The following is a 71,851-nucleotide window of genomic DNA, read 5'->3' as shown; positions in this document are numbered from 1 at the left end:
CAACAAAGAATTATCCAGCCCCAAATGTCAATAGCACCACTCTGCGAAAACCCTGCTCATCACATACATCAGCTTATACATAGAACATATGGGGCTGGGGGCTAAGGGCCTACATTCAACCCCCACTCTTCCTCCCCTCCCCTTGCCTTTTTTTTTTCTTTTGCCTTGCTTTATTTATCCCATGCATTCTCAAAGGGCTAAGGTAGTATTGCCCCCAAGAGAGTGAAAATTGGTTCTTGAAGGGCAAAAAAAAAGAAAAACAGGCATTACGATACTTTGTGGCGCTCTGAAACTCAACCCCACCTGACAAAATCTTATTCTTTGGTACTTATTTCTCCCTTTACGAAGAATTTAAATGATGTTTAATTTTTTTCCCTTAGGTGAGTGATAATGAAAAAATACATTGAGAAATACTGCCTTACACTTAAGTGTGTCATCAGTCCTTTCCAGTGATGGTCTTTTCTTCTGATCTGTTTTGGTTAGGTTTACAGGAAACTTACCCCTAAGCTATTAGAGCAGTCGTGTAGCAGAGAACATTCACGAATAAACATTTTTGCAAGCTAGTAAATTTTTTTAAATGTGCATGCTTATGAATTTTTTTAAATGTACATAAAGCTGTACAAACTTACTGTTCAACTGTTAACATCTCATTGAAGATGTTTTATCCTGTTTTTTACCTCTCCTACTAGGACAAGTCATTAATTTGAAGAAGGAAAACCTAGTAGAATGCCACAGTAATGAATACAGAACCACAAATACTAGAAATTCTAAAATAGAATATTTTCAGTTTCACACCACATAATGCTTTTGTTTTCTGTTAAGCAGTACTCCAAAATTTACCTATAATAAATGTTAACAATGCTTAAGAGAGATTTCTTTTTCTTTCTTCTTTCAGTGACATCAATGGTTTAATGGATGGGGGTTAAGAGAGGTTTCTAAAGTTAGCTCCAGAAATGGCAAAATATGGACTGCCTGCTGGTCCAGTGGGTAAGACTCAGCACTTCCAATGCACAAGGCGCGGGCTCAATACCTGGTTGGGGAACTAAGATCCCGCATGTCACACAGCATGGCCAAAAAAAAAAAAAAAAAAAAAAAAAGGCAAAGTATTGACCTGGACTTTATATTAGCCCAAAAGAAATGGGGAAGGCTTTGTATTTGTGTGTGTATAATAGGGGAGAACAAATCTGACTCCATATTGGATCCATTTCTTTTACATTAACCTTTGTATTCTATTGCTTTTGCTACAAGTTAATCACTAAAGGGATGTTGCCTTTAAGCTTAAATTCTACATTTAGGCCCATCTCTGGGAACCCTGCTCCCCAGATAAAGAGCGTTAAGCTAAAATACCTCTGTTTAGCTCCCAGGAAACATCCTGACCAGGCCCACCTGTGAATGATGGCAGGAAGGGAGAAATTAACACACCCCCTCTGGAGGTTGACTGGAACCAGGAAATGTTTGACTTTACTCCCTCCTTTTTTAGTATAAAAGAAGCCTGAATCCTAACTCGGGCAAGATGGTTCTTTGGGACACTAGTCCACCACCCTCTAGGTCTGCTGCCTTTCCAAATAAAGTCACTATTCCTTGCCCCCAACAACTCATCCTCAATTTATTGGCCTGTTTTTCAGCGGGCAGTATGAGCTTGGACTCAATAACATGTGTATCCTTTGTTCTTCCCTTCCTTCCATCATTTATGTGCAGAAATTTTTTTCACAAAGAAAGAGGAAACATCTTACCTTTCCTCACCTCCAAACAAACCACTGCAACAAACCAAAACCAAACACCAAACGTAATTGTATCCTTATGTTTTGTCACGGGTATAAAGTGAGAAGGAAGCCTGTGTCTTAGGCAGCTATGGCCCATGCTGTCATAATGACACTTGCAATATCGGTTCTTTGAATGATTAAATGATTACTCAGTTATTAGAATGATGTCATTCTGTTGCAATTCCTCCGGCTATTTTGCTTTCATACTGCTAAAAATTTAAGTCTCAGCTTGAACTTTTATTTATGCTGAGATCAGCCCTGTGGATTGCCTCATTATACAGTGCCTGCAGGGGTGGCACTTCTGGGAAGGCAGCCAGCAGTCTCGGGTCAGCAGGAGCGATTTCAGCTCAATTTACAAAGCAAAAGAAAGGGATCCAGTTGACCTATAAGGACCAACTCTGCAAGAATTAGTGCTTACCAAAATGGTGATTACTCACAGCTTGCCCACCTTCCTGAGAGGACATTCTTCAGAGATTTTATTCCTCTTCTTTCAGTGAAAGCATCCATTCTTGCTCTCCTGTAAAAAAAAAAAAAAAAATTCAGAATATCAGAAGACTTATTATCTCATAGGCTTTCTAAAAATTGATAAAAGATTGCTTAAGGGATGCATTTAGGAATAAATGATTTCTAAATCCTGGGAGAACATGAAAGTAAAACAGTGCTGACTGCCCAGAAGGACCCACTCCAATCTAATCTGCTCAATTTTTCTTTTGTACCTTGAAGGTGATTTTAAAGATTTCTTGTCCTTCAGGTTGTTCTTGCAGGTTATGCAAGCAAAGATGAATTGGGTAAAGTCAGCGTCTGAGAGTGGAATTCAGCCTCTCTGATGCCTACCAAAGTGTCTCCATTCACCAGAACATAAACTCAAACGATCTGTGAACGTTGCTTTCCTTTTCCTTATCTGACCGCAGTGACTTTTTGGTGTCTGTATTTGTTCTCTATTGCTTCTGTAACAAGGTACCATACATTTAGTGTCATAACACAACACAAATTTATGATCTTGCAGTTCTGGAGGTCAGAAGTCCAAAGTGGGTCTTGCGAGGCCAAAATCCAGGTATTGGCAGGGCTGCATTTCTTTCTAGAGGCTCTAGGGGAAGATGTTTTTTTGTCTTTTCCTGCTTCCAGAAGCTGCCCCAATTCCTCGTTTGTGGCTTCCTTCCATCTTTAAAGCCAGCAGTGGCCGGTCTGGTCTTTCTCAGCCTGCCCCATGATGACACTGACTTTCTGCCCCCCAATTCCTCATTTAAAGGACCCTTGTGCAGAAGAACTAAATAGACATTTCTCCAAAGAAGACATACAGATGGCCAAGAGGCACATGAAAAGATGCTCAACATCGTTAATTATTAGAGAAATGCAAATCAAAACCACAATGAGATATCATCTCACACCAGTCAGAACAGCCATCATCAAAAAATCTACAAACAATAAATGCTGGAGAGGGTGTGGAGAAAAGGGAACCCTCTTGCACTGTTGGTGGGAGTGTAAATTGATACAGCCACTATGGAGAACAGTATGGAGGTTCCTTAAAAAACTACAAATAGAACTACCATATGACCCAGCAATCCCACTACTGGGCATATATCCGGAGAAAATTTTGGTTCGAAAGCATACATGCACCCCAGTGTTCATTGCAGCACTATTTACAATAGCCAAGACATGGAAGCAACCTAAATGTCCACTGATAGATGAATGGATAAAGAAGATGGGATACATATATGCATTGGAATATTACTCAGCCATTAAAAAGAATGAAATAATGCCATTTGCAACAACATGGATGGGCCTGGATATTATATACTAAGTGAAGTAAGCCAGAGAAAGACAAATATCATGGGATATCGCTTACATGCGGAATCTAAAAAGAAATACAAATGAACTTATCTACAAAACAGAAACAGACTCAGAGACTTAGAGAATGAACTTGTGGTTAGCAGGGGGGAAGGGTTGGGGAGGGAGGGATAGACTTGGGCAGCTTGGGATTGAGATGTACACACTGCTATATTTAAAATAGGTAACCAGCAAGGACCTACCGTATCACACCGGGTACTCTGTTCAACATTCTGTAATAACCTAAATGGAAAAAGAATTTTAAAAAGAATAAAAAACAAACAAACAAAAACCCTTGTGATTACACTGGGCCCACCTGGATAATCCAGGCTGATCTCTTTGTTTTAAGGTCAGCTGATTAACAACGTGAATGCCATCTGCAACCTTAATCCCCCTGTCATGTACCGTAAGATGCTCTCAGGTTCTGGGAATCATGTCACAGAATGCGCACATCTTTGGAGGTGTTATTCTGCTTGTCACAGTGCCTTTGACCGTCAGGCAGTAATGAAACCATTTAAGTATCAACCACATTGCTCTCTCGATGCTCAGTAAAGCTCTTCCTTCTTTCTCGTTTAGACACCTTTCACAGAGTTTATTGTCTTGTACCTTTCTTTCATCTCCTTTCTTCCGCTTGGCCCCCTTCTCAACTGCCTGTCCCCCACCATCTGAATTTCTACTCATCCTTCAATCATAAGACACCTGTATAGCGATGGCATTTCTGACTCTTCCGTGACATAATGTGTTTCATTCTTCCGTAACAGCTCTTTCTACACATCATTCATTTGTTTGTCCCTTCCACAAATATTTATTGAGGAATAACCATGTGTCAGGAGAATAAAATACACCAGTGAACAAGACAGATAAGGTTCCTGCTCCGGTGTATCCCATATTTTAGTAGTGAAGACAATAAACAAGTAAATAAATGAAATAATTTCAGATAGTGACAAGAATTGTGGAGCAAGGGTGGAATTAAATAGGAATTGGGGAGGTCCCCAGGAGGAGAGGACATAGATAAGATGTGGAGGATAGAAGGAGTCTCTATGTGATGATCTCAGGGAAAAGTATTCCAGGCAGAAGGAACAGCAAATGTAAAGGCCCTGAGTTGGGAATGAGCTTGGGAGGTTGGAGGTAAGAAAGGAGGCCAGTGAAGCAGGAAGTCAGGGAGATCGGAAGGACAGGTTTTTTGTTTTTTGTTTTTTTAATATTTATTTATTTATTTGGTTGCACTGGGTCTTAGTTGCAGCAGGTAGCCTCCTTAGTTGTGGCTCGCAGGCCCGTGGGATCTTAGTTCCCTGACCAGGGATCGAACCCAGGCCCCCTGCTTTGGGAGCACGGAGTCTTATCCACTGCGCCACCAGGGAAGTACCTGTTTTTGTTTCTGTTTTTAATATTTTGGGCATGCTGTGTGGCATGTGGGATCTTAGTTCCCAGGCCAGGGATTGAACCTGTGCTCCCTGCAGCGGAGGCTCAGAGTCCTGACCACTGGACTGCCAAGGAATTCCCTAGAGTTTTTAAAAATAGAAAACAACAGGCATAAAAAATAAAATTCATGATGACTATTATGGTAAAAATAAAACTGACAACAGCTAAAACTAAATACGGTAAGATCTGTGGTTGACTCACAAATAATAGGATTAAATCTTGGCAAAATGAAAATCTGCAAAATTCGATAAGGCAGAAGGACTTAGACAAAATAAGTCGTTGACAGAAATCTTAATAGTTGAAGCTCTGATTGTCTAAAAAAGATGATCAATGAATCAACTCTTTTGTATAAGATTTTGAGAGAGAAATCTGATTTTTATGAAAACAGTTCCAGCAAACCAAAGTGAAAATGGGAGCTATTTGAAACAGCTTAACTTCGCCATACACAAAATTGATCAATTACTGATTAGTTCAGCAATAAATTATTCAAGTCAAGTTGGCCTAATGGATTTCTCTAGTTAATAGTTTCTTGCTGAAAATTTATCAACGTTGGGATGATTTTGACTAAAGCTCGTCAAAATATCAACTCGTCAAAGAATCAACTATCTATGGGTTTGAAATGACTGCCATTAAAAAATCCCATGGGATTGTGTTGGGTGAAATGAGTCAGACAGAGAAAGATGAATATCATGTGATGTCACTCATATGTGGAATCTAAACTAAATGATATGGATGAACTTATTTACAGAACAGAGATATAGACTCACAGACGTGGAAGACAAACTTAAGGAAACCAAAGGAGAAGGGGCGGGGAGGGAGGGATGAATTGGGAGTTTGGGACTGACATATACACACTACTATATATAAAATAGATAACTAATAAGGATCTGCTGTAGAGCACAGGGAACTCTACTCAATACTCTATTATGGCCTATTTGGGAAAAGAATCTTAAAAAAAAAAGAATGTATATAAGTATATATATAACTGATTCACCTTGCTGTACACCTGAAACTAACACAGCATTGTGAATCAACTATACTCCAGTACAAATTTTTTTTGAATCCCATGGGTTTTATTACTGTATATAAAATAGATAACTAATAAGGACCTACTGTATAGCACAGTGAAACTCTACTCAATACTCTGTAATGACCTATATGGGAAAAGACTCTAAAAAAGAGTGGATAGATGTATATGTATAACTGATTCACTTCCTTGTACACCTGAAACTAACACAACATTGTAAATCAACTATACTCCAATAAAAAATTTTTTTAAAAATCCCATGTGTTTTTTTAAGGCTAAGTTGACAGAAGCAAAATGGTAAGCTCCAAAGTTTTTAAAATATAAAAATTAATTTTAATTCATATTTTCAAGTATTTTTGTTATAATACTAACATAAAAATTTGAAATGTTTTTGAAAATGTACGAAGTATAAAGAAAAAAATTATTCATAAAATCACCGTTGAAACAAAACCATTGTAAACCTTTTGATATATTCTCCCAACCTTTCTTTATGCACAGATATTTTTAAAATAGCTGTAATACTACTTTATATGCAATTTTTCACACTGATTTTGTCACTTAACAGTAGATTATCGACATTTTCACGTTATTACCTCATCTTCATAAACATTCTTTTTAAAGGCTGAGGAGAATTTACTCATGTTTTCTTATGTTTGGGCAGTTAAGGATTTGCCAATTTTATAGTAATATATAAACAGTGCTATATATCATTTCACATAAAGATTTTTCTATTATTAGGATTATTTTGCTTGAATTGAGTGCCAGAAATGGAATTATAGTTCCAAAGTATTCTTTATTCTTTTAATTTCAAAGGAGACTGATTTTCACCAGTAATACCCTGACCAGAAATGGGGACAGTGAGAAAGCAACTCAAACACCTAATAACAGCCCTTCTGTAATTCAGCTGTCTGTATTCTTTACTTATTATCTTGGAAGATTATGGTGTTTAAGGGGAATTGGACAGTTTTTTGTTTGTTTTAAGTATAGTCGATTTACAATGTTGTGTTAATTTCTGCTGTACAGCAAAGTGATTTAGTTATACATATATATGTATATTTTTAAAATATCCTTTTCCATTATGGTTTATCACAGGATACTGAATAGAGTTCTCTGTGATATACAGTAGGACCTTGTTGTTTATCCATTCCATATATAATAGCTTACATCTGCTAATGGACAGTTTTTGTTTTTAAAGCAATTTTTATTATCATCAAACCAATGAATTCACATATTTTAAGAAATCAGATGGTACTACAAGGCTTATGATGAATAACAGGGGTACCCTGCCCTACCTACCCTTCCCCATCCTTCAGTCCTTCAGTTTTAACTCTTTCAGTATCTCCTTAGTATTTCTAAATGGTATCCTTAAAATGCTATTTCTTTTACTCATAAGTTTTAGGCATTATCTATTGACTTTCTATTATGGAAGATGAGAATTTAAATAAACAACATTTCTCTATCACAAGCATCCCTTCCTCCCGTACCTTGACATGTGTGGGTCTATTGCCGCCCTCCCCTGCCCACCCCCCAACACATACACTTCTCTTCCCTCCATCCTCCTAATCTACGTTACATCACCTAAGTAACCTTCTAAGAGAAGGTGTATAGAAGGGGAATTTTTGGAAAATTTTCCTGTCTTAAAATATCTTTATCCTATCCTAGCACTTGACTGACAGTTCAGCTGAGTTTTGAGATTTAGGTTAAATTATTTTTATTTCAAAACTTTGAAGGCATTCATCAGGTGTCTGTTGATAGTCTGATTTCTATGTACTGCCTGTGATGTGATCTTTGTTTCTGGATGTTTTTATGATCCTCTCTTGGTCCCTGATGTTTCAAAATTTCACCATGACATGCCTTGACGATAATTGCGCCGGATAATCTGTGAATATTCTAATCTGGAAACCCTTTCAGGAAAAATTCTCTTGAATTATTTCTTTGATCATTTTCTTTCCAGAACTCCTACTACATCTCTTGGATTGATCTTTTAAGTTTTTAAAAAAATTGCTTGTGGGAATTCCCTGGTGGTCCAGTGGTTAGATTCCACGCTTCCACTGCAGGGGCACGGGTTCGATCCCTGGTCAGGGAACTAAGGTCCTGCATGCCACGTGGCACGGCCAAAAAAAAACCATCAAAAATTGCTTGTAATGTCCATCTTTTGTCTTTCTGTTCTGCTTAATGGTTTCTTTGCCTTCTAATTTTTCCAATACATTTTTATTTTGTATATTGTCTTTACTTTCCAAGAATTCTTACTTGTTTTGTGTTCCTTTTTTGTAATATCCTGGTTTCATGGATGCTCTGTCTTCTCTCACTTCTCCAAAAATAAAGAATACTTTTCTTGCTCCTTGTATTGTTTCTTTAGTTCCTATTTTCTTTCCATATGGTAGAATCTTCCCTCAAAAGTCTAGTGATCCACTGCTATCTGTTTATATTTGAGTGAAGCATTAGAAAGCTGACTGGACACTGTGTGTGTGTGTGTGTGTGTGTGTGTGTGTGTGTGTGTGTGTGTGTGTGTGTTGGGCAGCTCTAGGGACCTGCATTGACTATAAAGCTTCACTGTTGGGTGGGACCTAGGCGGGAGCTACTGCTTCACTTATGTAGACTTTCAACCAATCCCACTGTTTTCAGTTTCACTACTCACTCAAAGAAAATCTCCTTCTTCCCAGGTGTTGGCTCTAGTAGGCGGTGCTTATTTATCTACCGGTCTGTTAGGTCCCTGTGACTTCAGGGGAATCTGGACTTGTTTGAATTTTCAGTGTCCTTGATCTGCTGATTGCCCCTTTTATTCGTCATAGTCATCAACTGCTGAGTAACTAATTACCCTAAAACTTACTGGCTTAAGACATCAACTTTTATTATCTCGCATTTCCTCGTGTCAGAAATCTGCAGGCAGCTTAGCGGGGTTTCTGTGCTTCGGGATCTCCACGGGCTGCAATCAAGGTGCTGGGTGTGGCTGAAGTTAGCTCAGGGCTCAACTCCGGGAAAGATCGGTTCTGACCTCACGCACTGTTGGCAGGATGCGGTTCCTTGTTGCCTGTTGTTCTTCGGCCAAGAAGTTACCACATGAGTCTCTCCACAGGGCAGCTCTTAACACTGCTGTTTGCTTTATAAGGGTGAGCAGGTAAGAAGAGCTGGAAAGAGGGAGTGTGAGGAAGATACGTCTCCGTCTTGTATAACAATCTCAGAAGTGGCATCCATCACTGTGCCATATTCTATTTTTATTTTTTAATTTTTATTTTATATTGGACTATAGCTGATTTACAACGTATTAGTTTCAGGTGTACAGCAAAGTGATTCAGTTATACATATGTATATATATATATATTCTTTTCCATTATATGTTATTACAAGATATTGAGTAGAGTTCCCTGTGCTATACAGTAGGTCCTTGTTGGTTATCTAGTTTACATACAGTCGTGTGTGTACGTTAATCCCAAATTCCCAATCTGTCCCTCCCCCATATGCTATTTTTAGAAGCAAGTTACTACATCCAGTTCACACTCAAGGGGAGGGGATTACACAGAGCGTAAATACCAGGAGGTGGGGATCACTGGGGACCATTCAGAAGGCTGCTTACCACGGCCCTCCGGAGAGCACTCCTGCTGCAAAGCCTGTCTTCCAGCAGAGTAGAGCGGGGCTTCTCAAACTTCACTGTGCATTCAAGTCACCTGGAGCCCTTGCTCGCATGCAGATCCTGATCCAATAACTGCCGTGGAGATTGAGATGCTACAGTTCTTACTGGACGCCAGGTGTTGTCACCGCTACTAATCCAGGCCCGCACTTCGAATAGTGAGGTAGCAGAAGAGCAACGTGCCTCTTGGCTTGATCTGAAGAAATTACATTTGGCCTCTTTTCTAAAATTCTCTCCTAAGAGCCTCTTCCCATACATAAAAGACCAATGCTAGTCCAAAAGCCCAGTATGTTAGTCACAGATTATAGAGTCTTTGGACCTCCCAGTACATATCTGCATTGCCTTAAAACAATGGAATTCGATCAACTATACTTCAATTAAAAAATAATAAAAATTTAGAATAGAAAAAAATGGAATCCAGACGAACCGGTAGGCAGTCAGTGAGTTAAGAGGTGAGGAATTTCGTCTCCAATTTTCTTTCTTTCCAATATAGAACTGTTTGATGAGAAGGAAGAGTGAGTTTTTACATGAATTGAGAAGCAAAGAGATCGTCCTGGATATTGCCTGAGATTTCAATGATCATACTATTCTTACCACTATTAAAACATTTTGTTTTTCCTACACAGTCAGAAAGGAGAAGGATCTAAACCTTAGAGATAAATTAATTTTCTTAGAATGTAGATAAATTTATAAATAATTGGTAAAGGCTCACTGGTGATAAGCATAACCAGTTAATGAGAATAGCAGGTTTCTCCTATAGTCTATGGGCAGAAATGCACCCAGCTCTGAAGGAGGACCTGAAATCATAAGCCCAGTCATTGCAGGCTTTGCATTAATGCAAAGAATTCTGGCATGAATTAATACGAAGAATTCTTTGCATTTAGAATTTTATCCTGTCATATTACATATACATATTACAGAGCAGAGATACCGCTCACTGGAGACATGGTGCAGATAACCTGGAAGGAGGCAGCCTCTAGCCCTATACACTTATAACATGCATTATAATCAACATGGGCTGGTCAATTCTCTGGTGGTAGATGCTACCAGTTTCTAAGCCAGTGTTCTCAAACTCGAATGCACCAGAATCACCTGGAGCGTTTGTTAAACTACAGATTGCTGACAACACCTGGAGAGTATCTGATTCTCTATGTTTGAGGTGGTACTCAAGAGGTTGCATTTCTAACAGCAACTAACATTGATGCTGATGCTACTGATTCAGGGACCACACTGCGATAACCACTGGTCCAGATTAACTTCCTTGGGAGGGAAGGAAGCCCTGGAGAATCCACCAGGTGAGAGGAATTGCTGATAAACTGAGGTTGAGGGGAGAGAAGTTGATTTCTGGAAAAGGAGACACCTGGGCCTCTAAGCGCCCTCTGAGTGTTGGTGAGAATTTGGGTTGGCGAACTTAGGTTAATGGTTAGTTAATGGAGTCACACCAGGGCAGATGCCACTGCTGGGAGGGATGCTCAGCTAGAGAAGTTTTCAAAAGAATAAATAGGAAGATTAGATGGGAAAATCAGTGAGAGGGTCAGCAATATGTATTGTTCCTCTCGTGAGATAACATACGCTGTTGTTAGAGCTAGGTTTTGTACTTGATGTTTTTGTTTTCTTCATCCCAAACCCAGGAAAAATTATTGTAGGTTTTTTTTCTGTTATTTTATTTTTTAATTTATTTTTTAGTGAAGTAGAGTTGACTTACAATGTTGTGTTAATTTCTGCTGTACAGCAAAGTGACTCAGTTTTAAACATATACGTATTCTTTTTTATATTCTTTTCCATTATGCTTTATCCCAGGACACTGAATATGGTTCCCTGCGCTATACAGTAGGACCTTGCTGTTTATCCATTCTATATGTAATAGTTTGCATCTGCTAATCCCAAACTCCCAATCCCTCCCTCCCCCACCTCCCTATTGTAGGTTTTTTTCTTTTCAAACTATGATACAGAGTCTTGAAGATGATCAGGCGTTTCTTATAGCCTTTTTATTTATTGAACTGCCATGCAACTTTTTCTTTTTAGACTCTTATTTTCTTTTCAAATTTGCTTAGTATGTTATTAAGTCAATGGAGCACTTAACAAAATTCAACTAGGGTGTCCAGATGGCATTAGATATTTTTCCACTCTATTCAATGAGGCATCTTGGCCAGATGGTTTCTGTTGTGAATGGTCTTGGAGTTTTCTGTAATGTTGTATAGATTGCACTCATTATGTATAGACATCACCCTTTCCCTACTAGATTCTTCTCTGAGGGAGCTGTCCCATTCCAGTGCCGTCAGATATTATTGATGGTGGACAATAAAGGACTCAGAATAGGCAAGAGAGTGGGTCTGTATTTGAAAGGTCATCCCACTGACCTTCAGCTCCACAGAGCTGAACCTCAACTGAACGAACCATCACGTCGAGTGGGAGCCTATCTGTGCCCTCTTTTTGTCTGATTCATTCATTTCTCTGGAGCATTCTTTCTCCTTATACTAAGCCTTAGAAAATGCCGCCAGGTAGAGGGGGTAAAAATATTCACTTTGAGAAATACACCATCTTAAAGCTGACACTGTAATGTGGTCCTCAAGTCAAGGTGGACTGTGTGTTCTTTAAAATTGTTCCCTGTTTCAACAACAATAGCTGCACAATATTTTCCCTCTCACATGCTATTCACAATAGGACCTTGATGCTCCTCTTATGAAGACAGGAGGTCTGTGTGCCCTCCCCTCACATCTGACTTCCTTTGTAACCAAGGATACGGCAAAATTGATGCTGCGTGACTTCTGAGGCTCGGTCGGAACACTTGTGCTGCCCTGTAGACCGTGTGCAGAAGCCCTGTAACTACCTGAAGAGACAGAAAGCCCGGGTTGACCCTCAGAGCTCCAGCTCCTGCTCTCTGGGCTCTGCCTACTGTCTGATTGCCATTCATGAGAGACTCTGAGCTAGAAATGCCCAGACAGGAGCAACTCCTGACCCATAGAAACCATCAGAGGTAATAAAATGATTGCTCCATTTGAAGCCACTGAGTTCCGAGGGGTTTTGTGACACTGCAGTAGTAACTGGAATACTCCCTATAAGAGGAGAGGATGTTAAAGCAGCATCAGTGTGGGGTCCTTAGTCACTAACAGGAAAAATGGGCTCTGGCCAGCCGAAGCAAACTTAATGAGATACAGGTCTAAGTTAAGAAGTTAGAATAGAACTGAAGACATATACTGTACAGTGAATCGATAAAGCCAAAAATCGAGGCTTTGAAACAGCTCATAAAGTAGATACGCCTCTAGTAGGACTGATTAAGGGGGAAAAAAGCACAAATAAACAAAATTAAGAATGAGAAACTACAGAATTGATAGAGATTAAAGAGAATTAAATAACTTTATTCCAATAAATTTGAAAACTTAAACATCACGGACAAATTCCTATAATAATAATTTATCACAGTGACTCAGGAAGAGTAAGAAAGTCTCTAAATCTGTAATGATGAATATGGTTACCATTAGTTACATGTGACTCTGACCCCTGAAACATAGTGAGTGTCACTGAGGGACTAAACTTTACATTTTAGTTAATTTTAACTAATTTAAATTTAAGGACGGGAACAGTATAAAGTATTTTTCTGTTCAACACAATTTGACTGTTTTGGTAGACTATATTTCGCTTTATTGCATCTCATAAGATATCATCACTGCCTCGGGGTGTGTTAAGATGTGTGCCTTGTGGGCTTCCCTGGTGGCGCAGTGGTTGAGGGTCTGTCTGCCGATGCAGAGGACACGGGTTCGTGCCCCGGTCTGGGAAGATCCCACATGCCGCGGAGCGGCTGGGCCCGTGTGCCATGGCCGCTGGGCCTGCGCGTCCAGAGCCTGTGCTCCGCAACGGGAGAGACCACAGCGGTGAGAGGCCCGCGTACTGAAAAAAAAAAAAAAAAAAGAATCTGCTTGCCAATGCAGGGGACACGCGTTCGAGCCCTGGTCCAGGAAGATCCCACATGCCGCGGAGCAACTAAGCCCGTGCGCCACAACTACTGAGCCTGTGCTCTAGAGCCCGCGAGCCACAACTACTGAGCCCACGTGCCACAACTACTGAAGCCCCCAGCTCGTTCTCTGCAACAAGAGAAGCCACCGCACTGAGAAGCCCGCGCACTGCAATGAAGAGTAGCCCCCGCTCGCCGCAACTAGAGAAAGCCCGTGCACAGCAACGAAGACCCAAAGCAGCCAAAAAAAAAAAAAAAGTGTGCCTCGTAAACACATCACTCATCTTGATGGTGTCAATGGATTAATTCAGTTTGAATGACTTTTTTTTTTCTATGCACAGATATAATATTTCATTGTGTTTAACTGAATATTTTATGAAGATATTAAATGAGAAGATGTGATTGACACAGTGGTACCTACGTAAGTCATCATTGGTGATAAAGTTGAAATGTTTATTATTTATGTATGATATAATTAAATTATTTTTCTAGTTAAAAAAATAAGTATAGAAAAATTTTTGCTTACAATAAAGGCATGATTGGGCGATGATACAGAAGCTAGTATTATGACCAGAGCAGTAAAGAAAACAAAAGAGCCTGGAAGAAGGTACATCGCAATTAGCATGAGGTTGAATACCAATTGCAGTTTGCTGTGGGCAGAGGAAACCGCCAAAGCTGTCTGTTGACGTGTGATAATGTTGCTCTGTGACATATATGATGTGTGTGCTTCTGTGGGTTTTTTTTTTTCATTTTATTCACTTTATTTTTTTGGCCGCTGCACGTCTTGGCTTGTGGGATCTTAGTTCTCCAACCAGGGATTGAACCCGGGTCCTTGTCAGTGAAAGTGCAGAGTCTTAGCCACTGGACCGCTAGGGAATTTCTTGTGCTTGTGTTTTAAACATTTCTCTATTTCATTTCTAATAGGTGGATATGGATAAATATAGTCCATGAAAAAAGCACTCTGTGGTCTTCAATAATGTTAAGAGTGTAAAGTGGTTCTGAGTTGGAAATGTTTGAGAACTTGGTCTAGGGCACAGAGAAGGCAAAGTTGAAGTGGAAAGTTACTGTGGTACTGGGAACTAGCAGGGTTCATTAGAACAGTTTAGAATGAGGAATAACCTTAGACATTTTTAATTGGCCTTAACTTTAAGGAAACTCCATCTTTTTTCCTTTCTCTTTCTCCCCATATCTCTCTTTCATCCAGGTCCTCATACGGAAGTGCCCCACTTGGACTGTTGTACTCGAGTTTGGGATTAGAGGACTCTAATGTTTAGGCTCTCCTCTCCTTTATCCACATCCAGATTGAGCTGTCCTGTGCTCAGTTTCCCAGGGCCCTGGTGTCAGTGGGATATAAGGCCCTGGTGTCAGTAGCCTTCCCAGGAAACTTGCATTTTCTAGCAGATGACTTTTGAGGACACGGTCACTTCATTCAACAGAGTTATTAGTTTGGTCAGAGGAAAGAGCAAAGAGTAAGTAGAGACCCCCTCTCAATAGCCTGGGACTTCCTATGGACTGAGCCATAGGCTCCTTAGGATGACAGCAGCAGAGGCGATATCCACTGCAGCTATGGGCACTCTGGGGACCGTCCAACCCGGATGCCGCTCAGCATCTTCCTCTGGCACTGATGAGACCCACGCGTTTCCAGTGGCCAGAGGTGTGGCTGGTGACTGACCTGGGCTATAGCTTTAGAGTCTCTGATAGTTACCCCACAAAGCCTCACAGGATGGAAGCGGCCTTTAAGAGGTGTGAGGCCCACAGACACGAATTTTCGTTCATACGCATTACCGTGGAAGAGAGGGGCTTACTTCCTGTGCCATGGCTTATTTTTACTTCCACTCTTCTCCTTTTCAAATTTAAATGGCAGTATCTTCTCTCTCTCTAAGATACACTTTACTTTTTTAGAGCAGTTTTAGGTTCACAGCAAACCTGAATGGCAAGTACAGAGTTCCCATATACATTCTGCCCCCCAAGACACACACAGCCTCCCCTCACTATCAACATCCCTCACCACAGTGGTACGTTTGTTGCCACTGGCGAACCTACATTGACACATCGTCATCACCCAAAGTCCATAGCTTATCTTAGGGTTCGCCCTGGGTATTGTACCTTTGACATGTAGCCCCACTGTAGTATCATCCAGAACGCCTTCCCCACCCTAAAAGTCTTCTGTGCTCTGCCTTTTCATCCCTCCCTCCACCCTAACCTCTGGAAACCAATGATATCGTTACTGTCACCATCGTTTAGCCTTTTCCAGAATATCATACATAGTTGGCCCTCTGTATATATGGGTTCCACATCTCTGGATTCAACCAGCTATGGATCGAAATTCTGTACTACATGTTCATTGAGGGTTGGTCGCGTTCCTCACTCCAGAAACCAGGTTATTGGAATAGCCACTACCTGGAACACTGCCAGGTGCCCACGGCAAAGGGGCGAAGAGAGCACGGTACAGCATGCTGTTCGAGCTTTTGCTCAGAAGGTTGTAGGAAGCAAGTCACAAGGCTATACGGTTGGCCCTCCGGATCCGCAGGTTCCACATCCACGGATTCAACCAACCTTAGATCGAAAAGTATTCGGAAAGAAAATTCCGTAAAGTTTCCACCAGAATGCTGGAAACTATTTCCGTAGCATTTACATTGTATTAGGTATTATAAGTAATCTAGAGATGACTTAGAGTATACGGGAGGATGTCCATAGGTTATATGCAAATACTACACCGTTTTATATGAGGGGCTTGAGCATCCGTGGATTTTGGTATCCACAGACGTCCTGGAACTGACGCCCCGAGGACACGGAGGGAACCATACGGCACGGCCTTTTCAGAATGGGGTCCTCTTTACGACTTCTGCCTTCTACACTGTTCACATCTGCCTCATTTTACCTGTGCAGAAGCAGATGGTGGTTGGCACATAAAATAAAAAAGCAAGCTACGAAGTGTAGCCCGGGGAAGCCTTGCTCCAGCATCACAGAGGGTGATAAAGCCCTGAGGTAGGGAAGGAAGGAGGAGCACATTGTGCAGAGAGCTGTGCAGAGGCTGCTGGAGGGCCTGGAGAGAAGCAGGGGGTTGGGGGTGCCCAGAGTTTGTGCAGGCCTTTGCAGGGCAGCTTAAGGCACTGGTTTTTTCAAAAAAAGCAATAGGAAGCTATTGGAGGGTTTTGAGCAGAGGAATTAGATCTCATTTACATGTAAAAAACAACACTCTAACTGGGGAGAAGTGACTGTAGGTGGATACAGGCAGGAGTAATTCCCCTGTTAGGGAACTATTACAGTAGCCCAGGCAAGAGATGAGGATGGTTTGATCCAGAGTAATAGCAATGCTGATGGTGAGAAGCACAAAGACTGAAGGGAGAATAGCTCAGATCTGTTCGTGGATTGAATGGGGGTATAAAAGGCAAAGAGAGAGAAAGACAGACGGAGGGGGAGAGACAGACCTGACTTGTTGGCTTCAGGAACTGGCAGATTTACCAAAAAGCAAAGATTGAGTTGGGGCAGTGTGTGTATGTGTGTGATGGGGGGAGGGGTGCCGGGGGGGAGAAGAGATGGTGCACACGTAAAAGAGTCTCACACATTACATGTCCCTCAACGTTTTATACCGCAAATTTTCAAAAAGCAACTGGGAAAGATTTTTACAGTGAATACCCACAGACAACATCTCAACTACCACCTTACTGTACTTCTATCCATCCATCCCTCAGCCCATCTTACTTTTGTAATGCATTTGAATTGCAGACATCAACGCACTTCCCTCTTCATACCTCAGCACGCGTCATTTGTTTCCAGCTTTTTCCTTTTGATGTAAAATTTGCATACAAGGCGAAATGCGCAAATCTTCAGCGTGCATTCGCCGAGTTCTGACACATGCATACGCCTGTCTGCACCTTAAATTTGAGCTGCCTAAAGGACATCAAGGTGGCATAATCAAACGGGCTGCTGGATGTCGGAGAGTGGAGCTCATTCAGCACACAGGTCTGTTTGAGCTCTTGGACTGGATGAAGTCACCGAGGAGGTGCAGAGGGAGGAGATGTGGGCAGTGTCCGCAAGGAGCCCGGCGTTCTGAGGTCAGTCGCGGGGAGAGCGGACCTGCGGGGCGGTCTGGGGCTGGCCCTGCCCGGGGCCTGAAAAGCGGGTCTGCTCGGCGCCACCCGACGGTCCTAGGTAACCATCGAAGGGGCCCTGAGGTGTCACTAGATGGGGGAGGGGGCGCAGGGTTGGGTAGGGGAGCGTGGCGGGGGACTCCCGGCCGGAGGCGGGAAATCGGGAGGAGGAGGGGAACCGGGGTGAGCGCGAGCAGGCGACGGCGGCGGCGGCGGGAAGGAGGGTGAAGAGGGGGAGGGGCGGCGGCGCGGGAGGGGCGGAGTCGCCGCAGCGGCCGGCCGCGGGGCGGGCGGAGGGAGGGGGTGTGTGCGCGGGTCACATGGTCGCGGCTGCCCTCCCCGTCAGCCGCCCTCGCCGCCGCGGTGCGCTGGCTGCAGGAAGCCGCCGCGCCGCCGCTTTGTTGTTAGGGGCCCCGCGAGGAGCGCCGTTCGCCGCCGCCCTCTCTTCCCGCAGCCTGCTCTCCGGCCGCGGGGCCCGGGTCCGGGCGCCCCGCCCGTCCTGCCCATGAGGGGGCCCCGCGACCACCGCTGCCTCCGGCCCGGGGAGGCGCGGCGCTGAGGCGGCGGCGGCGCTGCCCGCTCTGCGGGATCGGGCGGCTCCGGCCTCCTCCCCGAGAGCACCATGGAGGTGAATGCGGGTAAGAGCCGACTGCGGCGGGTGGGGCGCGGCCGAGGGGGGCTCGGAGCCCGTTGGGCACTGCGAGGGCGGCGGCGGGGGCCCGGCGTCGGCGGGAGGGCCGCCGCGCACAGGGGACCCGCGTCGGGCTCGGCGCTCGTCGCCCGCCGGCCCGGCCCGCTACCGCCCTGCTGGCCGACCGCAACGCCGCAGCGCGGCCTGACGGCGCCGGCCCGGCCCCCCCTCACATGGCCCGGCCGCGCGAGCCACGTGCGCGCTGTGTTTACGTTCGGCGGCGCGCGGGCGCCGGTTGGCTGGGCGGGCGCGTGACGAGGCATTACATAATGGGCGCTGGGGCGGCGGCGGCGGGCGGGGACACGTGAGGCCGCGCGGCTCCGTGACCCACATTCCCGGGGCCGCAGGGACACGTGGGGGCGGGGGCGCGCGCCGGCCGCGAGCGCCTCAGCCCGCGGAGGCCCCGCCCCCGGAGCCCTCCGGGCTGTGACGTGGCCGCGATCCCCCTCTTCCCCCGCGGGGTTGCTTGCCGCGGAGGGGGCTGCGCGTGCGCGCCCTGGGAACCCGCGGCCCGGCGGCCCCGAGCGGGCGCGGAGGCCGCAGTGTCCTCCGCCGGCGTGCGGAGCCGGGGCCTGGCAGGCGGGCGGGAGAAGCGCGGGGCGTGGGCGCGCTCGGGCAGGAGGAGGGCCCGCGGGGCGGTGTGGGGCTTCCCCGACACGAGACCCTCTGGGGTCGCCTGGCGGACGGGCGGAGGAAGGCCCCGGTTGTATCGCTGCCTCGTGTTTACCAAAAAAAAAAAAAGAAAAATATCAGTTTTAACGATCTGCTCGGGACGCGACTGACCTTGCACACCTTCTGTGATGAATACGCCCGAGGCGCCAGTCGGGACCGTGAGGGATTCCACCCTTAGCGAAGCCCTTGGCTCATGTGGGCGGTGACCCGGGGTGACTCGTAGGCCTCCTGTACAGCTGGTCCTTGTCAATTCGCTTAATTGCTTTAAACCCATGGGTTACTGGTCTTTCCTGAAACCGGTAACAGATTTTTTTTGTCTGTGCTGCGTGGCATGTGGGATCTTAGTTCCGGGACCAGGGATTGGACCAGGGATTGAACTGGGGCCCCCAGCAGTGCAAGCACCAGTCCTAAGCACTGGACCGCCAGGGAAGTCTCAGGATAACAGAATTTGACTCTGTCAATCCCTTTCTTGCTACAGTTCCTGTTGCAACGCCACAGAGCAATACCAGGCTCGCTTCTGCCCTTTTAGCTGCCGCCCCTTCTCCCAACGAAGGATGGCCCTTTACCTAAAGCCAGTGAGGTTGCAGAAACAGCCAGTGATTATTTTTTAAGTTATTATATGTACTGAAACCATCCCTTGATAACAAATTGTTGTGAACGTTCCATGTACATTAAAAAAAAAAAGCCATTTTCCTGTGTTTTAATTACCTGTGGGCTTACTTAAGCTTTGAGGATAGTTTAAAATTTTAAGTAACTCTTACGGAATTAAACTTTTACTTGGTAAGGATTTAGAGTTTATAAACTTCCACCTCGTCTAACCCAGCGTGAATGAAGTCTTCCAGCTTCGTGGTCGGATAAGGTGGGCCAGCTCAAGTGATTAGAAAGTTTTTGTCTGATTTGAGCCTTCCTGGAACATTATCAGTGAACTTAATTTTGATTTTAAAGTGTGGCTACAAATTATAAAATTTCCTTACGATGATTGCTGACCCCCACCCCTCCCCTGTCGCCAGTTCACATCCCTTGGTCAGTGTTGTTTTTTTTCTGATCATCATCCTTGTTGCCCTTTGGGATGTGGCATCCAGAAGTGGAAGTTGTTGGTCGGTTACCAAGTTCTAAGCTGGGGATGCTGCTTGTAAATGAGTTCTCTGGCAGGCTTGGCTTTTGTAGCATATTGCTTTGCTGACTCACAGTAGCCTTGCAGTCAGCTAGATCCTTTCCATGTGAACTGATTTGAAGCTAGGTTTCATCCATTGTGCAGATAATTGTTGGAGCTGAACTGTAGGGGCTTGCCATTATCATTCTTACATTTTCTCTTTTTCCGTTTGGCTCCAAGTTCGAGCTGTCGCAGGCTGTAATCCAGTATACTATTTCTGCCATCCCTCTGTCTGAAGGAGCGTTGATAAGCATTCTCTTGAGCTTCCTTCACGTTGTTGTAAATGTTGGCTGGGGTGGGGCCGAATTCAGTGCTGTGTGGCAGCCTCTGGCCCCTCCCTTTGGGTCGATAACATTTTATTAGTCAATACCTATTCACCCAGTGACCATTTCATGTAACTGTCCTGTAAATCATGACTCACTGTGTCTCTGCCCTCTCCATGACTAATACAGAGGGGAGACAGTGAAACTGTAGAAATTGACTCTATACATTTTTGTCACAGATTTTGATTGAGTATACCAAGTTCTTTAAAGTAAATAACATATTGTACACACTTCATAACTGTGGCGGTGATGCACATTTGAAAAATTAGGAAAACATTCCCACATAGGCCATCGTTATCTTTACAAATCTGTAGTCTACTCTGTTTGTCACTTGGAAAGAGAAACAGTAAGATAATGGGAAGAATCAGAAGTGAAGAAGGAAGTTGCCTGACTCGTTGTTGGAGTTGAGGGAGTCAGAAGGTGGCCTGGAAATACGAACTTTCAGAGAAACCACTGGGTCCACGTGACACGTTCAGAATTGAAGGAAAGAAGCGTGGATAGAGAGGGTTAGTTTTGTTTGAACTATCCTGATCCAACTCTTCCAGTATAATGACAGTAAGATAATAATCACCAGTATCTGTTGAGCATTTACGTGCCAGGCCCTTCACATGGGTTGCTACTTTGGTGCCTCACATTAACTCTATGAAGGAAGGTGCTGTTGTCACCATTTGAAGATGAGGGTCAAGGTAAACTGAAGTGAGTAACTTACCCAGGCAAGTGGGAGAGCCAGATGCACATAATGCACTTGGGGAGCACAAGCTGTGCTATAGGTTGAAGCCCACGTAACATTTGAAGGCATAGGCAAAGCTTGGTGGTCCTGTCTCCTCGGGGGTCCATGTGGTTTGCCGTGGTACAGGGTCATAGCTGGTGGAAAAGGAAGGGGTCAGTAGAGCTTCCCCATTTCATCATTCCTCTTTTTTAATCTTGTTGCTAGTCAGTAGGGTTTTTCTTCCCCAGACACTAGATTACACTTGCCCCCCTACCCCTTCCCAGCAATTTACATGGAGACAAGAACACTGTTTTACAAAATAAGACCTATTTGTTTTTTGTCACCACGGTGTTTGTTTTCTTAAATAACGTCTTCTGTAGTACATCATTTAGTAACTTACGTATTCTTTAAGATCCCACTTATTGTCACCTTGCTCGTGATCTCTGCCCTCTACAGTGCTCTTGTGCTGTCAGCAGCTCACAGTAGTTTGTATGAAACATTGCTCATGTTGCACTGGAATGCCTGGTTAATAAGGCTGTCTCCCCAGCTGGCCTTTAAAGCCTTTTAGGGAAGGGACCATCTTGTTCTCTGGAGCCCTGACACTGGGATACAACTGGAAGTTTAGTGCTTCATTAGGTCCACTGTGTCATCTTGTGAGTAGAAATTATTAAAAACCTACTTTTAAAATGAGAAAACTAAAACTTCTTAAAGGTAAAAACGTTTGGTTCTAAGTCACTAGGCAGAAAAGTACACTCATGAGTTGAACTCAAGCATATTTTCCAGGATGATGGGCAGTGGGGGTGGGTGATGATGGTGGGCAAGCCTAGAATTAGGGTAAGAAAACCCCAATATGTGCCAGGACAGTAAGTGCTTCCCAGCAGTACAGAGTTTGATACTGTCTGACATTGACCACTGGGTAAGCCCTAGCCTGGGAACCTGGCCCAGCTCTAGGGTCCTTTTCAACTAAAAATAGAGAAGACCGTGCCTCAGCTAATTTTAGCTTGAGGCATCTAAGAAGTACATTCTGCCTGTTTCTGGAGCTGTTGGGACTTGCTGGTTCAGGGATTTTACCTTTCTTGTGTTACCATTAAAAACTGTCTCTGTAAAAATCACTTATTTTAATAATCCCCTTTTATGGACACCATTTCATTTCAGTCTTATCATAACTCTGGTAGATATTGCCATTTTATAGAAGATGACTCAGGTTTAGAGAGATTGAAAGTAACCTGCTTGCCCAGGTCTTCTCAGTAAGAAATAATACTCTGTACTCTGGAATTAGACAGCCTTGACTTTCAACCCTGGCCCTGCCACTTAGTAGCTGTATTAACCTCTCTGAGTTCCTCTTCTGTAGAATGGAAAAATGGAAGTTAATTTTATAGGGTTCTTGTGAGGATGAAATGTGATGTGAAATTCTGTCATTTTATTCTCGGCATTCTTGGTGTCTTGTATTTTTCACTTCCCCTTCTTCATTGGGTTGAGGAACTGCTAGATGTACTCCTTACCTTCTAGGAAATTAAATGTTAATGTTTTGGGGTTGCTAACTATCAGGTGGGTAGATTGGTGTCTGGTACATGCTAACACAACTAAATCAGTGTTGAAGGTCTTGCTAAGAGAACGTAGCTGCTTCTTGATGGGTCATCTTTGGTTCCGTGGTTCTTGGCACAGATGCTTCCTGTAAATGACTGTTGATTCCCTAAAGACAGGAGTTGGATCTTAACTGGATTGCTAATAGCCCAGTAATTTTTCTTAGATTTGATATTGGAGCTTTTGCAAAGGAAGGTGTGTTCTGGGTAATTAGTACCTTCTATTGCCCAGTCAGTGCTTTAATCGGGTTCTTAAGCCATCAGGATAGCTCTGATCTCTAGAAGTTTATTTCTAAGCTGAGGTAGTTAGAAGACCTCATGGGTGTAAATGGCTGACTCAAATGCTGGCCCTGGGAAGGTGTAACTTCCTCACCTTTTATCCTTTTGAGATGTTAGTGAATTTACTACCTAAAGTGTTCTTTAGGAAAGATAAATAGCTGTGAGACCTTCCTGTGGGAATTTATTGAAGACTAAGGATAATATTTTTCTTTGTATCCTGTTCCCAGTGGAGGTAAGTGAGAAAAAAGTAGCAGTTTGCTACCACCTGGAATTTCTAATATGACCTTTAGATCTATGAAGTTTTATGAAAACAGAGGGCACAGTGGTTTTACCCAGTAACACGACATTTGATAGACTTCCAGGTTAAAATCGTTTTTCTCTGGATTCACAGTGTATTAGAGATATTCAGGCAGTTAAGTCGGTGAAAAAATCAACCTTGAAAACTATGGGCCAATTTGTGCTTGAGTTCACTAGTTATAGCCATTCTTAAACTTCAGTATGACAAAGAATCGCCTGGAGAACTTGTTCAAATGCTCATTCCTGAGGGTGCCTTCTCTAGTCTGGGCTTTGCGATAAGGGTGTCTGCAAGTCCAACGTCAGAAGTAGGTGGAGAAGGCAGTGTGTGGAACTGGGGTTTAGTGGATAGTCATAGAGTCTTTGGGGAACATCGCGACAGAAAGATTCTGGGGGCAACAGCTATGAAAGGTTTTCCATTTCCAGATAAACTACTTTATCCAGAGTTCCAAGTGTTACGTCTGTTCCTGGTTGACCTGTGTTTTAGCCAAGTGCTGGGGGAGCTAAATGATGAACGCATTGTTCTGGGATTGTTCCGTGTAAAGGTATAATGAAGGACGCAGAGACAGGACCAGAACCCGATTTCTTCACGGCCAAAACAACTTGATTACTCTAAACTATGCTGTCGCTCGGGAAGGTTTTTCATTCCTTTTAGTAATAGGTTGGAAAATGAAAAGCTTTAGGTTTGGATCTGCGTGTGCCCAGAATGACAAAGCCAGTGAGAACCTGCTCACATTTTAAATTAGTGGGAATTGTTCGGCTTTGAACTTTGTGGAAGCAAGAAGAATAGTAGGAAATAAGGAAGAAAATAAGTTACTTTTTCCTCGTGCAGTAATTTTAACCGTTAACCTGTCTCTAAAGTTAGTGACGTTACTGTTCAGATTTGCAAAAATAGAAAATATGTATTATCAAGTATCTAATTGTCTGATTTCCCCCATCTTTTCTAGGAGGTGTGATTGCCTATATCAGCTCTTCCAGCTCAGCCTCTAGCCCTGCGTCTTGTCACAGTGAGGGCTCCGAGAACAGTTTCCAGTCCTCCTCCGTCCCATCTTCTCCGGCTAGCACTAATGCTGATAACAACGGGAATCCCAAAAATGGCCATCTCTCCAATACTGAAGGCATCCTGAAGGATGATCGGATAGATTGTTCTATGAAAACAAGCAAATCGAGCGCACCTGGGATGACAAAGAGTCACAGTTCAGTGACAAGTGAGTTACTTAGTTTTCTAAAGGTTTGTGCCACCAATTGCAGGTGGGGCTTGTTTTATCAGCTGCTCATTTGGGGACCATTTTATTTGGGGGTATAATTTTCACTCCCTTCTGGGTAATCGCAGTTCAATAGTTAGGTAGGAAATCAGTGATGATCTGAAAAGTTGCAGCCTAGGGCTGTCATAATTGCTTCTTGCTGCAGAGCAAGATCTGTGCTTATGTACTCTGTCTGACCATGTTTCCTTCGAGGGTAACCTCTTACCCCATTTCACAGTTATCTCTCTTCTGCACTCCTAGTGCCGAATCTGGTTTCTAGACAGAGTACTTACTCGTGGAAAGGGGTTTGCTTTCATGAAGTTGGAGCTAGGAACGTTTAGCGGATTGGGATATCCAAATGAGTCGTGGAAATTAGGATCCCTGAGTGACTGTGGAGGTGATGGACTGGTACAGGGCAGGATCAGGCAGAGATGGGGCCTGACTGGGACCAGCAGGTGAGTTGAATTGAGTATTGTACAGCAGCCTGTGGAGACACCCCTTTGCACCTTTTGTTGATTGACACCTCTGGCTAACTTCTTAATTCTTATCCAGCAGGATTGTTTTCTTAGCTCTGGTTGCATGTCTGATGTGAAGTAACTCTAGATTTATAAAATTTCAGTGTATGTTTAAAATCATCGGGAAAGGAAAAACTAGCTCTCTGAGATAGATAGCAGTGCCATAAACTGTTTAAAAGAAATTCATGATTCCTTTTGATATGTCAATTCGATGTAAAGATTTTTCTTTTACGTTATAAAAGTAGATTTGTATATTTTTAAAGTACTTACAGGTTGAACAAAATAAAATATTCAGTTGGAAAGAAAACAAAACAATTTTAGTTTTTCTTCCAGCATTTCACTTTTGTGTCTGTTTGTGCCTTAGAATTTAGTGGCATGGTTCTACTGTGTAAAGTCTGCGGGGATGTGGCGTCAGGATTCCACTATGGAGTTCATGCTTGTGAAGGCTGTAAGGTAAAGCATCCTTTTGTTTCTTTAAGCTACCGATTCTGGGATTAAAGAAATTGCAGTTAGGATTGCCAATTTACACAGTTGATAATCTGGGAGGAGGAGAGAAGTCAGCTGTTCCTCTTAAAGTTTTAAGCATTTTATGTAGTGTATAAACATAACTTGTTTTGAAAAATATATTTTAAATTCAGTGAAACTATTTCTTTTTTCTTTAAAATTTTGGTATACATAAATTTGCTCTCTCACTCAAACTTAAGTATGGTATGAAGTGTTTATTCATTAATGTGTCAGGCACTGTTCTAGGTGGTGGCGGACAGCAGGGAGCAGAGCAGATGAGGCGCTACTGCCTTTCTGGGACTTAGTTTCAACCAGACTTCGAGTAGGTCTCATCAGATACTTTGACACTCTGACAATGTCGGGTGCTAGGAGTTGGGAATAATTCCTAGATGTTTGTAAAAATGTGCTGTCTTCAGAAGTGATGCCAAGTAAGTAAAAGAATCTTGAGTATAAATTGAGCCCTTGGGAAAGCTCATTTATAAGTTTAGTTGAATATTCCTGAGTCAGATAATTCCAAGTGAGAAGTCTATACCTCCTACTTATATCTAGGGAATCTCTCTCTTTTCTAATCTGGCACAGTCCTTTCTCCTGAGGATCTAAAATTAACATGGCCAAGACACGTGCTCTTGCTGTTCTCTGACTGAAGCAGGAATACAGTTTGGCAGGATGTGGTGGGTGAGCACAACAGTGAATGTACATGATGAAAGAGAAAATATTTTCTAGGGTGGCTCTGAATGAATTGTGAATTTTGTAGCTCTTAATGGCTCGATCACTTCACAAGGCTGCTCAGTATTTTGTACAGATGTAGCACTTTTCCACTGTTTTAATAAATAGTTTCTATAAATAGTTCTTTTTTTTTTTTTACAAAAATATGAAATAATGTGGGACAGGCATTAGTCTCACTTTATAGCTAGAGAAACAAAAGCATAAGCACAGGAGTCTAGATGTGTATTCCTGATAAACACCACACATAATTGCTCTTAAAGATGTGTCTAGCTCAGATATTATAGTGTCCAAGTATAGTATTGCAGTAACAAAGTATAAAAATGTTGTATCCCATAATTACTAATACAGATTCATCAAATATGTGGTTAGTTATGATAGTCAAGGGAAGTGCAGTTTAAAATAATTTTGGTAATTTTGATTTTGCTGAAAAAGTCAGGGGAACCATTAAGCTGGAGATCTTTGAAGACCACGAACTTAAATTGTGTAGTGAAGGCAGTTCTGTGTAGCCATCTAGCTGGGAACTGTCTTTCCTGGATCCTTAGTTGGTCTGTGGCGTGTGGTGTGACACTTACCTGCTGCGGACAAGTAGCCAGGAACATCTGGCACATATAAGTAGGCCTTGCTGGTGTCAGCAGGTAATAATCCAGGAAAGACCGAGTTCTACCAACGTAATGCTTAGTTCTAGTGAGGAAGTTAAGGTATGGAACACATTTCTCTGTCAGCTTGTTGAAAATGTCATTCATGTTTCAAGGGTTTTGGAATTTGTATGTGATTAAAGCGTGAGCCGGAGGGCGTGCCGGCAGGCAGGGCTGGTAACAGGGTAAAGTGTAGGACGGGGGTTGGGTGGGCAGGGGTCTTTGGCGGTACTGAGATTCTCCAGCGGGAAGCACGGAAGAAGGGCTCTGCTTGGCTAGTAGGCACAGGTGCTTGCTGATGTCGGTAAGAACGCAGTTAAACTCTGTGTGTCAGTATTCTGCTTCCCTCAGCTCTAAGCCAGAGTGTCTTCCTGGTGGCTAGCAGTGTCCTGGCTGGTTAGGTGTGGGAGGAAGCTTACAGGGAGTTCATCTGGATGTTTTTAAATGGATGGCTACGTCTTCCTTTGTTCTTAGGGTTTTTTCCGGAGAAGCATTCAGCAAAACATTCAGTACAAGAAGTGCCTGAAGAATGAAAACTGCTCTATAATGAGAATGAATAGGAACAGATGTCAGCAGTGTCGTTTCAAAAAGTGTCTGTCTGTTGGAATGTCGAGAGATGGTACGTCTCCAGTTTAAAGAGTGCTCTCCTTAAAGCGCGTGGAGCTTGGCCCTTATTTCTCAGCATAAACCGGAGCTATAAGCCGATTACCTATGGCCCCCTTGTGCTCAGGGTGAAACAGATTTTAGAAAACACATTTTGATGCCTTGTAGGATGCCAAATTCATTCAAGTCAAAATTCTAGCATCATCACCCCAGAAACAGCTTTTGGCTCTCTTCTTTTTTTGTTGCTTGCCTGTGAAAAGACCCATTTTTTCCCTATGCAATTTGAGTACTTTTTCTTTTTCCTAAAAAAAAAAAAAAAAAAAAGAGATTTACTTTTTCTTGATATAGGAGTCCTTGGCTTTTTTCCCTGATCTCTTAGCAGTCCTGAGGAACCCATTCCTCCCTACGTGAATCAGCTCTGTCACTTCTCAGTCCTGATATGACACAGTGCTTTTAGGGCACTGATTCTGAATACTTGGAAAGGAGATGCAAAATTGAAAGAAACGTCAGGGTCTGGAGTGGAGGTGGTTGCTCATTTCTGGCATGATCCACTCCCCTGGAAAATAAAGGTTGTGGTGATTTGCAGGACCTTTAGTATTATTTATGGATGACGTCCCTGGAAGATGTGACTCTTCCGTCCGTTGTTCTTGGGAAATCATTTTTGGATAGTCTCATTGTGTTCTAAGTAACATAATAGAGGAGTATGAGGTTTTCAGAGGGATTGGCTTCGTAGAGTTAATTAAGAATTGCTAAGAATGAACCTTGTATTTATCTAGGGAAGGGTCATTTAAGCAGTCCTTTAGATTACTCTAGTATCTTACTGACGCAGAAATATAGTATTGTAATAAGGAGGTTCTCGAATGACAGGTTTCAGCAATTGATGTTTTGTATTTTCAGTTGCTTGAAAATTTTTTTTATAGCACTAGAAATACTAATCCAAAGTTGGTGGATATTGTGATTTCCCCAGAAAGAGTAAAAATGGCCATCAGTTGTACAGGAGGGAGCAGAGGTAGAGTGTGCACCATGATAAAATTGTTCGTCTGTGGTCATGACAGTGTCAGAGGCTGCAGTTAGATGAGTGAAGCTTTCTTGCTGGGTGGATATTTAATTTTTGTTATCTCTGTATAAATGTTAGGTGGAAAGAAGCTTTTTCCCCTCAGGGATATGAACGTTGGAAACAGGACTCATTCTAAGACTAGTCTCTAAGGTAGTGCAGGATGAGTGATTTTATTTTTGTTTCATTGATTTTAATTGAAATCCAGCAAGTTTATTTTCCAATAACTACATTTTATTGACTGTGATTTTTCTTTTCTTTTCTCTTTTTTTTTAAAGATTTTCTCTTTTAAGAAGTTGGAAAAGGAGATCCCTTCATAGTTGGGTCTTGAGAATAAGGTTACAGAAATGAACGGACAGATTCAGGGAGTGATTGTACCTGTGGGTTCCATCAGCGTTGGTGGATGTGGGTAGCTGAATCACGTGTGCCTTCTTGAGAACAGAGCCTTCAGCTTTCTTAGTAAGGTGCTGTATAGGAATGCTGGTCTGCGGCAAACTGATTTCCATCAGTTAATTTCAAATTTCTTTCTTAGGCTTTGTTTGTAAAATACCCTAGAGATCTTCTGAGCTTTATTTTGAGAGAAAAACGAAAAATTGTCCTCCTGCTTCCACTTCCTGTGGTACCAGAAAAACATAACCAGCAAGTTTAGGATAATTTGGGCCAGACACAAATGGATGTTCTTTACTCATATGACCAGAAGCCATAGCTATCAGAGCCGGTTTTGTGTTATTTTGTATAAACGGGTCTTACTTAGAATGTAGATGTTAAATATCTTTCTCTTCAATAGCTGTTCGGTTTGGTCGTATTCCTAAGCGTGAAAAACAGAGGATGCTAATTGAGATGCAGAGTGCCATGAAGACCATGATGAACAGCCAGTTCAGTGGTCATCTACAGAACGACCAATTAGTAGAACATCATGAACAGACAGCTTTACCAGCCCAGGAACAGCTGCGACCCAAGCCCCAGCTGGAGCAAGAAAACATCAAAAGCTCTTCTCCCTCTTCGGATTTTGCGAAGGAAGAAGTGATTGGCATGGTAACCAGAGCGCACAAGGATACCTTTATGTATAATCAGGAGCAGCGAGAAAACTCGGCAGAGACCGTGCAGCCGCAGAGAGAACGGATTCCTAAGAACATGGAGCAATATAATTTGAATCATGACCGTTGTGGCAGTGGGCTTAGCAGCCACTTTCCTTGTAGTGAGAGCCAGCAGCACCTCGGTGGACAGTACAAAGGGAGGAACGTAATGCATTACGCCAATGGGCATGCCATTTGTATTGCAAATGGACATTGTGTGAACTTCTCCAATGCTTATACTCAGAGAGTATGTGATAGAGTTTCCATAGATGGATGTTCTCAGAATGAGAACGAGAATAGTTACCTGTGCAACACTGGAGGGAGAATGCATCTGGTATAGTGAAATCACTTCTTTTGCTCACTTTGTATCAAGGAAAGCTTTGAAGGCTTTCTTTTATTCAGAGGACAGGGGCGGGGGTGTCAGAAAACCTAAGAGATTTACAGAATCAATTTTGCGCAGTACTTTAGGTCAGATATTTTTAATAAACATCATTTGTTGAATGAGCTGATTTCATACAGAGCTAGGTACAGGCGTGTTATTTGATTGGTACTATGATTGGGATTAGGATTTTATGTAAAATAGGGATCATGAAGAATCGGTCCTAATTCTTAGAAATCCTTTTCAAACTTGAAGCGTTCAGGTTAAGCATTGCCTTCCTAGCTTTGGGATTTTCTCAGAGGGCTGATCTTTTAGCTTGCCATGGTCAGTAATTCCTTGATTTAGAAGGAAAGTGTTTTCTTTAACCATTATGATGCAAAAAGGTCTTTGGATATAGAACATGGATGTTTCGTTGTTTGAAAATTTAGGCATAGTTTAATATAATTCGCTGGTTTCTAAGGATTTTCTCCAACTTCATCCCATGGAATGAGTTAATGTTACTCATATCATTTAAGTGTTTTCATCAAATACAATAGTCTGCATGAAAGTACATTGTTTGTATTCAGCCCCAATTTCATCTAAAACAGCAGTAGCACGGCACTTCCAGTTTACACAATGAGATCCTTTGATAGTGCCTGGTATTTTCTATAGCCAGGTAATTAAAATCTTCTTTTTTCATTTCAAGATAGTTGACTCTACCCCAGTCCTAATGTTAGATTTTTTGGGGTCACTTACAAGTATTTGATTCCATGGATCTGGAAGGTAGCCTCATATTTTTTTAGGCTTAGTGGCTCTGTTAAGGAGGGAGAAAACGTGTAAGCATTTAGGTTCTGATCTGTGATATTTTCCATGGTTATGGAATCGTCCCATTACTCGATCTGCTATGGATTTAATGAAAATCTAAAGGCTGATTTTACTAATAGAGTATACAGTGTATGTTTCATAATCTTTGTAGTGTCCTAATACCTTCTTTGGCTTCCTATTTTTTCCCTCTCCATTCTTATTTAGAAGGTCCATCTTGTACGTCCAGTCATTGTGTCCTAATTGAACAAGTGGAGGCCAGTGGTCACACCAGTGTATATGAAATGAGTGGTCAGTGACCTTTTTTAAAAAAGTGAGGCATCTCACTGTCTTTTCCTGTTTGAAATTACAACAGTGTAATTGTGCCGATTTAGAAAAAAGTGAGTTTTGAAATACTAAGTGTGGGGTTGGACTCTAGGCCTGTGACTTCTAGCTGTATTTGGATAAATCACTAAACCTCATAAAGTCCCATTTCCTTATCTAAGAAATGGTAATTATAATGTCTGCCATGACTACACAGTAGGGTTGAGAATCAAGTGAATGAATACGTATGAATTTGATTGAAAACCATAAAACCCAGTGCAAGATGGCAGCAATATTACAAAATAATCTCTCAAACCTCTGCAACAGGTTTTTGAACTAGCTTGTGATAGATGTACTTTTTGCTTAGGCTACCTCTTTTAAGATAAGTTAACTGCTGTTTAAGTTAGGTTGCTCTGAGGCTCTCTGTCACAAGGCAAGTAGCAAATGGAGAGAGTGCTAATATTAGTGGATTTTACTGGTGTTGGAGGGTATGTTCATGGGCTTTCCATTGATTGATATGCTACCTTTGAAATTTCTTTACCACCTCTCACAATTCAGTAGTTCTTCTGTTTTCTGCATATTAGGTTTGTCCAATGAATAAGTCTCCGTATGTGGATCCTCATAAATCGGGGCATGAAATCTGGGAAGAATTTTCGATGAGCTTCACCCCAGCAGTGAAGGAAGTGGTGGAGTTTGCAAAGCGTATTCCCGGCTTCAGAGATCTCTCTCAACATGACCAGGTCAACCTTTTAAAGGCTGGGACTTTCGAGGTAGGTTTTATTTATCCTGAATATTGATACAGGGCAAGGTAGTATTTTATTTTATTTTATTATTATTATTTTTAAACGAATTTATTTATTTTGGCTGTGTTGGGTCTTGGTTGCTACACGCGGGCTTTCTCTAGTTGCGGTGAGCAGGCTTCTCATTGCGGTGGCTTCTCTTGTGGAGCACAGGCTCTAGGTGCGCGGCCTTCAGTTGTTGTGGCACGCGGGCTTCAGTAGTTGTGGCATGCGGGCTCTAGAGCGCAGGCTCAATGGTTGTGGCGCACGGGCTTAGTTGCCCCGTGGCATGCGGGGTCTTCCCGGATCAGGGCTCGAACCCTTGTACCCTGCATTGGCAGGCAGGTTCTTAACCACTGTGCCACAGGAAAGTCGAAGGTAGTATTTTACTTTGATTCTTTTCTCAACAACTGTTTATAGTCCAGAGGCTGAAAATATCAACAAAAGAATGACCATCTCAGGATCTTGGGAAAAGACAAGGTAAAGGCCGAGTTACTTAGGACTTTAAATACAAATGGAGTATTTGCAGCACATGAACTCCAAGTTCTAGAGTCACTTTCAGGTGTGGACTTGGTGGGTTCCCCGAGTCAGACACCTCCTGATAGCCTAACCCAGCGTTTACTATGTTCAGTACTGGACACGAAGGGTAAATAGATGGTGGTTTTTGTCTCCTAGGAGATGGTAGGATATTTGGGAGTTGTTTCAGACATCTCTTATGTACCACTGTGGATCTTCATGGCCTCACCTCACTCCAGGATCCTTGGCTACTTTTGCTACTCCACTTTCTCTGCTGTGGTGCCTTCTGCCTGGGCCTGGGGCAGCCCGTGTTGCCAATTTGAGTAGGATGCAGACAGAGCCTCTCGCTGTGCTTGCTTAGGGACCTCTCACCTGTCTGCCCCGGGGCTTCCCTGCTGCTGCTGAGGTGGGAGAAGCCTCAGCACTTGCTCAGCACTCACGTAGGCATTATCCTCAAAGGCAGGGGGTGGGTGGGATGTTGATGCCGGTGGGCCCAGTCTTTGATCAGCAGGGGAAGGGAGCTGGGGGAAGATCTTCAGTTCCCCGGAGGGTCCCACGGGATCGGGCTCTCAGTTGTTCTTGATGTCAGGTGGTGTCCAGCTTAGCAGTATGTCCTCTGATACTGACTCTCTTTCCTTTCCATCTCATTTCCATTTTCTTAACTCCCGTTGTTTTCACATGTGCCAGTGCACATCCCATATAAACCCTTGCCTTCGGTTCTATTCTCTGGGGCACCTGAGCTAGAACAGAGAAGATGTTTTTGTAAATAAAACAGCTGTGATAGAATTCCAAAGAAACACCTATAGGTTAGGGTTTTCAGTTCAAAGAAAAATATTAGACTTAAGGTTTGAAGTCAGAAGGGATGTCAGAGATCAAGTTCAATTCACCCGGTTTTGAGGTTAGATAACTACGGCCCAGAGAGGTGAAGAGACTTTTCTTTCCTGGGTTACCAGTAAATTCATAACACAGTCAGGACTAGAACACAAATCTCGCTCCAGGACTTGTGTTCTTTTCACCTTGTGATTTGTCTGAGGATTGCTGTGTCGTAGAGCTAGCACCATCTTAGAAGGCTCACTCTCTTTTGGGTTGTCTTGGGTAAAACAAGCCTTTGCTTGGGAGCATTGCGAAGGGCAGGTGTTTGTTCAATGTTCCTCTGGTTATGAGAGGAATATGTGACCTAGATGTTACCGTTTACTATAGTGGAGGGAGTGCTGCAGGTTAGCAGTTGTTGACTGGTTTGGTCTGGATTTCCATTGTACCTTGATGTCTGGAGCACCTTCTGCCATAGCTTTCTTTGTGTAGTGTCTCTTTGGGTTATGCTTTCTTAAAATAGACTATGATTAGAGTCCGTCTGCTGCATTTGCCTTGGTTGCATTTGGTGTTTGTGTGTTTCCAAGCGTTGTTGCATTGAAATACTGCTCTTTTTACTTAGGGCTTAGAGACCATATGATACACTTGGTAGCTTAAAGAGTTTGCTAAATGCCTTTGGCCAAGGCCCAGTTTCACATTTCTTGGCATTATTGCCTGCTTTAATTTCGGGTTTTGGGCTTTTTTTTGCCTGCTTTAATTTTGAATTTACATTTCAGAATCTTTATTAATAGTTTCAGAGTATCACAGGACTTGAGTATTTTGCCACTGGTGGCTGGAAGTTTTTTGATGCTCTTCCTAGAGTATTTATCGCTTTGGTGGAGATTTTGTCTTAAGCAAATGGTTCTGGGTAAAAATAAACTCACTTTTTCTTCTACAGCTCTTTTTTTATGTGTAGGATGTCTCTTAACTGACTTGAATACTGAGTTATTTTTTAGTATTACTATTGAACTTCTCCAGATACATTTAAGTCTTTTTCTTTTTCCAGGTTTTAATGGTACGGTTTGCATCATTATTTGACGCAAAGGAGCGTACTGTCACCTTTTTAAGTGGAAAGAAGTATAGTGTGGATGATTTACACTCAATGGGAGCAGGGGATCTGCTAAACTCTATGTTTGAATTTAGTGAGAAGCTAAATGCCCTCCAACTTAGTGACGAAGAGATGAGTCTGTTTACAGCAGTTGTCCTGGTTTCTGCAGGTAAGGAAGCTGCTTGACCGTTGTGTGACACCTGGAATATAGTGACCAAGTGGGGAGAAGGTGGCAGTCGGCTAGGTTCTGGCAAGCTATGTAGAGGGGAGAAGGCCTTAGGAAATATGCTAAACTATGAATCTGTTGTTTTTGCATAATTAATTTTTTTTTTTTTTTTATCATGGCAGTAAAAGTCAAAAGTGCTGTATAGGGATAAAAGGATGTTTAGATCTGGGCCTCACATATACCACTCTTAGTCTTTAGCTTTTGTTCATAATTTTTTATGAGTCTAAAGTATTATTTCATGGATTTATTTTTTGGAACATTGTATATTTCTAGGTAGATGGTTATAATATGAATCTAAGTTTTGGTTAAAATATTATGTGGTTACTTGAAAATGTTACAAGTATCAAGATGTATTACTGTGTTTTGTTACAAAAATCAGAGAATTATGAGTTGTAGGCTCTCACCCAGCTTTGCTACTGAACTTTCTGTGTGACTTGGTAAGTAATTTTCTCTCTTTGCGTCTCGGTTTCCTTATCCTGTGAAAGGAAGGGATTGTACCATGGGAGCCTCCAAGATTGTTGAATCCTATCATTTAATGTTTATTTATATGAGTCATTGATGGTGTTTCCCGATTTCCCTGCCACCGTGCATTATATTGCAGTTATTTCTGACCAAAGTATTTCAACTCAGACGGTACTTAGTGAGGCAGAGATTATTCCCCATAGCAAATTGGAAATTGAGACAGTGACTTTCTTGGGGACATGTAAGAAAGTGCCAGCCAGTTTTAGGTATCGCTAACTTTATTTTAAACTATTTGTTGAGAATTAGTTTTTTTTTTTTTCTGGTACGCGGGCCTCTCACTGCTGTGGCCTCTCCCGCTGCGGAGCACAGGCTCCGGACGCGCAGGCCCAGAGGCCATGGCTCACGGGCCCAGCCGCTCTGCCGCGGCATGTGGGATCCTCCCGGACCGGGGCACGAACCCGTGTCCCCTGCATCGGCAGGCGGACCCTCAACCACTGCGCCACCAGGGAAGCCCTGCCCTAGACAGTATTTTGATATGACTTGCTTTAAGTTTCCCATTTGCTTCCTACTGTGTAAAAGACCTTGTGCTGAACACTGTGAGGGTTGTAAAGTATAAGTTGTGGCCCCTGGTTATGTGGCTGGACTGTAAGTCAGTAACTCTTACGTCAGCGATCCTTAGGGAGAGGAAGCTCTTTGTATATCTTAAAGGGCCTGTTGCACGTCAGTGGTATAAAAAACGTACGCCATTTGCAGGCATTATTTGGCTACCTTTTCTGATCAGCTCTACCTGGGTAGCTAAAAATGCACTTATGGGAGTAGTTTGGATGGACTGTGTCAGTGAGGGATGCCTGGTTTCTTAGTAACCTTGTAATGCTTCTTGCACTTACCTACCATTTCGCAGTCTCTTCATGAGTAATTAGTAATGGTTTGAGTTGTCCTCAGATTACTAAATCTTTAATTGTGAAATAAAGGTAATCCATACTCGGTAACTTCTTTATCTGATGAATATGCCTTAAGTGCCAGGTGCTCGGGGGAGACAGAACAAGCATTAAGACACTGGCTTTGTGTTCCATTTGGAGAGACAGAACCAACACAGAAAGCTTTGTGTTACTAAACTGCTTGGTTCTGACTGAGGTAGGTAGGAGTTCAGGAAGGCAGATGAAGTCATCTGAGAAGGCTTTGTGGGGAGGATGGGGTATTAGATTTTCCCAGCCTGAGGCGAGGGATGGCATGGGGCGGGGCCAAAGCCTGGGGTGCACGTCGAGGAGGAGGGGGCAGAAGGCTCGGGGTGAGGGGAGCACCAGGTTACAGAGTGACAGCTGGCGAGCTGAACAGAAGAGCTTTACCTGGAATACGGGGCAGTGGGAAGTCAGTGTAACTTCCTAAGTAGGGGAATGGTCTGGCATGAACAAAGCCATGCTTTAACCTTACTTCTGCGTTTCTGTCCTGGGTGGATTAGACAGGTGAGTCACCAGAGCTGGCGAGTCAGGTCGAGAGGCTGTTGAAATAACTCCAGGAATGAGGCAGTGGAGTGAACTCTGCTGAAATAGGTTGTGGCAGAGGAGGGGGGAAGGAGGGACTGTGTCCCCGAGGTAGTTCAGGGGAAGAAAAGAAGGCCAAGGGGTAAAGGGGAGCTCTCTGCCGGCACCGTGCTACTTCAGTTGTGTTTTCCACCAGGAACGTGATTTTTATGTTTCAAATTTTAATTTCGAAAAAGCCTTCTTTTGTTATCTGATCATAAGAATAATATGGGTTCTTTGAGAAATTAGAAAACATTAAGATGAAAATAAAGATGATAATATCACTACCAAGAAAGACCACTGTTAGCATTAGGGGTCTGCCTCTCTCCATTCACCCATCCATGCATTTGTCCATTTGCCTGCTTATTGATAGATGGTACCAAAGGGGAGAGACTGACTGTAAAAGATGGTAAGGCATTCTTGTTTGTGTTGTGTTCATATATGAAGATACACAGGCAACACAGCATGCATGCATTTTAAAATGTCGAATTTAACGCTTTGTCACTTAAAAAGAACTATTGTTGTTTTTAAAGCAGGAAAATAAAATTCCATAACTATAGAAGGGTATAAAATGGAAAGCCTTCCTTCTTCTATTCCTAGCCTGTTCTTCAGAGAACTAGATTTCTAACCATCTTTCTTTTTAACTGTTCTGATGGTTGCTGACCAAACTCTAAATACTATGCTTGTACCTCTTTTTATTTAGTAGATGTAACTGATAAATAAAAGTTCCCTCTTGGGGCTTTTCCTGGTGGCGCAGTGGTTAAGAATCCGCCTGCCAATGCAGGGGACACAGGTTTGAGCCCTGGGCCGGGAAGATCTCAAATGCCGCGGAGCAACTAAGCCCGTGCGCTACAACTACTGAGCCTACGCTCTAGAGCCCGTGAGCCACAACTACTGAGCCCACGTGCCACAGCTACTGAGCCTACGCTCTAGAGCCCGTGAGCCACAACTACTGAGCCCACGTGCCACAGCTACTGAGCCTGCGCTCTAGGGCCCCTGTGCCACAACTATTGAAGCCTGTGTGCCTAGAGCCCATGCTCCACAACAAGAGAAGCCACCGCAATGGGAAGCCCATGCACCGCAACGCAGAGTAGTCCCCGCTCGCCGCAACTAGAGAAAGCCATCACGCAGCAAAGACCCAATGCAGCCAAAAATAAATAAATTTTTAAAAAAAGTTCCCTCTCACTTTTCCCCCTCAATTTTTATGTTTTATTTCTTCTGCTACTTTATTGGTTTTATTTATAAATTTAACATGCTCACAGTCTTTGCTCACTCACTCTTTCATAACCTCTCAGATAGTTTAGATAGAATATTCTCACCATCCAGGGACACAGGGCCCTCCTTTCTCCACATCCTGGCTTCTGCGCTAACATTTCTTCTTCGTTGTCAAGAATGAAAATATTTATGTTCTGTTCTATAAATGTGGCTATTTCCCATGCTTTATTTATCAGTTGATTCTAAACATTGAACAAACATCAGCATTCGTAGTAAGGTGATCACGTGACTAGTGCTCTTAGTGTTCACACGGTGGGACTGAAAGGGTAACGAGGCAACACAGACTCTGCCCTAAGCCTGCCCTTCCTGAAGGGCATGTTCCAGGGTCAGATAACAAATGGGTTATTTATTTATGTTCTCTGTTAACTGTTTAGAATTAAGCAACATTATAGTTTGCTTTATATTTAAAATAGCTTTTGTTTTTCTTGGAATCTACACTTGCCTTCTGGTTCTTGTTCTCTTCTGGTGGTGGTTGTCCGAAGAAATGCTAGTTAATGATCTCATTATATAATTTTGTATTTACGGCAGACCTTGGATGTGAGCTAGGACATGTTATCCTCAGTTACGACAGGCAAGGGATTTGAGGAACAGGGGGCTTGAATAATTTGCCCAAGGTCACGTTTTTCATAATGGGCTGATCAGGCATTGGGACTCCTGTTAGTCGAGCTTCAGGAGCCTTCCCACTCTACCGCGTGTTTACAGAATAGCTGTAGCCGCTAAGGGAGAGAGCAGTCTCAAGCACGGTATTTATTTGCCTGTGAGATTGGAAGACTTTTGATACCAGGGAGAGAAGAGGAATTACACCTGGAAGGTAAATTCTTCTTCAGGTTGTGTGTAATGGCCGCAGTCACTTCCATTTGAAGATGAGAGACTGGCCTGTGGGTGTGAGACCAGAGCTCTCCTGGATGTAGGTTTCAGTTGTCCTCATGGAGGCTTCGTTGAAGGAACTTACCTTCCATCGTGTAGGAAGTGAATATGCATCAGGAGCACAGTTGGTGAGGGGGACAAGCTTGGGAGCTAATTAAGGAAGTAGAAAGCCGTATCATGAATTAAGTTCTGCAGGTAGTAGTAGAGCACTTAGGGCATCCTTTGGAAGGTGAATTTCCATTTCAGTCTGTGCCTTCTAGTGTTGCAGTTTCTAGAGGATCGTTGTTTTATGATCCAGCTAGATTTGTAGTTAGGTCCTCTGGCCTTCAAATCATGAAAGCATGGTTTTAGAAAAATTTAATATGATTAACATTTTTAGGTACAGTATAGGCATCTGTTTCCCCGAAGGGGGTTGACTACATAAGCATAGGTCACCGAAACACAACATATTTGCTGGAGGACCAACCACGTATAATACTAACTCAAATGTCCTTTCCCACTTCCTGTCTGTTTCTTTCTTTGCCATCTAGATTATTTTGTTTGTGGGGATCACCGTCATTTTTTCCCAGTTATTATAAATTACTGACGATACAATGTAAACCTATTACTTTCTTCTGCCCAAATATGAGCTCTCTAAAGGAAGGAATTTTGGTTTGTTTGTTACGTTCACTGCTAATTCCCTAGCACCCATCACAGAATAAGTGTTTGGTGAATGAATTAGTAAATTGTAAGGCTGTTAAACAATTACTTGAACATTAAAGGCAAGGAGAGTCTTGGAAGCATGATTGAAAGCTTTAAGTAGGTTTGCAGAGATGACCCTTATGATTGTATGGGCAGAGTCAAGTGTCAAAAGAGATCTTTTGTCCATCTCACAGTTTTGTGTGATAAATCATGACTCCCTCCGCCCCCCAGCCCGTAGTCAACATTCAGTTTGTCTCTTTTCCTGTGAGAATTAGCACACAGTTGTAGTCATAATCCAAATTTTATTAAATGTAATATAAAACTATTTTCATCATTTTTCCTGCATTTAAGTTAGTCAGACTTTCCCCCTCTTTACTATTAAATTTTAATCCTTGTTCTGAGTGTTTGCATTGCAAGTAACGTTTTTCAGCTATCAGTTATAATGTAAAACCTCCTTGATTTCCTTGTAAAAAAAATGAAAAAAGGGTGTAAATGGCCAGAGAATTTTGCTTCTTTGGAGAAGTCCTTTCCTTGTTAATTACAACCCCCTATACTTGGAGCCATTGAATATTTCTTGTGCACTACGGTGTCCTGTTGTAAAGGGAAGAAAGGACCCATGCTGATGAAAAAAGTCCGTGGCAAACAACATAAGTGCGGCTCATTTAAGGATACTTTCCTTTATTGCTGGTTTCTGCTAAATCACTAATTCATTAACATTTTTGTATGATGAGTTTAATAAACACAGTATGCTAAGTAAAAGTGAATGCAAGTTAATATAACTAGGTGATAAATTTGCATACTATGTTAGTTGTCTACTACTGCATAACAAATTACCCGAAAACTCAGTGGCTTAAAAATGCATACGTTTATTATCTCTGAGGGTTAGAATATGGGTGCCTCTGGCTGAGGGTTTCTTAGGAGGTTGCAGTCGAGCTGTGGGCAGGCTGTGGTCTCCCATGAAGGCTCCCCTAGGGCAGGATCCGCTTCCAGGCTTATTCACGTGGTGGTTGGCAGGAGTCATTCCCTGCAGTCGTTAGACTGAGCACCTCAGTTCCTGGCTGGCTGGCGGCTGGGGACCACCCTCAGTTCCCTCGCACTCAGGCCACTTCATAGGGCATCTCACATGGCGTCTGGCTTTCCTCAGGGCAAGCGAGTGAGAGCTTGCCTAAGGTGGAAGCCACCGCTTTTTCTACAATGTTTTATGCATTAGTCGTGAGTGAGCCTGGCCCACCCAAGGGAAGAGGGATCCACTCGTGGGTCCCAGGCGCCTGCCACCTACGGTGACGTGCCAGTGTGGTATGTTCCACATGAGATGAAAATACACTGCTAAACCACGTGACCCATTTGGTTTTGCCAATCAGAAGCAGTTGAAATTAGATAGCATCTAATTTTAAAAATCAGAACCTCTAGATTTTTGTGAGCAGATACCTAATCACTATAAAGAATTTTGATTTATCAAATGAACTATGTGATATATATTTTTATAATAAAGAGCTACAAAAATTTGCCATTGGGATTTAAAAAATTCTGTCAGTTATCTTTTGCCTCTGTTCCAATGTGTAAAACCTTGTTTTGAATTCATTGATGAGACCGACAGCACGGGTTATATTTGTATTTAATGTTAATAACATGTCCTCTCCTCCATCTCGCTCTCTTCCTCACTCTCCCTCAGATCGATCAGGGATAGAAAACGTCAACTCTGTGGAGGCTTTGCAGGAAACGCTCATCCGCGCCCTAAGGACCTTAATAATGAAAAACCATCCAAACGAGGCCTCTATTTTTACAAAACTTCTTCTAAAGTTGCCAGATCTTCGATCTTTAAACAACATGCACTCCGAGGAGCTCTTGGCCTTTAAAGTTCACCCCTAAGGCCTTGGTTTATTTAGACATGGACTGATTCACGCTGACTGTATATTTTGTGCGGAAATGCTTATTTACGTGTGTACCATACGTGGAGGTAGGAGAGACCTCTAAGACAACATGAGACTGCAGGCCGCCTCTGTGACCAGGCAGCAGCTGTTTGAGATTTCTTCAGCCATGCTTAGACATTGACCGCAATTCCCCGGTAGACCAGTCAGCGGTGTTGCACTTAAACTGGAGAAGTTACACTGAATTATAGTCACACTGAATGTTAGACTCTTTCATCTGCCAAAACCAAAAACCATTTTGATCTCCCTGTGGTACAAATATAATGCACAATCACAAGTATATGAGGACTTAAAAATTAATCCTTTGTGGTGGAAGTTCTCTTGTAAGATGGAAACTTGATTTCACCCCAAGACTGTTTGATCTGGTGTTTGGAGACTTTGCCAGTTAGGAAACCTCCTTGTCTGTGCTCCATTCTGCCACCGTGAAAGTGCGTGGTCCTGGACAGGCTCGCTGGTTGTGGAAAATGAGACTTGATCGTGTTCCCAATGCCCCGCCTCACAGAGATGCTGACGAATGTCTAGAAAGCATATTTACCTCCTGGGAGATAGGCACTATGTAAATACGGTAAAAGTTTTGTTATTATAATTATTCATAATAATACTCTTTTTATTTCTATGCATTTCTGAGAAATCATTTCACAGTCCACGCCAATCTATTATTCAGGGTTCCTGCGTATGTGTGGGTTATCCTTCTGGCACACACATATTCAAAGTTTATGGGTACATTAAATACATAGTATGTGTACATAATATCTATGTGAATATAGTTATATATAAATATATTTCTTCACAATATTTTAAACTGTGAAGAACTTTATCATACAATAAACTTAAAGCAAGAGGTGTCAAAAGACCCAAATTAGGTGCATTTTACCTGTTGATGACATAACCATTGCTTTAAATCTTTAGATAGTAGAGTAATGAATTTATGCTCTATTTTTGTTTATCTAAGCGACACTTAATGTACAAGTGCAACAGGCAGTTGGGTCCAGATTTCAAAAAACATGTATTTCAGAGTTCATCTTTGGCAAAATCTTTGGTTCAGGTACTAGTTGTTTAAAAGTTCATTCAGATTCTTTGTGCTAAGAAAGTTGCATTGCTGCCCCTTACACACATGCTGTAGCTTGACGATAAACACGTGGAGTCTTTCTGGAGAACCAACCAATGTTTAAGAAAACTGTTCAATACGTTGATGTGTGCCTGTGTGTGTGAGTGTGGGTGTGCAAGTGTGTTCTGAATCCACTTGGGTTTTTTTTTCCCCTAAATAACACTACAGGGATTTTGTCAAATTAGATTTAATGTATAATTTGAAAAATCGTTTAGTGTGTGACCTACAGGCTTAGAAATGGCATAGTCAGAGACATTTCATCCGTATTTCTGATGCTGGGCTTTATTAAATAGATAAGATCAGCCTCTTTATGGCAGTTGGAGAAAATTGCCAAAAAGTTGAGGATTTTATGTATGTTTTTCTGTTGCCCTGGAAGATAGCAATTAATTGGGTTTTGGGGTAAAATTGCCTTCTATATAATTTTTGGATTGTATAAAATTACAAAAACGAAAAGATCCCATTTTACTATACTCGGCCTGTTACTTTAATGACATGTGAGCAGAATGCCTTATTTTGTAATAACCTTGTTTAACTTGTTGCTACTGGGACTTGAATTTCTGTGGCACTAGTTAAGTTAAAACAGAGTTAAACCCTCTCATTATTAAAGAGGAAAGGTGATGGTGATGTCTGTAATACAATATAAACCATAATCGTGATTTACCTTAAATAGGTATGACTTTTATGGGATATATAGTGTAGTTTTTGTGAACTCTTCACATGATACCATTATCTTTTTATAATTTTTTTTTCTAAGATAAATGCACAGTTTTCTTATATGGGGAATAGAAACAGCTTTTTTGAAGTAATACTGAAAACCTCAAAGATCATGTTGTTTCTTAATTTTTGCCTTTTGCATAAGCCTCTTTATAACATATATCTTTAAAACAGTTACTAAGTCTTTAGGAATGTGTAACCAGAGCTATGTTAGTATTGCTTATAAAACTTTAGTTAGGTTCAATATATACATGTATACATCTATATATAGGTATAGAGATTTGCATTTTGTCTTGTAAAATTTTATTTGAACAAATTCTTCCTGTAGGTAATGGGAAACAAAATTAATAGTTCATATGCCACTTGTAGCATTTCTGTATTTGAAAATAGCCCAAGATTGAAACTTCTAATTCTAGAATTAAACCAGCAGCCTATTACAAGCACATTCTTTGACTGAGTCATTGGTTATCAACCTACTAAATGCGGAGAAGACGACCAGTTTAGGGAACTTCTGAGTTGGTGGGACACTGTTGATTAATGAACACTGTACTGTATGAATTAAGTGACGCTTTAACTCTGATTTTACATTTTAAAGTTAACACATGGGCATTATGTCAGCAAACTTAAGGGCATTATGTCAGCGAGCTAAAACTTTCTTTTCCTGTGCTTTTAATATATCTCTTTACATGATCTGAGAGAGGGTTCAAGCCTTTAGAGAGAAATAGCTGAGGAAAAGGGGGGGGACATCATCTTGGGATGAAGCTTTTCCTTACGGCGATGGTTTAATTACAGATTCGGAAATTTCAGTGGATTAAGTGTATAGCTTTCGTAACTACGTTTCAAGAAATTACCATTGTAACTTGATAAGATATGATTTATTTTATGTAAACATCATTGCAAAGCAAGGTGTAGAAGCTCAGCTAGATTTATTACTGCGCACGAGAGTAAGTACCTATCTCAGTTATCCTCTTCCAATATAAAGTTTGCTGAATGTACAAGAAGAGTTTATCACTTAGGATATAGAATTTTTTAGGGGCTGGGGGGAGGGGCTCTGTCAGGAAATTACCTAGAAACAAAGATTGTCTTGATTTGATCTGAAACATAAAACTTGAAGCTATTCTTGAACTAACATGGAAAAATAAAACGGCTATTGTTTTAAAAAAAATGATAGAACTATATTGTTGACAAGATAGGAATTACGTTTATTTTCTACAAACTGTTATCGATGAACACATGGATAATATCTTCCTCTTTCTGAAAAGTGATCTGTACATGGGGGGAGGGAATAATAAATATTATTTCTAACCAGCTGTGGTTTCTGGTATCTTTCTATCCTGACTTTTTGGTAAGACCATCTATAATTTAACTTGCTACTTTCCCTGGAGCAGAGCAGGGTCTCCTACGCATTGCACAAATCTCTTGATTCAGTGGGAGGAGGGGGCATGTCCGTATGCAGGGCTGTTTTAAAAAGAAGACTGTCGTAGAGTTTGTTGAGAGATTCCAGCAAGGATCGTTTTTCTGTAATGCCAGCTGAATGGTGGTTTGCCGTATTGGATAAGGTGGTCTTTCTGGGAAGGAGATGGTGAGAGAGGAAGGGGTAGGAAACCTGATGTAGCTGAGACTCAGCCTTGGCCGTGAATGGGATAAGGAGCCTCAGCAGGACCACGACCTCCTTTTTCCCTTTCCCAGTGGTTGCAGCCAGGGGGGCAAAGTTAAGGTAGCTACTTAACTCAGCACTCCCTGCGGTTGTTTCCAAGACCAGTAACATCCACTACTCTTCTGTGAATGTTAATCGATGTTAGGTGGGAGAAATGGGCTTCTTGATTAAACAAATGTGGCAATACTGGGTTAACCAAGGTTACTGAGACGTCTCTGTGGCATTCCTGTGCTCTCATGAGCAAATGTGCGTCGTGGATCCTAAGGAAGGATTTAGCGGGATGTAGTTTTTCCCAAACTTTCTCCACCAAATAACCCCTCCCCCCCCCCTTTTTTTTTTCTGTGCTGAGCTCTTCTGAGGGCTCCTTGGAAAGTGTGCTTTTCTGGAGAAAAAAATCCCTGTTAACCCACTTTGGGTTTTCATCAGGATGTTGGTCATATTCTGTGGATTAGTGTACAAATTTGCATTGTATTTTGCCCCTTTTTTGCACAGCGTAAGAAACATTGAGCTCTAAATAAATGTGTGGTTGATGGAAAACAAAAGAGATTAAAGTCCTTCCAAATTTTGGGAATGCTACAGCTGAGTAAATGAGTAAAGACAGCCAGTTCACGGATCTGGTTTTAGTTTTTACGCGCATTTCGGCCTGTTAAAATTTGTTACATTTGCTTTTCTTAACTCTTACTCTGTCTAAAGGTGTAGGAAAACTATGTGAAAGTCAGAGTTGCTCTTCACAGTGTGAAAGTTGGTGGCTTTGGGGTGATTTTTCAGACACCAGAGTAGTAGATCCACTTAGAGCAACAGTGCATCGAACGGGTGTAGGATCCATAAGGGCAGTCTCCGAGGAAGCTCAGAACCTCTCCAGAACGCTTTATGTGGGGCACATTTCCCCAGAAGGTAATCATGCTCTCAAAATCAGCATTTCCCCTACATTTTTTTTTTTTTTTGCGGTACGCGGGCCTCACTGTGTGGCCTCTCCCGTTGCGGAGCACAGGCTTCGGACATGCAGGCTCAGCGGCCATGGCTCACGGGCCCAGCCGCTCCGCGGCATGTGGGATCTTCCCGGACCGGGGCATGAACCCGTGTCCCCTGCATTGGCAGGTGGACTCTCAACCACTGTGCCACCAGGGAAGCCCTCCCCTACATTTTAATAAATTACTAAAGAGGGTGAGATCAGTGTTTTTCAGAAAACTCAATACAAAACACCTGGGGTGAATGTGGCGTTCCTAAATCTTTTTTCTCCATTTTCCTACTGGTGTACGTAGAATTGAGTGTGATCTTCTGAGGTCTCGAAGGTAAGCGTTTTTCTCTTCCGTTGTTTCATTTTTCTCTGAACCCTCCTTACCCTTAACCTCAGCAGTTTCCCCACACCCCCCGCCCCATTACTTTGTTGCTTTGCTTGTAAATTTTCATCTATAATTTTCCCTCCTACAAGAGGCATTTCATTTCTTGAGAGATTCTGCAGTTAAACACAAGTAGGGTAGTTTCCAAAAGTGGAAAGCACCTACACTTCCATTCTCTCGATCACCTTTTTGCCCCTCCCCTGCCCCTGCAATTGCTGTTCTTTTTCTGAACTGTTTTATCTGACAGGATTTTTGAGGAATAGACTGATGGTTTAGTTCTTCATTACTTAACGTTTATTGAACATCTGTGTCTCAGGATTTTTATTTTTTTTTAATCCAAATGTAAAGGGAGGTTCCATGAAAATCCAGGGCGCTAATCTGGACAGCGTTGTGAAGTTGTATGCCGGTACAGCAGGTGGCTGGCTGTCAGTCACAGCACTTGCATTGGTGGGTGCCAGCAGCTCCTGTTCTAGCCGTGCTGTGCCGGGGCCGGCTTCTGGGGGCTCCTGAGGTCTGGTGTGACACGTTCAGGAATTTAGGGACCTGGTTGTTAGAAACACAGCCATTATTAAAAGTTAAATCATATAAGCTTACAGTTGAGTTATATTTGAAAGAGAATACTCAAAGCTCGCCTCTTCCTAATTCTTTTAAGTTTATTGTTAATGCTTTATGTGTATGGTGGGTTATGTGTATGGTGGGAATACTTCATGATGCTGTGTTCCTGCATCTTCCCAGCTCCCTGCCAAGGGATTATTTATACCGTGAAAAGCTGCACATGCTCTGAATCACGGCTTGATTTATTGTTTTGTTGACTTTCTAGACCTAAGAAAGTGATGGAGAAAATGTTAATAATACAGGTTAAAAGTCTGTTGCCATTAACCATTGCAAATGGCACAGAGAAGTGAAGAAATTGTCCAGTAGTTGAAATCTATTATCTGATTCAGCAAAGAAGTTTCTCCTATCACTGATAAACAAGTCAAGTTCTAACATCGTTCTTGTTTGTTTTGTTGTATTAATATACTTAAAATATCAATCAACATTCATGCCAGAACTATACTTGTTTGTCAGTTGCAACTCTGGCAAAAATAAAAGAATGCATTCTATGAGAATTAATTGTTTATATGGAATTTACAGTAAAGAGTATTGTATGGTTTATATATTGTGTGCTGCATGGCCTTTCAGTAAGAATAATACATACATACACAGTCACACATATGTTTTTCCTTCCCAGGGAGCTGGTTGTTAAACATTAGCAGCACACCACTATCGCTTAACCCCAAGAGGTGATTCTGAAACCAGCGTTCAGAGTTTCAGTAACTTATTGAAGGTCGCACAGCTACTGAGTAGAGAGTCGGATTGCAAAACCCAGATATTTGGGCCTTAGAATCTGTTCTCAGCTGTTATGTGTAACAGAGAGGCACTGGGCTTGGGGTCTCCTTGGCAGAGTGGTTTTTCGTAGGTCTGCTTTGATCTCTGCAGATGTGGGTTGTTTGGGAAGGGGGGTAAAGGGGAAGCTCTTAGGCAAGGATTCAGTACATAATAGTCTAATGTTATCCCCCCAACCCCTAAGTAAAATTTTCTCTCATCTGTAAAAAGGGTAAACTCAAGTGGCTGCAAGACTAAATGAGGTGTGTTAAAAACTTTGCAGACGGTGAAGCCTATACGGACCCAAGGTCCCTGCCGTTAAATAGCACGAGGAGAAAGTGGGAGTTGTCCCTGGGGCAGTGAGGCGCCCTGGGGGGGTCCTCTCTCCGGCTCAGCCTGGGTGGTGGGTCTCTCACAAGCCCTCTGGGCTGGAGTCACTGAGGGGTGACTCTGGATTTAGGCCTTCTCAGCTAGAAACTGCCCTGTCAGTAAAGACTGACTCAGTGATGACCTCAGCCTTCAGACACTGCTTCCTCAGGAGAATCTGAAACACGGGACAACAGACAACCGAGTCTGTATCTCATCACCGGTCCCCCAGACGAGAGCATACGGGGAGGATCCTTAGTGTTCTAGTTGGTGCCGGCATCGTCCAAGGTGAACTTCTACCTCAGAGGGCAGGAATCATTGGCTTAATGCTTCTGGACAGTAAAAATCACTTCCGTATCCTCAATGGTCTCTAGAGGTTCCCTTTCCCGTCCTGGGTTCAGCGCTCCTCTGCGAAGTGAGGGGATTGAACTATGCCCTCCCTCCAGCATCCCTTCCAGGGCCGACTCTGTGATGTGATGGTACGCAAACAACACAGTTAAAAGAGAAAGAAGGGCCAGAGTGGAGAATGTGTTGGGGATTGGGGTGGGCAGAGACCCTGCAGCTAAAGGGTGACACCTCACCTACCTTAGCCCCGGGGTGAACTGGCGCCCTGCCGGCCTGCCGTCTGTCCATGGTCCTCCCTCGCCCGCCATTAGCTCCGAGTTACCTCCCAAGGCTCAGGGGCAGAAGTGTGCCGGGGAGGGGGTTGTGTCGAGGAGTTTCCCTTCTCCCAAGGTTCCTGCGAAGCTAGAGCGGATGCCCAGAGCAGGAGCAATGTCAGGAGCTCCCGGCAGGGGGCGCCGGGCTGACCTGTCTGCTCCAGGCGGTCCTCAAGTGCTAGGGGAACGCGGGATGCTCAAGACCAGACCTTTCCTGCACAGCAGCGCTTTCCAGTTTTCGATCCTAACAGAAATGTAGGTTTTTGTAGTAAAAGTGTAAAAGAGTGTGAAGCTTTTTGTAGTTGATTCTCTTACCTCTTCCCCTAAATCCTTTTTTTTTTTCAAGGCAAAACCAGACCAAGATTTATTTCCTCATTTTGGAATACCATTCGTTATGGCAAGGACATCTGTGGTTTTTGAATTACAATACAAAACACCTATGTCAGTTCAATGATGCAGCTGCTAGGAGTCTACATATGGGTTCAAGCAAATAAGCATTTCATTGTGTCATCTAGTATAGTCAATAACACATTAAAATTTACACTTTATCATTGTAATTTATATTATTTGTGGCAATCATAACTATGTAGTTAAAATTATTAGAAACTACTTTTTTTTAATGTGGCATTTTATTTTATTTATTTATTTACTTATTTTTAATTTTTTAACATCTTCATTGGAGTATAATTGCTTTACAGTGGTGTGTTACTTTGTGCTTTATAACAAAGTGAATCAGTTATATATATACATATATCCCCATATCTCTTCCCTCTTGCATCTCCCTCCCTCCCACCCTCCCTATCACCCTTCTAGCTGGTCACAAAGCACCAAGCTGATCTCCCTGTGCTATGCGGCTGCTTCCCACTAGCTATCAGTTTTACATTTGGTAGTGTATATATGTCCATGCCACCCTCACTTTGTCCCAGCTTACCCTTCCCCCTCCCCATGTCCTCAAGTCCTTTCTCTAGTAGGTCTGCGTCTTTATTCCTGTCTTGCCCCTAGGTTCTTCATGACCACTTTTTTTTTTTTTTAGATTCCATGTATATGTGTTAGCATACAGTATTTGTATTTCTCTTTCTGACTTACTTCACACTGTATGACAGACTCTAGGTCCATCCACCTCATGACAAATAACTCAATTTCGTTTCTTTTTATGGCTGAGTAATACTCCATTGTATATATGTGCCACATCTTCTTTATCCATTCATCTGTTGATGGACACTTAGGTTGCTTCTATGTTCTGGCTATTAGAGCTGCAATGAGCATTGTGGTACATGACTCTTTTTGAATTATGGTTTTCTCAGGGTATATGCCCAGTAGTGGGATTGCTGGGTCGTATGGTAGTTCTATTTTTAGTTTTTTAAGGAACCTCCATACTGTTCTTCATAGTGGCTGTATCAATTTACATTCCCATCAACAGTGTATGCGGGTTCCCCTAAATCCTTCTAATTTTACTCCAGCCCTCAAGGAAATCAGGGAAATCTTTACAATGTAAAACCAAAATTTCACCTACTGTCACTTTCCAACACCCTTAACTGGTGAAGTCAAAAGAATTTTACAGGGAACACCCAGACACCTACCACCTGTATTTTACCACTATTTTGTACTTGTTTATTACATATCTATCCATCAGTCCATCTTGGGTTTCAAAAAAATAATAAAGTAAATTGCAGTCATCAGTAAACTGCCCCCTAAAATTTTCAGCTTGCATATAGCTTGCTAGAGTTGAATATTAATTTACAGTTTGTTCTTTCGCTGTAAAATTTATAGACAATGAAATGCACACATCTTTAGGTACATTCATCACTCTGACAAATGCAGTCTCTCCCTGTGCAACCCCAAACCCAACTGAGGTATATAACATTACTGTCACCCCAAAAAGTCCCCTGAGACCCCTTTCCAGGCAATCCTCACCTCTACGGAGACAGTAACTAAGCTCTGATTTCTTCTACTATAGATTATATTAACCTGTTCTAAAATTATATGTTCCTATTTATTACTGAATAGTATTCCTTTGTATGGATGTACCACAGTTTATTTTTCCTATTGATGAATATCTGGGCTGTTTCCAGTTTTGGGGTTATTATGGGTAAAGGTTTTATGAGCACTCCTTTGTATTTGTAGTAGCTCTATAGCACAACTTGACTCTGGGGTAGAATTAGTGTTAGGTTCCAAGAGTGCAGAAAGCAGCACGTAACGGAAAGCATGAGAAACAGAATTAAATCATAAATTAATCCTTTTTGTTTGAGGTCTCATAGAAAGAGCAGTGCATCAATTAGAAGATGCTTAAGACCTATGGAAAAGGGAATAAAACAATAAGGGTAGTTATTACTTATTTCCTGCTAAAGACCTCTGGAGGCAGGGCAATTCCAGGCTGGTTCAGTGGCGCCAAGTGCCATCAAGAACTCGAGTACCGGGCTTCCCTGGTGGTGCAGTGGTTGAGAGTCCGCCTGCCGATGCAGGGGACACAGGTTCGTGCCCCGGTCCGGGAAGATCCCACATGCCGCGGAGCGGCTGGGCCCGTGAGCCATGGCCGCTGAGCCTGCGCATCCGGAGCCTGTGCTCCGCAACGGGAGAGGCCACAACAGTGAGAAGCCCGCGTACCACAAAAAAAAAAAAAAAAAAAACTCGAGTACCCCTCACACCCATTAGATTGGCTATCATCAAACAAACAGGAAAACAAAAAAAGAAAATAAGTGAGGATGTGGAAGTATTGTGCACTGTTGGTGGGAATGTAAAATGGTGCAGTTGCCGTGGAAACAGTATGGCAGTCCTAAAAATAGAATTGCCATATGATCCAACAATGCCACTTCTGGGATTATACCCCCAAGAATTGAAAGCAGCGTCTTGAAAAGGTATTTGTACATCCAGATTATAGCAGCATTATTCATGGTAGCCAAATATGGTGGAAGCAACCAAAGTGTTCACTGACGTCTGAATGGATACACAGTATGTGGCACATGTACCTGCAATGGGAGTATTATTCAGTCTTAAAAAAGAAAAAATTCTGACACATGCCACAACTAGGATGAACCTTACACTGAGTAAGTGTCACAAAATGACAAATACTGTATAATTCCACTTATATGAAGTACTTTAGAGTGGCCACATTCATAGTGATAGAAAGTAGGATGGTGGTTGCCTGGAGATGAAGGAGGGGCAGGATGGAGAGGCATTTCAGAGTTTTAGTTTTGCAAGATGAAAAAAGTTCTGGAGACAAAACTATAATTCAAAAAGATACATGTACCCCTATGTCCATAGTGGCACTATTCACAATAGGCAAGATATGGAAGCAACCTAAATGTCCATTGACGGACGGATAAAGAAGATGTGGCACATATATACAATGGAATATTACTCAGCCATAAAAAAGAATGAAATGATGCCATTTGCAGCAACATGGATGGACCTAGAGACTATCATGATAAGTAAGTCAGAAAGAGAAAGACAAATGTATGATATCACTTATATGTGACATCTAAAATATGACACAAGTGAACCTATCTATGAAAAAGAAACAGAATCAAGGACATAGAGAACAGACCAGTGATTGCCAAGGGGTGGGGGGGGGGGTGGGAGAGGGACGGAGTGGGAGTTTGGGATTAGCAGATGCAAACTATTATATATAGGATGGATAAACAACAAGGCCCTACTCTATAGCACAGGGAACTCTATTCAATATCCTGTAATAAACCATAATGGAAAGGAATATTAAAAATAATGTGTATATATATATATATATATATATGTATAACTGAATTACTTTGCTGTATAGCAGTAATTAACACAACATTGTAAATCAACTATACAAAAAATACTGATAAGAAAAAAGTTCTGGAGATTGGTTGTACCACAATGTGATTGTACTTAGCACTACTGAACTATACACTTAATAATGGCTAATTTTATGATATGTGTACTTTATCACAATTAATAAAAACAAAACCAAACCCAGGAACTTCTGATCCTTCTTTGTCATCTTGTGCATGTTTGTAACATTGCAAGAGGGCACCACCATCAGGCATCACAACAGAAGCACCGTGTCCAGAGAAGAAGAGACCTTCCTCTTGATTATTAGGGTGGAACCTTTCTCAGGAGGCCCCAGCAGACTTCACGTCTCAGCTGCCACTGGCCAGTTGGGTCTCATGTGGCAAAGGAGCCTGGAAAGCTGGTATGTAGTGTCTTTCACCCTCTGTAGAGAGCAGCAGTCTCTCCCAGAAAGAACAAGGGGTTGGAGAATGGCTGTCGGGTAGGCAACCATCAATATTGTCTTCTGCATGGAACCCTGTTAGGGAGGAAGGGTCCTCCTTTGTGAGCTTATCACTGATGGCTACAATCAGTCGTGCCCAGAGCAGCATCCTTGTTGATGCAGAAATGATGCTCTTGGCTTACCTCTAATATATGCAGGGCTGGGGCAAAAATACAAACGAAGGCCACTAGCCCGTCCCTGTCCTTTGCCCACTCCTGCCTTTGTCCCATAGCAAGAGGAGCTATTTTTTCAGGAATTTTGTGATTTTCAAGATACATTGGTATCTTGAAATTGTCCCCAGTGGGAGTGTTGATAACTGTGGAAATCAGTAAATGCTACAGTTTAGGGCTTCTTCCACCCCAGGTACCAATGCGCTGCTCAGCCTCTCACACACCCTGGCTCCTAGGTCCAAGCTCTGCTCACCCCCCTTCACCATCCGTGGGGCCCAGAGCTTTGGATACTGGCAGTGTAGTTCGGCTGTGTCATCCAAGGAAAGAGGCTTGTGCAGGCCTGGGAAGCAGCCCAGGGCCATTCGGGCAGGGGGTTCAGATCTGGAGCTGATCTAGAAGCTAGGATGGGTTCCGGGCATACTTGGCCGAGGAGAGGGGCACAGCCAGAGGAGGAATAGGCTTGAGACTTTAAAGTGTGACTCGGGGGCAGAGGCCCAGTAAGTAGCTTGGGTTGTAGGGAGGGCAAGAGAGGAATTCTTTTGTCCCCTCCCTCCAGTCTTCAGCCTCTGGTTGGATGGGAGACAACACCTCTGTCCCACATCTATTCTCCTGACGACCTTCTCGAGGCAGGTGTAATAGCTAAGAAAAAATCTGACTCCATATTAGATCTGTTTCTTTTACAACTTTTGTATTCTATTGCTTCTGCTTTGGGTTAAGAATGTTGCCTAGGGACTTCCCTGGCGGTCCAGTGGTTAGGGCTCCACGCTTCCACTGCAGGGGGCACGGGTTCGATCCCTGGTCGGGGAATTAAAATCCCACATGCCGTGCAGCGCAGCCAAAAACAAAAAGAAAGAACGGAAGAATGTTGCCTAGAGCCTGAAATATAGAGCCCATTCTCAAGGTTCTGACCTTTGAGGGTATAATGCTTTTCCATTCATACAGAGATAAAAAGCAGAATAGAGAATAACATTTGTCTTGGAGGTTTACAGGAACATCGTGACCTGACCTACATGGACAGCTGCAAAAACAAAGGATTCTGACACCCAGAAGTCTGCAACAACCAACCACACCCCTTCCTCACCTGGCCTTTAAAAATGCTTTGCTGAATCCCTTCGGGGAGTTCGGGTGTTTCTGGGCACAAGGCACCCATTCTCCTTGCTTGGCTCTACGATAAACCTTTCTCTGCTCCAGACTCCGATGTTTCAGTTTGTTTGGCCTCACTGTGTGTTGGGCACACGAACTTGGGTTTGGTAACACAGGGAGGATTGAACTGCATCCCCCCATCTACCCTGCTGACGACCTTCTCAATGCAGGGAGGATTGCCGGTCTTATTGATCAGAACCCAGGACTCATTCATGGCCGTGTTTTAGTAGTGGACGGGGTTACTGTTTCCCAAGGTTTGGGATTGCTGCAAGGTGCAGCTTTTTGACTGTGTCCTCCAGTGGGGTGAGCATACCTGGGCAGCTCACCTCCTGTTCCTGCACCTTGGTGTGAAGCTCAGGTTTGAAAACTTCCCGTTTTAGTCTCGGGGCAGGTAGGAAGCAAGAGGTCTCTGGTCTTGATTCTGCCAGATTAGATGTAGCCTTTATCTTGAATTTGTACCCCTAAAACAGTGGTTCTTAGGGAGGAGTGCTCAAACCGGCAGCAGCAGCATCACCTAAGAACATGTTAGAAATGCAGGTTCCAGGGAATTCCCTGGCGGTCCAGTGGTTAGGACTTCTCGCTCTCACTGCTGAAAGCCTGGGTTCGATCCCTGGTTGGGGAACTAAAATCCCACAAGCCGTGTGGTGTGGCAAAATAAAAAATAAATAAAAACTGCAGGTTCTAGAGTCCCCCCAGAACTCCTGGATCAGAAGCTCTGTAGCTGGAGCCTAACAGTCTGTTTTAAAAAATCCGCCAGGCGACTCTGATTCAGCAAAACAATTGCGCACCACTACTCTAGAACAGGGGTCCCTAACCCCCAGGCCGTGGACCGTTAGCGGTCCACAGCCTGTTAGGCACCGGGCCGCGCAGCAGGAGGTGAGTGGCGGGTGAGTGGGAGAAGCTTCACCTGCCGCTGCCCCATTGCGCCCCATCGCTCGCATCACCGCCTGGACCATTCCCCCTCCCCGTCCCGTCTGTGGAAAAATTGTCTTCCACGAAACCGGTCCCTGGTGCCAAAACGGTTGTGGACCGCTACTCTAGAATATAGCTCGGAGTATTTGTTTGCTAGGGCTGCTGTAACAAAGTACCACAGACTGGGTGGTGACAACAGAAATTCATTTCTCACGGTTCTGGAAGCTGCAAGTCCGAGATCAAAGTGTCAGCAGGGTTGGTTCCTTCTGAGGCCCGTGAGGGAAGGCTCTGTCCAGGCCTTGCCCCTGGGCTCCTAGACGGCCGCCTTCTCCCTGTGTCTTCACAACATCTTCCTCCCGTACTTGTCTGTGCCCAAAATTTCTTCTTCATATAAACATGCCAGTCAGATTGGGTTAGGGGTCTACCCTAATTACCTTGTTTTAATATGATCACTCCTTTAAGGACCATATCTTCAAATATGGTTACATTCTGAGGTACTGTGGCTTAGGACTTAACATATGGAGTTTTGTGGGGACATGATTCAGCCTGTAACACTTGGGAAACCTGGTCATATAATTTATGTATGTTTCCCCCACCCCCCCCATTCCCCGATCGTGTGCTTATAGAGGTCAGAGATCGGGTCTTCCCTGGTTTTTATTTTTTGGCAGCACCATGCAGCATGTGGGATCTTAGTTCCCTGATCGGGGATTGAACCCGTGTCCCCTGCAGTGGAAGCATGGAGTCTTAACCACGGGACCGCCAGGGAAGTCCTTCCCTGTTCTTGTAGCTCGAGTGTCTTACAAAGTGCCCCAGTAGGCGTTCAATAAAGGTTGTTTAAATTGATTAACTATTGGTGGAGGAGCTTTTTGATGTTTTATTGGGGTTATAATCTTTTTCTTAAAATAAATAAATTTATTTATTTTTGGCTGCATTGGGTCTTTGTTGCTGTGTGTGGGCTTTCTCTAGTTGCGGCGAGCAGGGGCTACTCTTCGTTGCAGTGCGCGGGCTTCTCATTGCAGTGGCTTCTCTTGTTGTGGAGCACAGGCTCTAGGCACGCAGGCTTCAGTAGCTGTGGCATGCGGGCTCAGTAGTTGTGGCTCGTGGGTTCTAGAGCACAGGCTCAGTAGTTGTGGTGCACGGGCTTCAGTAGTTGTGGCACGTGGGCTCAGTAGCTGTGGCTCGCGGGCTCTAGAGCACAGGCTCAGTAGCTGTGGCACACGGGCTTAGTTGCTCCGTGGCATGTGGGATCTTCCTGGACCAGGGCTGGAACCCGTGTCCCCTGCATTGGCAGGCGGATTCTTAACCACTGCACCACCAGGGAAGTTCCCTGGGGTTATAATCTTAAAATCTCTTTTTGGTGTGCAAAGCACACATGTCGAGGCTTAGTAGGGTCTTTGGCCTTTTTTCAAGCAAGTCTGATGTAGCACACTTACTGGCTGAGGTCTTACCCCTTCCTGTTGCCATAGATTTCTGAATTGCCTAATCCGGCTTGCTTCTTTTGTGCAGTGTGTGTGTACTGGGAGCATTCTTCTGGGGCCACAGCAGAGGCTTGACATCTAAACTCTCTCAGAAACTTGTTTGTTTGTTTTCTTCTTTTCCGTCTGAGAGCTTTTGAAAGAAAAAAGAAAAAAGAAATAGCCTGCTTCATTCACACATGGCAAAGGATTCTAGGTGTTTGTATTTTTCAGCACCCAAAGCCAGACTGTAATAAACAGATAATTGTCATTGAGAGGTAGCACACTTTGTTTGCTAGGGATTTTCTATTGTTGCTTTTCAATTTAGTTGACAGTAGAGTTACAGGTTGCCATGGCAACCTATCTATTGCCCAAACTGCCTGGGCTTTAAAGACACAGACACCACATTTGATTTTAATTCCATAGAGCTGACATTATTATAAAACAGAGCAGAGCAAAGCGAATGCGGAATTAGGGCAGACATCCTGCTCCGGTCTCTCTTTCCTTCCCTTCCCTCTTGTGGTTTCTGTGTTTACCAGGCCCCTGAATAGCCCAGTGTTAGAAATTGTATAATTTGGTCTCTGGAGTTCTTTCAAGAAAACAACCAGGTTGCTGTCTCCCAGGCAGTTTTGTTACTTCTGTTGGTAACAGTCAGTGGGAGTTCAGAAGTTTTGGGGGTGGCTGGCATGGATGTATTAAACTCCCGCTCCAATCCAAGGCTGGACACATGAGAAACTTCTGTCACTTCGGTGACCACACTTCTTTCATTCAGGTAGGACATAAGAGAAGGCTCCAGAGAAACGGAAGGTTCTCGAGACATTTCCAACCTAAGGGGAGCCAGAAAGGCCTGGCGGATCTGGGGACCCATTCTTGATTATGCCAAGAAATTGAATTAGCCAGCTAAGCTTGAGAAAACGCTGGAACTCCTGGCAACGGCTCTAGATGGATTTTCTCACTCTTCTGAGCTCTGCGCACAGCCACTTCTGCATTATGTTACAAAGCTAGTTATAAGAGATCCTGCGAGACCAGGGAAGGCTGATTCATCTGATACGCTAATTCCAGAGCATAGCTTTCCAGGAGGCAAGGATGAGAAGCGAAAGAATAAAATAAAATCCATCCATAAAACCCACCCTTCACGGCAGAAATCGTAATTGCCTGAAGTTTGCTGGCTATGAAAGTTTAGATTTTACCGGGACCTATTTATTTTCAATCTTGCTTAATTTCTTTTCAGGCTTTAGACCATTGTTCAGTGCTGACTTCTATGGCTGCTTTCAGGGACGCCCGGCTTTTTGGTGCAACAAGTGCTTTTTTTCATTGGGAAGGTGGGATCCGCTAAGGGAAAATTGGTTGTCCTCCCCACCCCGGCATGGGGGTGATTTTGGCTTTACCCTGTGACTTCTTTGAGAATGCAGGGCAGTCTCAGACCTTCTCAGTTGACCCAGTTCATGAAATGGATGATGACGATAGCAGGAATTTGGGCTGGGGAAGGACTCTCAGACCATCTGTTGCAAGGATGCTCAGGGTTTTCTCGCCAGGACACATGTAGCGAGTGTTTTAGTTTGCATCCTCCTAAAAGCCGAGGACAGGAAGTTGGGTACTGGGAAGGGATGCAAGGAGGCAGAAGTGACCAGGAAGAGCCGGAGAGGGACAGGAGGGAAGCCTGTACAGGGTGTGCTCGTGAGCTGGCTGCCACACCGTTGTGTTGGGGACCACCTGAAAGTGCCTCGGAACTGTCTCCCCAGAAGGACAGGAAGTAGGGTATTTACCCGCCGACTCTGTCTCTTCTTGGTTGGGGGTTACCTTAGGGCTGAGCTCCTTCCCACACCCCAGAGAAAGCCCTCAGGCTGTGAGACAGAGCGGCCTGAGCCCCTGCAGTGAGTCACGGTCAGCAACCCCGGAACTGCCCTCTGCACTTGGAGGTGGACCCAGACGTGGACCACGGCAGCAGCAGTGTTGGCCTCAGTGGTAACTTTTGGTTACGTATTTCCGTGGGAGTATCTGTAGTAATTGGGGTGGTTTTAAAGTCTCATTTGCAAATTTTTGACACACCTCCCATTGACACGTGGGGATCTATGGATTCTTTCCCTAGAATCTAGGCAGGCTTGTGACTGCTTTCACCAATAGAATAGGAGAAAAGTGATCCTGTTGCCAGAACTTGGCCTCTGTTCACTGGTGCCGAATAGAAACACGGAGACAGAGTTTTGGGTGAAGTAGAAAGAGCTTGATTGCTTTGCCAGGCAAAGGAGAACACAGCGGGCTCATGCCTTCCAGACTGTGTGCCCCGCCCTGGAGGGGGTCGTGAGGAGTCTTACGGTGTTCAAGGAGCAGGGCGTGGTCAGCTCGTGGACATTCTTCCGATTAGTTGGTGGTGAGGTCATGGGGAGTCGGCATCGTCAGCCTTCTGGTTCCAACCGGTCTGAGGTCTACATGCCTGTGGGCAGCAGTTAACCTCCTCCACCTGGTGGGGTTTTCAGTACCTGCAAAACAGCTCAAAGGACACGGCTCAGAATATTCTCTATAGTCCCGGGGGAAGAACTAAAGGTCCTTGACTTTGTTTAATGGCTAAACTATTATTTTGTCTTGCTTGACCGTTTTTCCTTTCTGTCTACATTTGCTCACTTCTCGGATTAAATTTATTCTTTGACTAAAGTTTTTCTACAGACAAAAGGCAGGCGGAGGACATGGGTGGGGAGGGTCTATTCTGGGAAGGCCTCCTAGGGTCCTGCTCGGTTATAATCTCTGTCACTTCCAAGGTTAGGTCAATCAAAAGCCATGCAACTTCCACCTTGGCTGCTGGGATGCCTGCATTTGGAGCTTTGATCTGTATAAGGAGTCCAGCTACCCTGGGACTGCCACAATGGAGGGGCCATGGGGAAGCTCTTTGGTCAGTAGCCCCCACTGAGCTCCCCTCCGATGGCTAGCGTCAGCTGCCGGCTCCGTGAGTGAACCATCTCGGACGTGTAGCCCAGTTGAACCTGCAGATACCTGGGGCTTCAGCCAGTATCCGACTGCAGCCTCTTGCATGACCCCCAGTGGGACCGTCTGTCCCAGTCAAGCTCTACCTGAATTCCTGACCCATGGAATCTGGGAGCAAAATAAAATGATAGCTGTTTTACATGTTGACATTTGAAGTACATTGTTATGCAATAATGGTAACTGGAGTAATGCGCACATAGCACCTTTGGGGGCAAGGGCAGCTGTCATTTCTCAGAGAGGCCGTGGAAGCCAAGGGCGGTGGAGACCCTCCCCTGAGTGCACACTGGCAGGTGTTTCCAGCTGTACCGTTAGCAGTTCCTCATCTGCCTTCCGGGGAGATAATATTTTGAAATGGGCTTTGTGAAGAGTCTGGTAGCACCTTGCACTCATATGGTGCCTTTTCTTTCCTTACTATGGAAGTCCCCAGTGGCATCCTGTTTCATTCAGTTGCTGAGAGGGTTGCGAGATTGTACCAACCGCTGCTTCACAGAGAAACAATTTCATTCGCTTTATCCAAAGCAGCTAGAATCAAGGACAAAAGAGAGAGGGGGAAGTATTGGTTTCCCTAATCTGGAGATCTTTCCATCAGATGAATATTAAACTTGGACAAACCTTTTTAAGAATCGGATGTTCCTGGTGGTTGCCAAGGGGGAGGGGGGATGGGGGAGTGATGGCCTGGGAGTTTGGGATTAGTAGATGCCAACTACATATATATATATATATATATACACACAATGGATAAACAGCAAAGTCCTACTGTATAGCACAGGGAACTATATTCAATATCCTGTAATAAACCATAATGGGAAAGAATATTAAAAAAAAGAATGTATATATGTGTGTGTGTGTGTGTGTGTGTGTGTGTGTGTGTGTATGTAATGGAATCACTTCACTGCACAGCAGTAATTAACACACTGTAAATCAACTATACTTCAATTTAAAAAAAAAAAAGAATCTGATGTTCCAGTGAGGAGTCAAGAGTATGGTTTACAAATTCTGGGACTCTTTGAGGGGCTGGGAGAGAGAGTTCTCTAAAATTTTAGCCTCAGAATCATTTGAGCCCTGAAATAACTCCTACAGAAGAGAATGTCAGTGTCCTATAATGTAACGCCTATAATGAACGGGGTGTAAATACATTCAACAGTACGTGGGTTCCGTTTTCCTCGATAAGACATGTGGGCTTAGAAATGAAGGAGAAAATCCTTAAGAAAATACGTTATGGGTTTAAAAAAATGTATAATATTAGTTAAAAAAAAATTTCAGAACTCCCAACCACTCCTGATATCAGACGGACCCACATTCTGGTCATAATTATCCATTTCTAGTTCAAACTCCTAAGGCTGATTTATTACCTGCATCTTGCAGAAGCTGATAATAAATCCTTCCTTGTGTCAATGAGAATAAAAATTTTGAGATGAAAAATGGCCAGTCTGATGGTTTTCCTTCACTCTGTGAGTCACAGACACTGTACAGCTGGGCTTCAGAAGCTGGGTGTTAAAATGGTCCTAAAAAAGATTTAACTGAGAAGTGGTCAATTCAGAGACTGTATACAGATGAACTTTTGTCACAGCTTCTAAAGTGGCTAGACTTCAACTTTCTTCAGGGTCCCTGAAATGCAACTGCACATCTTCAGTCTACAGAACCCTGTAAACAGTGCTGCTGGAACACTGGTATGATTTTTTATTCTTTTTAAGACTAATTTAGGTTTTAGGCACAAGAAAGTTCTGGGAAAATGTCCCCCAAAAGTTCTCAGGGAGTTCTCTGATGTAAAACACTACAGCAAGTGTGTAAAATGATGTGTATAGAGTATGCATATGTGTGTGTTTATTTATGTATACCTGCCTCATCCCCAAACAGAAGTTAGCTTGTTCCTTTATCCTGTATATTTCCTGTAAACTGGAAGTTAGATCTCAAGACATGATTAGATGTAAGTTAATTATTTATGTCTACAATACACTGTAGGTGACATTGCAGCTTCACATAGTATCGTACCTAGTAATTTAGCCCATAATTCTGAATCAGTCTTCAGTTTGGGCTGAGTTCCGCTGGGAAGATCTGGTCTTGGCTGGGCTTGGTTAATCTTGGCTGGGTTCACTCATGTATCTCCTCTGGTCAGCTGGTGGTTCGGATGGGTTACCTGGCTTATTGATGGGTTCAGCTTGGGGGCTCGGGTAACTGTGATCCATGTGATGCTAGTTTGGGCTCACTCACCTGGCAGCCAGGGTTCCAAGAGCGAGAGTGAAAGCACACGAGCCCTCAGATTCTGAACTAGTACAATATCACTCTGTCAAAGAAAGTCTCAAGACCAGTCCAGGGTGGAGAAAAAGAATCTACTTCCTGATTTAAGGAGCTACTGTGTCACCTTGCTAGGGTGTAGGTATAAGGAAGGAAAGAACGTGCGGCCACTTTTTCAGTCTACCACATTGGGTTTGTAATTTTGGTCAGTGCATGTTTTCCCCAACTTGCATATGGGCACCAGCAAGAAAATGTCCAAGGCTACTGTTGAAAATGTAAGTTCCTGGGAAAGCAGGTATATCAATATGTCAGAGTAACAGAGAAGCCCTGAAAATGAGGATTTTGAGTTCAGCTGAGATGGCAAGTCAGCAGTCGATGAAGAGCTTTTTCAAAAACCATTATGGCAAAAACTTGCTGTGGCATGTGCCTTGGTGAGATAAATAAATAGAGCATTTGCCTTGAAGAGACCATCTTCAGTATCTCAGCTATAGAACAGGTACATCTAGTTAGCTCACTCGAAAAAGTAACTACCTTGATAAGTTCCATGCCTCCACTTGTCATCTGTTAAATAAGAGGATTAAATGAGATGAGCTTTAGTATTTACTCTTTATGATCTAAAACAGATTCTTAACCTGAGATCTACCAAATTTAGATGATCCATAAATGAGCTCCAGGAAATGCACGAAACATCGTACCTAACATTGCATGAATCAACTTATGTGCCTTTTTTTTCTTGGGAGATGATCCATAGATTGTATCCAGTACTTGAACTCCGGTTCTCCAATAAATTTAAGAACACCTAATAATTAAAAAAATGTAACTACCAGGAAATAAAACCTGTAGAGTACAGAATATGCTATGGACGATAACAAGACATAATAGTGCTATGCAGAGTAGGATTACTGAATAACAAAATACCCCAGACTGGCTTAAACAACAGAAATTTATCTCTCGCAGTCCGGAGGCTGGGAGGTCTGCGATCAGGGTGCCTGCGTGGCTGGGTTCTGCTGAGGGCCCTCTTCCTGGCTTGCAGACACAGGTTTACATTTACTGCGGAGTGAGCAGTATTTAGAATGTCTAGGGGGATATGGTAGCACATTTCAAATATTTAAAGGGCTCACCTGTGGAAAAGTAAGTAAACCTTGTAGTATCTCAGAAGAGGAAGGGGAAATTACAGATAAAAGCTATGAAAACTATATTAAGCTGAGTTCAGTTTATTATAAGAAAGAACTTCGGAATCATCTTGGCCTCCCTGTTATACGAGGTCACACGTTCCATATCATTCCCCTTGTTGGCCATTCTATTCTATGGGGGGCATTTTGCTGAGTATCTAGTAGGCGGTGGTAAAAAAATATATAGTTTTATCATACAGCAGTGTGATTTTATTGGAGAGCATGGGACTTCTGCAGGACAGTTAGAGGAGGGACCATATCAAGAATAGTACACCAGTCATTTCTGAAGAATTTGTACCCGGGATGAGAACATGGCCACTCAAATTCAAGTATTTCATCCTCCGCTGAACCAGAGGCGGAAGACCTGCTAATTCTCATTTACCCAGCAGGGGGCGCTCTAGCACCAGGGATGGCATAGAAAGTCCCACTGGCAAAACAAGGACTTCCCGGTTAATGTTTGTTTTGCAGACAAAATAGGAAAGCTGTTAGGAAAAATAAACAGTTTATCAGTCATCGCGACAAAGACACTTGAGGAGAAAGACAAGCTGTCACTTCATAGGAAGAAAACATAGGAAGAAAAATCCCCTCATTTATAGAGGCATCAGATGCTGTGTGAGTGCCTTGTAAGGAAAAAAAATCATGAAACGAGGAAGGAAAGAAAAACAGCAGAGATAAAAGAGAAGAATAAGAAAATAGAAAAAAATTGAAATCATCTGCAAGCAAGGATGTATGAGTACAGCCTTGGGAGAGGGGTGTGGAGGAAGATTCTACAGTTGAAAAAATGAAAACTACTGAAATATAATTGAGAATCATTCTAAGTATTCAGATGCACCATTTATTTCAGATGCCAAATTTCCTGCGTAATTGGTTTCAGCTGCCCAGCGCACATCCAGGTTTTGTTTTGCAGCTTTCAATATTTTGAGGTCTTTAGCACATAAACTTTTGCACCTAATAACAAGTGCCTGATTTCTGGATCAAAACTGCTTCACTGGTTTCCAAAGTTTCAAGTTAGGAAAACAAAACAGCTGAACTAGGAACTAAGTTTTAGTTAAAAGGATTGGGGCAGGAATAGCTCAATTAAAGGAAAAAGCGTATTCACTGTGAAAATGGCTGGGGTTTTGACGTGTCATGTGTGCTAACCTCTTATGGGAGTTAGGGAAGATGCTCCCAATTTAGTCACTTCCTCCCCCGGGCCATTAAAATGACTTTTCTCAAGGAGAACTTCTCTACGTTTATCTTTTTGTATCAAATCAATAGTTTTGCGAATCTCTTTTTAGAAGGTTTTTCATGTAACACCATTTCCCTTGGTTTACTCTTTCCTATAGAGAGATGCAATCAGCAGAATACGTTAAAGTAATCTGAAAACAATCCATAAAAGACAAGAGGATGAACAATTGTTAAATTGGTTATTAGACTCTAAACACAGCCTATGCAGTATTTTAATTAAACTAACGCGAAGGTAAAACTATTGTACACGTGGTTCTGAAAATGTAGCGTGCATCGAACTCACCCGAGGGTTCCTGAAGGTAGATTGCTCGGCTCATTCCCATTCAGGAGCTGTGGGGTGGGGTCAGAAAATGTGCATTTCTAACAAATTCCAGGTGATGCTGATACGCTCCCGGTCCAGGGACCTCCCTCTGAGAACCACTGACATGTACGTTTGCTGAAAAACCTTCTCTATGATTTAGCTGTGGCTTTGCTATTCACCCTCCTACCAATGATGTAAGATCTACTAGAGGCGGAGGATATAGTTACTGAACACCTACTGTGTGCCTGGCTCTATTCTGGGCTCTTTACATTCTTCATCTTCTCACTTAATCTTCCCTACGATCTACTCTCCCCACTGAACACGTGTAGAACCTGAGTTTTCAAGAGCTGGGGAACTTTCCAAAGGCAAGGCTGGCAAGTGACCGAACAGGATTTGGACCCAGGTGTGCCTGACTGCAAAGGCTACCCACCACAAGAGGACTTCAAAACGCTCGACACAGTTTACGGAATTTTCACAGATTTCAGTTCAAACTGACCTTACATGTATGACCACGAGCAAACTCCTTAATTTCTGGATGTAAGTGTTTCCATTTCTAAGGAGATAAGTAGCTGTCTCTCAGGCTAGTAGAAGAATTCAGTGAAACAATGTATGTCAGAGTGCCTGGCACATAGTAGGTGCTCCTTAAAGCTTAACTCCCTTTTCTTTCCTTAGAAATGCAAGTATTCAATCCAAGTTCATCTTAGACATAAGTGAGAAGCTGTAACGAGAATAGAGACACTCAGATTCTGGCTGAGTCCCAGGGAACTTGGTACCTTAGCGGGAAGGAAGGCAGCCATTCTGTCAGTTGACAAGACCTACACGAGCCTTCGACATTTTTTTAATGGAGGTGCCCACTAGATGTGCCTCATGTCACCCAGCCCCTCTGATGATAGTGGGTGTCTGTCCCGAACAGTTCTCACCAGAGCAACCAAGAGAAACTGGACACTCTCCAGGCCGGCTGTCCAGAAGCCCTGTGTATTCCAGCTACTCTCTTGGCTTGGTATTCCACCTCCTTCCTACACACCTTCACTTGGTAATTCCATTATCTCTGTTATTTCTGAGTCAGTTTTTTGCGGTTTTTTGGACTGCTTTTTCTCCTAGATGTGCGTCACATCTTCCTGCATGTCTAGTGATTTTTTTAGATGTTGACCTTATAAATGATATTTTGTTGTGTGCTTGGATTTAGCTGTCTAAGCAGAATGTTGACATTTGTTTTGGTAGGCAGTAAACTTACTCTGCAGATCACCTTGATCCTTCCTAGGCTTGTTTTTAAGTTTTGTTAGGTCTGGTCTACTCTCCTACGAAGGCATGACAATTTCGGGGTCGCACTGAATGCCCTTGTATTCAATGAGTCCACTCAACTCCGGCTGGGGGAACTCAAAATATCTCCCAGCCCTGAACTGGCTCTGGGAATTGTTCAGCTTTTAGCTACCTGGCAGTTATCCTGTCTCTGGCTTTGTGGAGCTGTACCTAAGTGTTTACAGATAAATATTCAGTCAAAGACTTGAGAAGACTCCTATGCAGATTTCTGGAAAACTTTCATAGCTCCCTCCCCTCTGATGCCAGCTCTGCCCCATAAATTCCAGCTGCCTCATTCTCCCCAAGTGCATCTTTGTCTTCTCCTCTGGCGAGTCTCCCAGGTTCTGTCTGGGCTCATTTCCCTGCGCCAAAGTCCAGAAATTGCCTCCAGGCAGAAAACCAGGGCAATTGTAGGGAGGCCTCACCTTGTTTATTTACTTTCTTTCAGAGATTACAGACCTGGCCTGCCAGCTGTCGAGGGCTTCACATATTTTGTCCAGTGTTCTCGTTGCTTACAGTGGGAAGGTACGTCGCGGACCACTTACTACTTACTTACACCCATGGGTGGAGGTAACAGTCTGCGCATCTTCACTTGGTGGATTCCTACTTGCCCCACTTCGAAGGCTCAGCCTCAGCCAGCATCTCCCCTCGGAAACCTTTCGGGATTCCACCAGTTTGAGCTCTGGGCTACACTGTCATCTGCTCCTTTACGCCCATTTATGCTCCTTTTACCCCACCCGCATCCCTACCCTGGACTGCGACGTTCTTAGGGCGAGGACCGCAATACCCCAGGGTCTTCCGCGTCTGGCACGGCACTGAGGACACAGTAGGTGCTCAATAAATACTCACTGACGAAATGGGTAAACTGCACAGAATTGTGTTTTCTGACTTCAAGGTTTGCCAAGAGCGCTCCGCGCTCATCCTCTAAGTCGCCCGTTCCCTAGTCGCTCAAACTCAGTAACAACTTACTGCAAACGCCCCCTCTTCCCCCTGGACTTTATCCGCAGCAACACTAGGCGGAGGCGGCTGCGCAGCCGCAGTCCCTGGCTCTCCTCCCCTGTGGAGGTCGGTGACCTGCAGGGCGTGGTGCGTCACTTCCGGCGACGGCGTCCGGGGGTGTGTTCCGCACCCTCTCCTTCCGCTTCTGCCAAGACCGGAGGGCCCCGGATAAACGTGGCCCCGAGTAGCTCACGGCCACCGCCTTCGAGGCTCCACGAGGACTACACCCACTTCGGGAGTGTAAGTCAGCACAGCCGAGGGGCGCGCTTGTGCGAGCAGCTAGTATTGCTCCATCTCATGTCTGTTGGAAAAGTGACGTGTGAGTATTTCCCCTCAGCTTCCGTACTGCCCACTTGATACCCATAGTGGGCATCTCGGGACGCGCCAGACCCTACCTGTCCGAGCATGAACTCGTGGTTTCCCCAGCGCAGACTTGGGCCTGTGCTCCTCATGTCTGCAAAGGGGAGAACCATCCATCCAACCATTCTTTTTTTTTTTTTTCTTCAATTTTTATTCTGTATTGGGCCATAGTTGATTTACATCTATCCATTCTTGACACCTCCCTTTCTGTCACCCTCAGCCTCCAGTCCACTATCAACTCATGTCCATCTTACCTTCCAAATACACCTTTTATAAGCCTCCTCTTTATTTTCATTGCGACCACTCTAGTCCATGCTATTCACAGCTTTTGTGAGGACTACACTGCCACTGCCCACATTCTGTTTATCCCCTGACCCAAGACTGCTTTCTTAAAAAAATTAATTAATTAATTTAGTTTTGGCTGCATTGGGTCTCTGTTGCTGCCCCGCAGGCTTTCTCTAGTTGTGGTGAGCATGGGCTACTCTTCGTTGTGGTGCGCGGGCTTCTCATTGCGGTGGCTTCTCTTGTTGCGGAGCACGGGCTCTAGGCGTGCGGGCTTCAGTAGTTGTGGCTCGCGGGCTCTAGAGCGCAGGCTCAGTAGTTGTGGAGCACGGGATTAGTTGCTCCGCAGCATGTGGGATCTTCCCGGACCAGGGATCAAACCCGTGTCCCCTGCATTGGCAGGCGGATTCTTAACCACTGTGCCACCAGGGAAGTCCCCAAGACTGCTTTTTAACCAATCCATTTTTCTGCCTTGCAGCTACACTTGATCTATCCAAAGCCAACATCTCCTCCTAAACCAATGCCCACTCTTTGAGTTCTTGTAACAGAGAGTAGCACTTTTTCGTAGCTTTTGCCATAGTAGTAATTTTTATTTACCTGTGTGACTCTTTTTTTTTGTTTTTTGTTTTTTTTTCGGTATGCGGGCCTTTCGCTGTTGTGGCCTCCCCCGCCGCGGAGCACAGGCTCCAGACGCGCAGGCCCAGCTGCCACGGCTCACGGGACCAGCCGCTCCGCGGCATGTGGGATCCTCCCGGACCGGGGCATGAACCCGCATCCCTTGCATCAGCAGGCGGACTCTCAACCACTGTGCCACCAGGGAAGCCCTGTGTGATTCTTTTTTAAAAAATTTTTTATTGCAGTATAGTTGATTTACAATGTTGTGTTAGTTTCAGGTGTACAGCAAAGTGAATTCAGTTGTACATATACATCTATCCACTCTGTTTTTAGATTCTTTTCCCATATGGGTCATTACAGAGTATTGAGTTCCCTGTGTTATACAGTAGGTCCTTATTAATTATCTATTTTGTATATAGTAATGTGTATGTGTCAATCCCAATCTCCCAATTTATCCCTTCCTCCCTGGTAACCATAAGTTTGTTTCCTACATCTGTGACTCTATTTCTGTTTTGTAAATAAGTTCATTCTTACCATTTTTTAATAGTCCACATATAAGTGATAACATATGATTTTTGTCTTTCTCTCTGACTTCTGTGTGATTCTTTGAGTTAATTTCTGTTTTCTCACTTGTTAGCTCTGTGAGAACAGGAAATGTCTTTTTTTGATGCTTATCACTAGATCTTCAATAAGCCTTTGTGTCCAACTTAAATGTTTCCTGAATGAGTACCCAGTTGTCCCTGAAATATTTCTTGAATAATCCTTTTCTCTATTGACTTTAAATACTTTTTTCCCTCATCCAGAAGATAGTTATCAGTTTGTCAGATTTCATTAAAAAATCATATTGGGACTTTGGGTGAATTTGCACTGAGAATTTTTGGATGAATTTGGAAAGGAAATGACATATTTACAAGAATGAGCGTTCACATCCAGGGACATGGAATGGATTTCTCTTTATTCAGGCTGCTTTTTAAATCCTGGACTACATTTGTATAGTTTTATTCATATAAGTCTTGTATATTTCTTTTCAAGTAAACTCTTAGGCATTTAGTAATTTCTGTTGCTACAGTGAATGGAATTTTTAAAAATTACAGTTTCTAAGTGCTTATTGCTGGTATAAAAGAACGTGTTGTTTTTTAAATTTATTTTTTATTGAAGTATAATTGATTTACAATTTGTGTTAGTTTCTGGTGTACAGCAAAATGATTCAGTTATACATATATATATTCTTTTTCATATTCTTTTCCATTATGGCTTATAACAGATATTGAACATAGTTCCCTGTGCTATAGAGTAGGACCTTGTTGTTTATCCATTCTATATGTAATAGTTTGCATCTGCTAATACTGAACTCCCAATGCATCTCTCCCCCACCCAGCCCTCCCCTGTGGCAACCACAAGTCTGTTCTCTATGTCTGTGAGTCTGTTTCTGTTTCGTAGATAAGTTCATTTGTGTCATATTTTAGATTCCACATGTAAGTGCCATCATATGGTATTTGTTTTTCTCTTTCTGACTTACTTCACTTAGTCTGATAATCTCCAAGTCCAACCATGTTGCTGCAAATGGCATTATTTCATTCTTTTTTATGGCTGAGTAGTATTTCATTGTATATATGTACCACATCTTCTTTATCCATTCATCTATCATTGGACATTTAGGTTGTTTCCATGTCTTGGCTATTGTTAATAGTGCTGCTATGAACACGGGGGTGCGTGTATCTTTTGGAATTAAGTTTTGTCCAGATATATGTCCAGGAGTGGGATTGCTGGATCATATGGCAATTCTATTTTTAGTTTTTTGAAGAACCTTCTTACTGTTTTCCATAGTGGCTGCACCAATTTACATTCCCACCAACAGTGTAGGAGGGTTCCCTTTTCTCCAAGAACATGTTTGGGGTTTTTTTTATATGTTTTTTATTTAACTGGCTAAATTACTGAATTCTTTTTGCATGTTTTTTTAGCTGCTGTGTTTAGGTTTTCTAGGTTGCTTTCTGGAGTATTTTCTTCTAGATTTTCTATCATTGCCTCTTTATTGCCATTGTTTGTACATTTTGTGTTATTCCTTGTCTTGTTAAATTGGCTACCACCTCCGTCCACAGAATGTTTAAAAATAGTGGGGGTAAGGGAAGCCAGCTACAGCATGGTAGATATTTCTTGATGTAGTGAAGCTTATAGTGTAGACAATGGAGGGATACTGTCCCCTTTTCACCCCTTTCTTTTTTTCAACTTCTTCTCTGATATCTCTTCCTTTTTGTTGTCTTACTACTGTGAATTTTTCCTGGTTTGCCAGGGATTTCCCCAGTTTTAGCACTAAAAGTTCCATGAGCTGGGAAATCCCTCAGTCCCAGGCAAACGTTTGATCTTCCTAGCTCTTAGCTCGTGTCATTTCTAAACCTTAGCCTGAGACAAAGACTTGATGCAGGTAGTTTATTTGGGAGATACTGCCAAGAGGCAGAGGTGAAGGGCCAGGGTGAGCAAGTGAAGAAGGGAAAAGCTGCATTAATGAGGTCAGTGGTGAGAGCAGCTGGGACGTGGTCCTACCTGGAGCATTCTGACTAGTGTTTCAAACGCCTCTCCGAAGGGTCTGCCTGAGGAGTGGCTGGAAGAGTGTTTCTCCGTCAGCTCCTGTCCCCATTAGTTGAGGCTTGCCTGGGGATTGGTAACGGCCCCACGGGAGTGCTTGATGAAGCCTCTGGGGTTTGGAAGGTTGGAGTCCCAGAGCTTGCTTGAGGCCAGACACTGTCTGTGTGAGGCGGGGAGAAGCGCACAAAGGTCTGAAATGAAAGGGAGGCCGAGAGCACGAGCTGGGGCGCTGGAGGTGCCTGTACACGCACTAACCTTGGGGTGTGTCTTGTGTGTGAGAGATGGGCCCCAAGATGTCCTCTGAAAGTGGAGCACAGAAAAATAGGCGTCTGACTTGCCCACTCCAGCCTGTCGGCTTTCTGTTAATCAAAGTGTGGTTTAGATGGACGAGGTCCTCACCTTGAGGCTTCTCGTAGGCTGATGCATTGCTTCCTTTCCTCTTCTCTGCAGGATGCAAGTAAATGTGTACAAGTATATTGAGAGGCAAAGAGTAAATTTTTGTCCAGAGAGGGCAAACTAAATAATTGTGAAAGATGAGATGTGTGAAATTGCAGTGCAATAGACAGTGTCATTAATTAACTTGAGATTGAACCTGAAGGAATGACGTGAATGCAGGTGTGTGCCAGCATAGCCATTGATCGGAGCCTGGGCTTGTTTTAAAGGGAAGGTGATGATGTTCCAGCTGGCCCAGAAGAAGAGCAGTTCATAATTGGGTTGCCTTGATGCTACCCTCCAGGCTCTGTTGCGTTGAAAAAAGGCAATGGTACCTTTTTTTTTTTTTAAAATAAAGAACTCTTTCTTTATTCCATTCATTATTAAAAACTAAATTTATTTCATCACCAAAGTTAAGAAAGTCAAATAGGACACGGAGTCTTAAATAACGATTCCCTGTCTTATCCAACCCCCTGCTCCTGCTTCCGGAGGGAGCCGCTTTCTGTGGTTGCTTCTGGGATTCCTAGATATTCATGTTCCTAAGTACTCTCTTGATTCATTTGTCTCTTGATTAGTCAGTTGTGGTCATTCACTTATTGATTTACTGAGTCCCTCTTAGGGGAGATGAGCATTTAGCCTGGAGAGTTAATTACTCCCATCCCATCCTGTCGTCCAGCTACTCTGCTTTCCTGTTCTCCAGACACAGTCTAGGCAGCATTTCCGGTTATACTAATATCAGTGTTTACATGCCTATGCAAGTACCGTTTACATGTACATATTGTTTACCGCTATACCAAGTACTGCACTAAGATTACACTTCCTTTC

General features: G+C 43.2%; 1 protein-coding gene across 5 annotated transcripts; it reads left to right on the top strand.

Moving 5' to 3' along the window:
- The first annotated feature begins 17,599 nt into the window (after window positions 1–17,599).
- Window positions 17,600–44,538, top strand: NR1D2 (nuclear receptor subfamily 1 group D member 2). Of its 5 annotated transcripts, none has more exons than XM_032630385.1 (8): window positions 17,600–17,677; window positions 24,365–24,625; window positions 25,541–25,629; window positions 27,516–27,660; window positions 29,486–30,108; window positions 31,842–32,027; window positions 34,408–34,618; window positions 41,153–42,026. In XM_032630385.1, the coding sequence occupies exons 2-8, from the start codon at window positions 24,568–24,570 to the stop codon at window positions 41,347–41,349; spliced, it is 1,509 nt and encodes a 502-aa protein (XP_032486276.1). In that variant the 5' UTR covers window positions 17,600–17,677; window positions 24,365–24,567; the 3' UTR covers window positions 41,350–42,026. The 5 variants fall into 5 exon arrangements, with proteins under 5 accessions (XP_032486276.1, XP_032486280.1, XP_032486275.1 ...); XM_032630389.1 differs by lacking the exon at window positions 17,600–17,677 and adding an exon at window positions 17,711–17,774; XM_032630384.1 differs by lacking the exon at window positions 17,600–17,677 and adding an exon at window positions 18,055–18,351 and having other exon boundaries at window positions 41,153–44,538.
- Window positions 44,539–71,851: the final 27,313 nt, after the last annotated feature.

This window comes from Phocoena sinus, chromosome 4 (genome assembly GCF_008692025.1).
Source record: "Phocoena sinus isolate mPhoSin1 chromosome 4, mPhoSin1.pri, whole genome shotgun sequence".
In the NCBI taxonomy this organism is placed as follows: Eukaryota; Metazoa; Chordata; class Mammalia; order Artiodactyla; family Phocoenidae; genus Phocoena; species Phocoena sinus.
Note: the sequence above shows the minus strand (reverse complement) of the source record. Positions and strands in the feature narration are given on the sequence as shown.

What these genes read in the sequence shown, in the direction of transcription:
- NR1D2 (XM_032630384.1), top strand. An exon ending in GAGTCACAGTTCAGTGACAA is followed by an intron (nt 24,626 to 25,540) that starts GTGAGTTACTTA and finishes TTTGTGCCTTAG; the next exon opens with AATTTAGTGGCATGGTTCTA. An exon ending in AGTTGTCCTGGTTTCTGCAG is followed by an intron (nt 34,619 to 41,152) that starts GTAAGGAAGCTG and finishes ACTCTCCCTCAG; the next exon opens with ATCGATCAGGGATAGAAAAC.